Here is a 72089-nt window from a genome sequence, read left to right on the forward strand (position 1 = left end):
CTCAGAATAGTCATGTTCAGCATTGATCCTATCAATTCCCATTTGTGTCTTCATCTTCATCTTGTCTTGGTATAGACACCTTGATAATTAAGTAACAGGTTAATAAATATGCCTGATTGTTTGAGTTTGATATTTTTTCTTTACCATTTTTGGATGGTCTATCTGGAGATGCCTGCCAGAGAAAAATGCCATTGACATCCAGAAGATTTTCTCTATCTTTTTGTAAGAAGTAGGGATTTAAGTTTGTGTTCATGGTGTAAAACATTTGTTCTCTTAAAGCATGTCATTTTTGACATAAAAATGCAAAATATGGCTGAGAATTTTTACGTTTGCTGTCTCATTGCTAAAGTATTCTGGAATGTAATTTGCAGTTTGACACCTTGTTGAATAACAAAGCCTTTAAAATATGCCGTTTTCCCCAATCTATTTAGTTCACCTCTTTTTTATTCTGTGAGGTTCACAGTTATTGGAAAATAAACATTGTTCAACATCTATAAAGTCTGTGGCATATCTGTTAGTGATATCTAGTAATAAAATACTTTTTAAAGTTGACAAACTGTATTCCAAACCACATAACACCTATGTATGTCTTTTAAGAAGGGACAGAATTTATCTTTCTAATGGATCAGTTGAAATTGACAAAGGAATATAAAATTAAAATTCATTTCAGTTGTTATATCCAACATTATACAAAGGCAGCATGATAAACTATACTAATGTTTAGAAGACTTTCTTCATGAAGAAGAACACTATTCTTCTACAAAAATAGATATCTGTTATTTTAAGAAACTACAGGTAAATAGTTCCAAATAAGATTTATTTGGTAGAATGCCTATTCTTGCATGATATGAGCATCTAATGTAATTAAGTTATATAATTTTCTTCTTTCTGTTTATTTATACAATAATGGATTGAGAATTTATTTTATGTCACTTTCCTAAGGAGCAGTAACTAATTGTGACTGAATCTTTAAATGCATCTGGAAGTTGCTCACATTTGACATTTGTTTTGGTCTTGATATATTTATAATCTGAAAGAGAAAAATGTAGAGCAGGCCTTAGTCAAGATCCAGTAAAATGTGATAATAGTAAGATACAAGGAGAACTGCCACTGCAGAAAGCACAGTATTTACAATGGCTTCGTAGTCTTCAGAGAACTCTTATTCACATTACTGTCCTCCAAAAATATTTTCTGATGAAATAAAATATAACAAAAAACAGTAAATGATGAGCAAAAAAGCCTACTGTGTTGTTTTACCACCAGGTGCTGTTATAGTTCTGAAGACTTTCACTACAACCATAGTACACACCAGCATCATGATGAACCTAATCTTACTTGTCTGAATTGCAGTTTTCCACCTATACAAGTAGCATGGCAGCCACTTGAGATACATCATTTTGAATATTAAATGAGATAGAATATATATGTCTGTCTATCTCGAAGAAGTCAGGTAATGCATCTGATCTTTCTTTCATCTTTCCTCTTTACTGAAATTCAACTGCCTTTGACATCGCTGGTAATTAATATTCCAGTGGGATTTTCATTTTATTACTTATTTAAAGCAATTTTTAATAATCATAAAGGCAAAATTTATATACTTACAAAATTTATGGCAGCATGAATTTGATGAGGTTTTCTTCTGAAGATTTGATCTTTTGATCATAGCGCAAGAGTGACTTTTCTGGCACACTTACATGTTGATTACATGTTGCCAGAAAGCCTAATGTTAATATCAAAATAAGACACTGCATTAAGTGTCATTTGTTCTTCCTAATCTATTCTAGGTAATATTATTGAGACACAACAAAATTAGAATTCATATGAATGCCTTTTTAATGCTTAGGAGGGATACTGATGATAGATAATTCAATTTGAAGAAGTAAAAGTGAAAATCCAAGTCATCTTTCTTCTCATAGTAAATTTAATTTTAAAATAATAAGGATGTTTTCCCCTCAGAATAGATGACACCTGCTAGTTGGAAAATCAGCCAAATAACTCCCAAAAAATTACAAGATAAATTTTTATTTTTATTTTAGAGGTAGACACACACAATCACCATACACACACACACACACACACAAGGTGGGGAGTGAGAATTTTTCTCTGAAATAATGCATTTTCCATTGCACTATAAGATAACTTACCCTCAAGACCTGTTCCTGTACGTGTTTTTTCAGTCACACACACGCACACACACACACAGGAAGACCTGCAGATCTTTTGGTGAATGATCTCTTCCGAGAAAAGGAGAAGTATATCCCAATCAGGCCATGCCAAGTCAGTCTTGGTCTTATTCTTCAAATAGAAACTATAAGAGGAAGGAATAGCATTGCAGTGCAGCCTGTTAAGCCATGGCTGAATCCCTTATTGAGTCCCAGCTGCTTTGATTACAATGCATTTCTAGCTATAGCACCAGCTGCTGCAGCCATTTGGAGAATGGAACCGTGTATTGAAGATCTTTTTCTCTCTGTCTTACTCTCTTTGTCAGGTTGCCTTTCAAAATGAGTAAATCTTACAAAAAACAGAAACAATGAGATGAGGTGGAGAAAAATCTCGAGGATGACAAGCATTAAGACTATTTCTTTTTTAAAAAGAATTTATATTTATTTGAAAGGCAGAGTGGCAGAGACAGAGACAAAGAGAGAGAGAGATATCTTCCATCTACTGGTTCCCTCTCCAAATGGCTGCAACGGCCAGGGCTGGGGCATGCAGAGCTCAGGAGCCAGGAACTTAAACCGGGTATCCCACGTGATGGCAGAGGCCCAATTACTTGGGCCACCTTCTGCTGCTTTGCTAGGAATGTTATCAGGGCCCTGAGACCCTGAGACCACTTTCTTTTTTTTTTTTTTTAAGTTTTTTTTTAAATGAATGTATTTTTTCATAGATACAACTTCAGGAATATGGTGGTTCTTTCCCCCATACTCACCCTCTCCCCCCTCCAACTCCAATCCCACCTCCCTCTCCCTTTCCCATCTCCTTCTTCATTATGGCTCATTTTTAGTTTAATTTTATATACGGAGGACCAATTTCATGTTAAGCATAGATTTCAACAGTTTGTACCGACACACGCACACCACATATAGAGTACAGTTTAGGAACAAAATTTGCAGTTGATTCTCATAGTACATCTCATAATGGAGACTATGATCACAATAGGCTTCCATAGCCTTGGCAGCCCATGGTAAGAGCCTCAGGTGATCACTGACGTCAAAAATAAGAGTGTCAATTGTTAAAGGAACAACAGACCACTTTCTTAACCTGAGGCATTTGCTGCTCTCTGGGCAACCCTTTAGGACAGAAGAAGGGACAGGCCCAGAGTATTTAGGGTAATCTGATATCCTGACTTTATCATAGAAACCGTATCAGATCTGCTAATTTGGCATTTGAGCCTCTGTTACTCTCACAATTAGGTAGCCGGTTCATTTTTCAGTATAGTCTCTTACTTTGGAAATGAAACAGCATGCCCCAAATTGATAGTTGACTAATGTGAGCCTGTCTTCTTCCCCATAAAGGGTTCCAGTGGTACTTAACAAGTGGGAACCAATTTTATAATTCTATGTACTCATTTTTACTGATTTATTCATATATTTCATGCACAGGGTCGTGAAAGTCACTTCATCCAATTTTTACAGGATCTCCATTCCAGTTCATCTCAGATGACTGGACAATCACCCTTAATCTCTTTGTGTAATTCCACCTGTCTTGCCATCTGGAAAGTGTGTTTCCTAGGACTGCTTGTGCTTTTTATTTGATTTTCCCCAGAGACAGTGTTTAGGATGAGTATCTCAGTCTAAGTTGAGTAGTTAATTTGGAAGGTGATGCCAAAAAGCAATGATAGGGAATTGACAAGGTGAGAGAGAAAAGGCTGAACACATATTTTTATGTTGTCAATGAAGTTGTCAATGTGATCATCAACCATGGGCCAAACTTTCTCGGAAAATCTGGGAAGCAGTAGAACATGCCATGGAATGATACTATCAAAGAGGCACAAAAGCTTGGAAATTTGCCAGCTCCCTCCAGTCAGTAATTGAGGAGGAATACTCCTGGAGAGTATGAGTTTCTGACATCTTCTGAATTTCACTAAAAATAAAGAAAACACTTGGGCAGAACCAGAGGGGCTGGCATTAAATTTTGGAGCGGCGAGTGAGGAGTAAATGTTAAGTTGATTGAAGCAGGGCAATGACAGCACGTAACAAAAAGAGAACAAAAACTTGAAATAGCCAGCAGTTCTTGCACCATGCACAAGAAAAATACAAATTTTGATTAATATGTGTCTTTGATAAATTAAATATGCATGTGTCAATTTATGGACTAATCTGTTTAAAAAGACAACTTCCAGGCCAGCTCTCTGCTGTGGCCAGGGAGTGCAGTGGAGGATGGCCCAAGTGCTTGGGCCCTGCACCCCATGGGAGACCAGGATAAGTACCTGGCTCCTGCCATCGGATCAGCGCGGTGTGCCAGCCGCAGCACGCCACCCATTGCGGCCATTGGAGGGTGAACCAACGGCAAATGAAGACCTTTCTCTCTGTCTCTCTCACTGTCCACTCTGCCTGTACAAAAAAATAAAAAAAAAAATAAAAAGACAACTTTTTAGAATATATACTATATTGTACTCATGAGTTCCTTTTGTCTCTAGGATTAAAGACGTCCTGGATTTGTCAGATCTATAAATTGGTACCTTCTCCCTTGGGACAATTTTCCTAACACCTTTAGATTCTGCAGAGTCTTTGCATCAGTTTTCAGAAATGCATAGAAATATCAACATCTCACTTAGAATTAAACTGAAACAGTTATGTCATAATAATATATTAGAATAATTGTCAGACACATGGTAATTCAGAGGATTTTCAACTATGTATACTTTTTTGAAAACAGAAATTTGCAAAATGCTTTCCAGCCAATTAAATATTTTATATCTAGGCTGACATCACATAAAAACAAAAGAAAATGAGATTGCCACCAGATTTTTGAGGCATTAGTTAACAGTTCAACAATATCTAATGATGCCTAAGGAAATAAATTTAGAACCAATGATTATATAATTAACTAGCCAGTTCTAAAAATCAAATTAAATACTTTGGAATACACAATAACCCAAGAAATAATGGCTTCCTGATGACTCTAGAGGATGTGTTTTATTTAACCAAACACTGGAGAGATGAAATCAGATAGATTTTTGGTATTGGATACTTTTAATTATAAAATTAGTAACAAAGAAAAAAGGCTTCTGTAAGGCTCCAAAATGTTATAGAAATAAATATACTCAAAGAAACACTATTTTATACATGGAAAGATAGTGAATAGTATGTATGTACACAGTGTCACGTATACATGTGCACATCTACACAAATATTCATATATATAGTCATGAAAGTGTGATATGTATGTATAATAATACACAATGTAACATACAAATGAGAAAGTAGGTATATATACATATTCTATTACATGCATGTAACACATAAATGTTACATGATGAGTGAGTTCAACTAAGAAAAATAGGAAGAGCATATTATAAAATAAGCAACTTTTTCCTTTCTGGTAATAAATTAGAGAAAAAGCATATTATTAAAGCTGACAAATTAAGAAGTAAAAAGTTAAACATGTTTATGAACACATTACTATCTAAAATACGATGGAGGCTAGAAAGATATAGAAGAAAAAATAAGTTTTGCTTGTAAAACAATAGGAGACTAAAGATATTAACATGAAAATTACAGTAAAAATATGTAAATTTTCAAAACAACTGTTTGGTAATAGAAAAACAGAACAAAGAGAAATACACAAATATTGAAAAAGAAGACATTCTGTATATAAATATAGTTAAACATTAATATATATTCACATAAGATGATTGTATGTGAAAGAATAGATGTAGATACATACATTTATAATAAATACATATCTATAGATGCATGCATATACAAAATATACATGTGTACATATAAAATTCATAACAATTCATAATAAATAGATTTAAAGATGTTCATTTTGATGTGAACAATTTTTGAAATTCATATATAGGTTTTTCATAATGCACATTTGTATCTAAAGATCCCTCACATATATTTGCATACATGTATAAAATATTATTTTTTCATATAAAGGCAACAGATTTCATGTATTATTAAGTAGTCTCTTACGTGTTAAAATATTGCATCTCAAATCATTGGTTTGGCAAGTACAAAACTACAGATTGGGAAATTGTTTATATGATATGAAGTATCAAGGTAGTTTTGTCACTTAAAAAATCCATTTCAAATTTTTCTTCAGCATGTTAGGATGGTAAATGTGTTTTCTGGGAAGGTATCCAAGTTTACATGGATTTATTTCTTTGAACAATCCTTTTATGATGCAGAGTCCAATTACGGATTGTGGTGACATTTCAGAAAATTCTATGCAGTTTAGTTTTTGAAAATTGTTAATATTCCCTTTCTAACCCTGTTGGCCCAGAGAAGGACATGAGATAGAAACTTATTTTATCTTTAAACTTTATAACATGAAATTGAAACTTTAAATTTTGTTAAAAAGCATGAAATTGAAATCATCTCTCACTGGTAACTGTTCCCAACCAACTGTGCTTTGTGATGTCTGCTGTCTGTGAGGGCTCTATACATTGCCAGGTCCATCAGATTTAAAGCTGTCGAATTTCCTTTCATTCCATACACTTCTCACCACTTTTCTTCTGGTATTAATCGATTGACACATCTTAGTCATTTTCACAACAGCTCCCTGCTACCTTCCTGAGCTTCTCTTTCCATTTCCTCTTCACTGTCAGCTGCTTTTCACCACAGGGCGCTCTCTCTGACTTGTAATGTCTCTTTACCACACTGTATACACCACTGCCACACCTGTGTTTGAACCTCTACTGTCATCATGTAACTTCTCTGCTTGGAAAATTTCAAGAATTCCCATATTTTATCAAGTTAAATCCCAACTCCTTCACCTTACACCTGGTGACACACAAACTCTCATTCCGACCAGCGTGATACACTTTCTGCAATTAGCCAGCCTGCTTTACATGTTGCTTCCCAAATCCAGTGACACATGTTCAGAGACTGGACAGAGGGAGAGAGCACAGGCTGTGGAACTGGAGTTCATGGCCTCAGATTGGGATGCTGCCTCTACAGAGCTGAAGCCCTTCTATACTTTCACTGCAAGTTCTAAGAATTTCAGGAAGCTCTAAACACAAAGCATATAGAAATGTGGCTGCCACAGATTAAGTACTTGTCAAAAGTGAACTGGTGTGAAACATTGCTGGACATACCCGAGTTTTGTATCCTAAGTGTTTTTATTTTGCAGTTTGTTTATTAATTTTGCTTCACAGACTCACTCTATGAATAAAGACACTCTTAATTGACTAATGTTGAATTGGTGAAAATAGTGACAAAGGAGTGGGTGTTGTGTCACAGCCAGCTAAGCTGACTGGGATACCCACATAACATATCAGAGTGCTTGTTAGAGTCCTGCCAACTCTGCTTCTGATTCAACTCCCTACTAATGTGCCTAGGAAGCAATGGATGATTGCTCAGGTATTTGAGTTCCTACCACCCACATGGGAGACCTACATGGAGTTTTGGGCTACTGGCTTCATCCTGGGCCAGTCCTGGCTACTGCTGTCATTTGGGAAGTGAACAAGCAGGTGGAAGATACATCTCTCTCTCATTCTCTGTCTCTCTTTCTGTCTCATTTTGCCTTTCTCAGAAAAAAAAATGCATGCTTAAGAAAATGATGACAGAAAACCATCAGTGACTAATTGACCGTTTTAACATGCTAGTCGGAAATCTTAAGAGTTTTAATTTAAACTAAATGTTTCTGTTGCAAGGGTGGGGAGCTTGTTTACTTGTTGTCATGTTTAAGAGTATTTTATTGCCAATATTTCTTTAAATAGTTATATATGTTTTCACAAAAATGGGCTAGTTGGGATGGGCATTTTCTGTAGATAGTAAAATGCTGCTGGAGGTCTTAGCATTCTATATTAAAGTGTATGAGTTTGAGTCCAGGCTCTGCTCCAAGTCCAGCTTCCTGTTAACACACATCCTAAGAAACAGAAGGTTTGGGAAAAAAAAAAAAAAAAAAAAAAAAAAAAAAAGAGCCAGCGCCGCGGCTCACTAGGCTAATCCTCCGCCTTGCGGCGCCGGCACACCGGGTTCTAGTCCCGGTCTGGGCACCGGATTCTGTCCCGGTTGCCCCTCTTCCAGGCCAGCTCTCTGCTGTGGCCCGGGAGTGCAGTGGAGGATGGCCCAAGTGCTTGGGCCCTGCACCCCATGGGAGACCAGGAGAAGCACCTGGCTCCTGCCTTCGGATCGGCTGCAGCGCTCCAGCCGTGGCGGCCATTGGAGGGTGAACCAACGGCAAAGGAAGACCTTTCTCTCTGTCTCTCTCTCTCACTATCCACTCTGCCTGGCAAAAAAAAAAAAAAAGGAAGGAAAGAAAGAAAGAAACAGAAGGTTTGGCTCAAGAACTTGAGTTTGAGTTTCTGCCATCCACATGGGAGACCCAGATCAAATTCATGGCTCCTGGCACCAGCCTGGCCTAGGCCTAGCTGTTGTGGTCATTTGGGGAGTGAACCAGCAGATGGGAGATCTCTGTTTCTCTCTCTCTCTGTCTCTTTCTCTTTGGCCTACAAATAGGTAAAAGAAATAAGTGGTTTTTTTTAGGAAAAAAATACTGGTTATAATTTTGTTAGTTAATAAGTTGAATAATCTGAACATTTGAAGGTGCTTTCAAATATTAACAACACACACCAGCATTTACAACATACATTGATAATTTTCTTCTAATAATCTAGTGAGTAAGCATTGTGCTTTAATTTGTGGTGGAAAAAGTTCAAACATTATTCTCAAGTAATAATACCTGGCTTGCCCAGGATCACTGAGTTCATAAATTAAATCTAAGATGAAAACCCAGTTTTCCAGCCCCATGTCTTTTGCTGATCTCTATGTATACGGAAGAGTTGTAGAAATGTACAATGCAAATTCAGAACTTTAGGATTGTTATTTATTATCCCACGACATAAGTATAAGATTGTCTGCATTTTGAATATAATCTCAATACATTCTGTGTTTTTCTTAAGCTGAATTTTTGTATTTGAAAATGTTAAGCCTTTAAATGTTCTACTATCTTAAAAATTTCGGTGAGACTTTGGGGGATGTGATTCACTACATTTCAACCAGTTAACAATGGCACATGGATTATAAAATTATCTGGGTCTGTGTCCAGACTTGTTCAAAAAGTGAATCTCTATGTGATTTATTGCATATTCTAGACCTTTCTATTACAAAGGTGCATTATTTTGGTTTATGCTAATATAATTTTGATCCATTTTGCTTTTCCCAAGTATGTAAGAATTATGTCATTTATATTACACTAAACTTATAATTCTAAAATGTGTTCTTATTGTGTTTCACAAACCATGCATCCTTTATGTGTCATATTTAATCAACGAATTTCTTTTTTTTTTAAGATTTATTTTATTTATTTGAAAGAATTACAGAGAGAGGTAGAGACAGAGAGAGAGGTCTTCCATCCTATGGTTCACTCCCCAGTTGGCTGCAACAGCCGGAGCTGCGAGGATAAGGAGCCAGGAGCCTCCTCCGGGTCTCCCATGTGGGTGCAGGGCCCAAGCACCTGGGCCATCCTCCACTGCCTTCCCAGGCCACAGCAGAGAGCTGGACTGGAAGAAGAGCAACCGGGACTAGAACTGGCGTCCATATGGAATGCTGGCGCTTCAGGCCAGCGCTTTAACCCACTGCATCACAGCGCCCCATAATCAATGAATTTCAACCAAAAGTGTTACTTCATGTGATACGCTACAGTTTTCTATGTTCTGTATTAAGACTTCTAGCAAAACAAGGTGTTGGTTTCTATCTCTTGAGAACAATTATCATCTCCTCAAGTGTGCTTGGTTAGTTTGGATGTCTTAATTTTGCTGCAGAAGAGCATATACTTACCTTTATTCTGCACCCCTGTGGCACCAGCAAGCTGATGAGTACTACCGTGTCCGTGGAGAACTCAGCACCACAAAGTGCAGCAACTCCATGATCATTGCCTTCCTTGACTCAAAGTGGAAAGGAGTATAATTTCCTTTTGTGTCTTTCTTTTTTCCTTTGGAAAAAAAATGAAATCAAAAGAATAATTTCTGAAGATGTTTATAAAGCATTTCAGTAACTAAATAACTCACTTGTTTTAAAATTTATTTCCAAGAGCAGCAATGAGCAGATTAAAGACTCCCAGAATTAATCCCCATGCCATCTCTGTTAAGCAGATACCGGTGGTGTAGCAGAACTCCTTACCCGTGAGCAATCTAGGCAGTGGGAGTTAAATGATAATGCCAGAGTTAAATGATAATGCCTATCACTGGATAGGTCAAGAGCAGAAACACTGTTCTCTTATTCCCACAGGAGCTCTTGAACGTAAATACATAGCATCCTAAGAATGTAAAATCATTCTACATGCTTAAATGTGGTGTAATTTTTACCTATAAAGGATTAAGAAATCCATTTGCTAATCAAAACAGCATTTGAAATCACAGGTATCTTCATAAAAACAATGATATTAGAGTGATAGAGTTGGAACCATGATCAAGATCTACAAGCAGTCACATTCAAACTTATTTTAAATAAGTATGAACAAACTAAAAAATTTAGAGCAGAGGCATATTACTGATGATGTTCAATGAAGTGCAGATGCAGAAAATAGTGTGCTATTGGAAATTTTATGACAAATGGCAATTTTAAATTTCCCCAGAAGAGGATAAAAAGGTGTTGAGAAAAAACTATTCAAAATATCTGAGTAATTTTAAGACATATTTTTAGTATTTTATGTCTATAACCAAGCTAGAATGAATGAGATTAATTATCTGAAACTGGAATTAAATGTCCAACAGAAGAAATTTTAATAATTTATTAGGTTTTGAGTTAGTAACTTTGACCCACTATAAAATGGATGACTTGAATTCTGGAAAAAAGTCAGGAAAAAAAAAAGCTAAAAACAGATGAAGAGATGGTAAAATAATGATTTTAGTTGTAGAAATTTTGTTAGGACATTATGAGAAAAACATATATATATGTATTATAAAAGTAATTAAATCAAAGAACACATAGAATACAAGATCATGTTTGTAATATCAAAAATCAATTCCAAATTTGAAATTATAAGAACTTTTTTAATTTATGTAGTACGAGAGACATTAATTAATATTCTGTATATATTTAGTATAAGAATACTTCCATATTGAAGAAGAAATGGTATCATTTTATGGCTTAAAAAATTTGAAATCATGGCACAGATTTTTAAAAATAATTTTCTATCTACAAACAAACTCAATTTTTATTCAAGGAGAGCATAAGCTTATTGAAACTTAGCTAGACATGTATTGTATAAGTATTTATATTGAGTTCAAACTTTTCATTACACTTCAAAATAATAATTTTCAACTATTTCTAACTAATCAATATACAAATTACAATAAATTTCAATACAACCTATCTGTAAAGGCTCTAAGAAAAATTTGAAGAATCATTTACTGATATTGATGAATATAAAATTGCTTTTCAGTTTATGAATGACCTGCTTACATTTGATTTTAGTATTACAGAGGTGATATAACTCTTAATGACTTCACATAATTTGCACAGATATTTTAGAACCGAATGCTTTTGTCTCAAAGTTAAGTCAATTTTGATAAACAGGATGGATCAGTTCTGCAATATAGATATTAATAAGAAATATGATTTGAACACTCAATTCAGGTACTGGCAAACTTAAATCCAGTAAGAACAGAATGGGGCATATGAAAGTTCTTTTCCTATAAATTGCATTCAGTCAAAATATTTCTAATGGATATTTGGATATTTAATGTCTAAATTGAGATGTCCTGTTAGTGTAATGTACATACCATGTATTAAGGGCAAAATATAAAAATAATGTAAAATTACTAATGACCAGTATATGCTTATATTTTAAATGATAATATTTTAGATTCATTGATCTAAACTAAATATTATAACTTTGCCTTTTGCTTTTTACTTTTTTAAAACAAAATTGACACTGTCTTATTTACTTACTTGTTCACTCTTAAGTCATCTAACATGGGTTATTTTTGCTTTATTTATTTATCACAGTAGAACCTATCAGCAACTAAGATAAAATCATTATTTAAAGCTTTATATTCCCAAGTACATTCTTGACCAACAAATATAAAAGTACAACTGCTTTCTCATGCCTGCCAATATATTCTTTTTTCATATTACAGTTCAGGAATCTCTTATCTGAAATGCTTGAGACTAGAGTGTTTCAGGTTTAACAGTCTTAACAATTTTGTACTTTTTTATATGTATAATGAGATATCTTGGGGAAATTTGAACACAAAATTTATTTATGTATGCTATAAATCGTATCCCCATAGTCTCGAAATGATAGTATATGTTAATATGACATTAATATTAATGTACTATTTATCACAATAATATTTCATTTGAGAAACAGATGAACAGACTTTGGAAGTTATCTATATCTATATCTGTACTTATCTATATCTATAAGAATATCTATATCTATATATGGAGAGAGAGAGATCCTGTGCATTGATTAATTCACAAATGCCCATGGTGGCCCGTGCTGTCAGTGCTGGCCAGGCTAAAGTCAGAAGCCAAGACCTCAGTCTGGGTCTTCCATTTGAGTGGCAGGGACCTAAGAACTTGAGCAACCATTTGCTGCTTCCCCAAGGTGTATGATAGCAGAAAGTTGGAACTGGCTGCAGCAATTTGCAAAATACTAAGTTGCTCAGAAGAATCTATCCTAGTTTCTGTATTGAATGTGGAAGCTTAACTACCAGGAAAGCAATGCTTTCTTATGTTTCCACACTTTTTATATATCTTTCCTCAAAATTTTTGGGGAACATTCTGTAAGGTCAGAGAGAAATAAAACAGAGACAGGAGCACTATAACACGCAGAGTGAGCATGTGTTAAGCTGGTAATGACAGTAACACATTACTACAGCTTTCCTCTCCTGTTACTTGCTTTTTCATAAATCATCCTGACTTGAAGTAGAGAACACCCATAACACAAACTGGGGTGAAATCCATTGCAGGTTCAATTTAAAGTGAGATTCTGAAAAGGAGCATGTTGAGATATGTAGATTTTATGTTGTTTAGAAACATCGACTTAAAAATCTCCAGGGGAATCTTGAGGGCTCTGTACAATTCTGGGCAAAAATCTATGCAGTTAAAACCTTTCAGTGTTAGTGTGGCTGAAAATTCATGCATTTATAGATATCAGAAATTTTCAAACCCCAGTGGTAGCAAATTCTTACCATTAAGAAAGATTTCTTGAGAATCCTTTGGTTGCTAACCTTTCCCCTAGAATTTCTTTCCAGTGTCTTCTGTGAGCATTCTACATGGAGCAAGACTTGGATATACTTTGAAAAACAAATAGCAGGTAATTTATGTATGATTGATTAAGACTGCATTTTTTTTCTATTTGAACAACGCCTCCCCCGCCCCCAGCGAGAAAAAGCAGCGATGACAAAATACTAAGATTTATATAAACACTAGTGCTTTACTCCTTAAGAAGAGGGATATAAATAAGTTATAATGGAATCAGCTTTGCTGCAATGATACACATCCCAAGAAGCTGCTGTTGCTTAAGGCCATAAAAAGTATTTTGTTCCAGCATACTCATAAATCACTTGAAGGTCTGAGCAGGGCTCTGCTCCACACAGATCTTTGTGGACTCAGACTGTCACAGGCTGTGTCACCTTTTAACTACACTATCAGCGGTATGTCACCATTGAGACTCTGGCGTGGAATGAGATGATAGATGTTTTCTCGAAATTAAATGCTTAGGCTGGGAAGTAATATGTGTCACACATGCTTGCCGTTCATTGGGCAGAACTAGTCCTAAGATCTCAGCTAAGTGAAAGTTCAGGGTTTTCTGCTTACCTGGAAGACAAAACACAAAGATCAGCACTGGTGAGAAATTTTAATGACTCAGACATTTACATTGTTTACATTTTTAAAAATTCCAGAATTGACACAGATTGCTCCCATCTGCTGATACACTCGTTAAATGCCCACAATGGTTAGTGCTGGACCAGAGCTGGTGCTAGAGCCAGTAGCCTGGAACACAACCCAGGTCTCCCAAGTGGGTGGCAGGAACCCATTACCCATCACCACTGCCTCTCAGAATCTGCAATGATAGGAAGCTGGAGTCAGAAGCTACAGATGAAAATCTGATGTGGGACTCAGGTCCCACACTTAAAAACTAGCAAAATGCCTCTTCTCGACCAAATAATTTTTAAATAAATAATGCATAATTAGGGACTGAAGGGTCAAGATATCGTTAATGAAGATGTTTGGCATGAATCGGACCAGTGAATCTTTAACAAAGAGGTAAAATGTTATTTTACTTTTGAGGAATGCAAATAAATCTGGATGGTGGACAAAGATAGGGGATACCAGCCTACCAAGGAGAATGGCACTGTTCTATCAAGTTGCATGTGAGAGAGACAACACTGCAAGAGCACACTGTGTGCTGCTAAGACTTGGAGTCTGCAGTCAGTAAGAGTGTAAGATTAAGCTGTTTGTAGGGCTCCATGGCCCTGTCATTCTTCAAATTATACAAAACAAGCAAATGTTTTGAAAGACATTCAGTTATGAGCTGTAATTATGGCACAGTGTGTTAAGCTGGTACTTGTGACATTGGCATCCCAAATGAGAGCACTCATTTGAGTCCCAGCTGCTCCACTTCCAATTCAGCTGCTTGCTAATGTGTAAGGGAAAACAGCGAATGATGAATCAAGTATTTGTGCTCCTACTACCTGTGTGGTACTCGTGGATGGAGCTCCAGGCTCCTGGTGTCAGCTTGGCCAAGCCTCAGCCACTGCAGTCTTTAGGGGGAAGTAAATCAACAGCTAGAAGATCTCTCTCTAAAATGTTTCTCTCGCCTTCTCTCTGATTCTCTGCTTCTCAAACAAAAAATAATTTAAAGTACAAATTACTAAAACTGACAAAAGAAGAATTAAAAACATGAATAGTCCTATATTTATTAAATAAGATTACTTTGTAATTTAAAATTGTCCCACAAAATCTTTGGGCTTAGGTGGCTTCTTTCCTAATGATACCAAATATTTAAGAAAGACATAATTCTGAGGCAAACTCTTTCAGAAAATACAAAAAGAGGAAACATTTAGAAACTCATCACTTCAGTATTATTCTGATATCAAACTATAAAAATAATATTCTAAGAAAAATAAACTACCCAATAATATACCTCCTCAAAATAGAAGGAAATATAATCAGTAAACAGCAGCAAATCGAATCAAATGATACAGAAAAAGATGTCACATGTAGCTATGTATGGTTTACTCAGAAATGCAAGATTGGTTTAACATTTACAAAATAATCAGACAAGGAAATTTAACATTTTAACAAAGTGTAGAAGAACAAGTTTGTGCTAACTCAACAGATGAAAAAAGAGGTATTTGAAAATACTCAGTTACTAATCATGACTTTTTGAAAAGTTGCAGAAAACTAGGAATCAAGGGGAGAGGGACTTCCTCACCCTAACCAAGAGCATCTATGAAAAAGTTTGCATGCAGTGGATACATGTAATTGAGGCTCTTCTTGGGATTCCTGCATTGTATATTACAGTGCATGGGTTCAAGTCCCAGTCACCCTGTTTCTGATCTAACTTTCTGTCAGTGTACACCCTGGAAGGAAGCAAGTGATAGCTCAAGTACTTGCATCCTTGTGGTCCTTGTGGGAGACATGGATTGAGTTACAGGCTCCTGGCTTTGGCTTGGTCCAACCTGGCTATTTTGGGCATTTGGGCAGTGACCCAGTAGATGGACAATCTTTCTATTTCTCCATCTTTCTATCTCTGTCTCTCTGTCCTCCTTTCAATTAAATTAAAAGAAATACAACTCTTAAATAGATAAAATTATAATAAAGGCTCAATCCTAACACTGAAACAGTTGTATTCTCCGTAAGATTGGGAACAGATGCCTGCTGTCGCTGTTTCTATTTAGCATTTTATTAGAAATTCCATTCAGTATACTAAGGCAAGGGGAAAAACATAAAGACTGCAACTAAAGAAGTAGGATTCATATTAGAATTAAGATATTGGCTTTCAGTGTTATTTCTGTATATTATTTAATCACATGGAACGTCTTGTGAAAAATAGTTCCCTCTTTATTTGATAAAGTCACTGGCTTCCATGTGATTATTCATGGAGTAAATGCCAAACACTGTTCCAGGTACATGATGCTGAGCATTTTCTTTTCAATAATATCTCCCCATCCTGGGTAAAGAAAGGTCATGTGATTAGAGTTAAGATAGTAATCAGTGTTTAACTTAAGTTAGAACATAAATTAGCCGGCGCCACGGCTCACTAGGCTAATCTTCCGCCTAGAGGCGCCGGCACACCGGTTTCTAGTCCCGGTCAGGGCGCCGGATTCTGTCCCGGTTGCCCCTCTTCCAGGCCAGCTCTCTGCTGTGGCCAGGGAGTGCAGTGGAGGATGGCCCAGGTGCTTGGGCCCTGCACCCCATGGGAGACCAGGAGAAGCACCGGGTTCCTGCCTTCGGATCAGCGCAGTGCGCCAGCCGTGGCGGCCATTGGAGGGTGAACCAACTGCAAAGGAAGACCTTTCTCTCTGTCTCTCTCTCTCACCGTCCACTCTGCCTGTCAAAAAAAAAAAAAAAAAAAAAAAAAGACATAAATTAAACAGTTTGGCAGATGTGCTTATGAGGAAGGTGGGATGATGGCTAGTAAGGTAGGCAACCTGATCAGACAAGGTGAGTCTACTGCAGTTGTCTTCCTATTCATCCTGATTGAAGACTACCTGAGTTCTGAAACTTTCCTTTTTCATAGTTTCATAAAAATTTCATAGGAGTTTTCAGCACAGCTTTTTCAAAATTCAGAAGTAGGCACTCCTACCAAATCTGCAATGGATCGTGTCTGCCAACAATATCAGTAACTATAGCAAATGCTTACCCTGCATTTATTATGTACCAAAGATGTTCTATAAGATGCACACATGATAATTAAATAAATCCTCTCAAAAGTGAATTGTCAGTTTTATTTTTCCTTCATTTTATAGAGTGACACAGAGAGTTTGAATTAGTGACAAATTTTGATTTATAAACATAAACTACTTTGAAAACCCATAGGTTTTAATATTATATCCTTTTTACCTTAAATATTCATTACATAATATTTTGCATGTTTAAAATAGCAAGCAGTAAAAACAGCTTGCACAGAAATGAAGTAAAAGTCAAGTTGGTGTGGGAGTATGTTGAAGAAAGTACATCCTAAGCAGAGATATCAGGTCATTCATGGAACCAAGGTAACAAATCACAAGAATTTGGGAATAAAAATATGTGTCTAACAGGAGAGCATTTCTATCCCTATGGCTAGAATTATACCTTAAAATTGACTACTTTATGTCTGAATCTTTAGAAAGTCTCTCATTTAGTAGAATACCTTCTTAGTTTTTTATTTTCAACAAAAGACTCAAGTAAAGATTTAATAAATAAAATTTCTTTAGTTTTCTGATAGCTTTAAATTGTTAAAGAGTCTGCTTAAGGATATACACAAGACAAGGATTGTGGGGCAATCATAATTATCTTTTTGTGGGTATCTACAAAAACTAGTCCTTCAATCCCCCTTTTCACTCAGCCCCTCTTCAAATCATCCAAATATATCCTTAAACAATGTTAAAAATCAAGGAGTTATGGACTCTTTTAACTTAAATGGTGAAAGATTTTGAAACTTATCTAAAATTTAGCTTCATGCATTGATTTTGATAAAAGAATGTAAAAATGCAAATTTCAGTAACCATTGGAAATTCTTGTTTTGTATGTTACTAAACATAAGCTGGGAGATGTAAGTATCATAATACATTTAAATTTAAGTAAATTTAAATTCACTGATGATTCTTTGTTGATTTTCTTTGCTGCCTGTAGCTTTATATCATTTTTCAATAAAGAATGAAGAAAAATATTTCAGACTTGAGTAAAGCTATTTAGGTTTTATGTTTGCAATGCTTTGAAAGACTAAGTAAAACATTGCCTGAAAGAAATTCCTTTTCTCCACTATAACTGGATGGCACTACATGGAGCTTATAAGTAGGTCATAAAGGCTTTGAAATATGCATCTTTTAAAAGAATATATAAAAAAACTTTAACTTATGCTTCCTCATTTTCTCCAGGATTGGAGCAGTAAACCATACTTGCATAAGTGTTGGATGACATATGACTTTATTATTGCTGTAGCTCAGGTCCAGATCATCCCTCATGAATCCCAGAGAAGAAATATGTCGCACTCCAAAACTTCAACTGGTACAGAGGTTTCTGGATCACAAGAAAGGATTTGGTTTTGCATCTTGTTTTACTTTAATGTTTCTTTTAAGCTTTCCCCCGATAGTCATGCTTGCCAAGCCTATTAAGTAAAGCACTTAGCATTCGTGGACTTATGGTGAACAAATAGAGCCTCGTTCCCTATAATCATATAAAATAGATGCTTTCATTTGCCGAACAGCATGATGTAGGTTGCTATCAACCACTGAGCTTCTCAGAGACAAGGTAAACATGGTTGCTGCTAAATTAACCTTTCCTTAAGACAAAACTAAATTGTATTTTTTGGTAGCTAATCACAAAATGCGTAAATTCTATGACTCAGGAGAAATATCACCTGCTGATAATAATATTCTCAATTTTAATTAATTATATTGCCAAAAGGTTTTAGCAAGCACTTTGAAAACTGTACCATAAATAATACAAGTTAAATATATAAAAGAGCTTGCATTTCATCCTTAAAATCCAAAAATTATAATTATACCACTATATTTACTGCTTGATAAAACGTATGAGAGCAATAAGTAGGTGGAATTTGCCACCTAAGATATAAATATCAGTTGAAATATATATTTCCTTATATACCAAATTGCCAATATGATTAAAAAGCAACAAAGAGGAGATTTTAATCATATTTTGCAAAATGTGGTTTTTGTAAGTAGAAAGTATTGAATATCTCTTGCTAGAAATAGCAAACAGTATTCTGCTTAATAGCCAATTGCTTATCTATACGAGTGGTTGCTTAAATTAAAGATGCTCATACAGAAATAATCATGTTTGCAGAACTCCATGACCATTTTGTTAAGAGTTACAGAGAAACACATATGTTTTATGACATTAAGCATATTATTAAGATACTATTTACTGAGTCTGCTATCGTGTTGCAGTGGGTTAAAGCCCTGATCTGCAGAGCCAGCATCACAAATGGGTGCTGGTTCAAGTTCCAGCTGGTCCACTTCTGATCCAGCTCCCTGCTGATGCACCTGGGAAAATGTCAGAGGATGGTCCAACTTCCTGGGCCCCTGCACCCTCATGGGAGACCCTGATGAAAGTCCTGGTTCTGGCTTTGGATTGGCTCAACTCGGGCTGTTGTATCCATGTAGAGAATGAACCAGTAGATGGAAGACACTGTGTGTGTGTGTGTGTGTGTGTCTTTGTCTCTACCTCTTTCTGTAACTCTGCCTCTCAAAAATAAATAGAATAAATCTTTAAAAAACATAATATTTACTCTATCTCATTTCTCAAACTTACATGTTTTTGAAGATACTAGTAATTAATTTTGCAATTTAAATATGGGATCCCTCATTAACATTTATAAGACATTTATCATCATCATTATTATGATATTGCATTTCTAAAATTGTCAAGTTATGTTGCCAATGTAATAAGACTCTAAAGAGATATTTCATAAAGAAGAAAAAACAGTGTTTGTGAAATCTCCCTCTAAAGACATGAGTATTTAAAACTACTCTTATGATGTATACAGAAAATGTTTAAGAAGAATTAAAAATTTGAGGAAGAATTTTTGAAAGTTAGTGTTTGAAATGAAACCTAGAAAGCCAATGTTCTGGAAGGAGAAGAACTCAAAGGTGCCCTCTTTATCATGTGGTGGAAGTATCTCCAACTTTAGGCTGCATGGTCCCCTTCTATGCATTGTGAAGGTGCATATTCTCATCTCTCTATGGACTGGGAACTGTTTTACACTTTGTATGGCTAGAGCAAAAAATTCCACAACATAGAATACTGAAATGGAGTGTTTTTTTTTTTTTAATTTTATTCTAAATCAAGTTAGCTCCTGCACTTCATCTTAATCACTATAACCAAGTAGTGGAGCAATCACCAACCCAGTTCTTCCATTAGCAGAAATAAGAAACTGAAGGGTTGTAACATAGGCACCCGGATTCCAAGATGGCTGAATGGGGAGAAGACAAACTGATTTTGACCAGGGAAAGATTATAGAAGAAAAAGAAGGCAACACATTCCCAGGTGAGAGTTGGAGAGAAATCTGCAGTGGAAATTCTACAGAAAGACGAGACACATCTACAAGTACATGAAAAAACTGCTTAGGATCACCAGCCACCTGCCAATCAAAACTGCAATGAAATTTCATCTCACCCTAGTTAAAATGGCTATTATCCCAAAATCAAAAAACAGTAAATACTGGTGAGGATGTGGGGAAAGATGTGCCCCAATCAACTACTTGTGAATGTAAACTAGCACAACAATTATGGAAGATATTATGAAGATTCCTCAGAAATCTACTATATGATCCAGCCATCCCACTCCTAGGAATTTACCTAAATAAAATGAAATCAGTGTATGAAAGAGTTATTTGTAGCCCCGTGTTTATTGAAGCTCAAATCACAATAGGCATCTTATGGAATCAACCCATATACCTACCAACTGATGACTGGATAAAGAAAATATGATATATATGCATTATGGAATACTACTAGGTCATAAAAATAATGAGGGTTGTCTTTTGCAACAAAATGGATACAACTGGAAATCATTATGTATAATGAAATAAGCCAGTCTCGAAAAGACAAACATTATATGTTTTCCCTGATTAATTCTGTTCCTGTTAATTCTGTCATTAACAGAATGACAGTTAACATGGAATACCAAAAATTTTTAGAAATAAGCTGATCATTTTGAGATATGATTGTCATTTTTAGCTCTTGTTTATATTCATGTGAAACTGTGGTCTTCCTACTACTCACTTGTTGAATACTATGATTTGTGGTGAATTAAGACTGTGGATATAGAGTGGATTACATTATGTCCTTACAAAAACTGATGAAGAGAGAGGAGGGAGGGAGTAGAATTGAGAAGAGAGGAGTAAGGAAGTGGGGGAACTGTGGTTGTCTTATTAGAATTATACCTATGAAATGCATAAAATCTATTTATATTAATAAAAAATATACACAAAAAATTGTTGCTCAATGAATATGTCTTGATTTTAAGAAGATATTTATTGTGTGTATCCTTCCATCTCTAAACTATCATCTGTGGTATTCATTGATTACAGGTAAAATTTTAAAAATAGTCCATTTTCTTGTGATTTTCATTATGTTGTTGTTGTTTTGGTTTAATAACTATTCTACCTATAATTTCCAGAAGCAATTACTGTTAAGTTGAGGAGGGTGGAGTACCGAAGTCTTTAAGAAAATAAATAAAAACAAAGAAAAAGATGAAGGGGATTTATGGTTTGCTTGTTGTTATATTTTCCCCCCAGGCATTTTCAGACATTTCTTTCTGCCTCAGAGTTATTAGAGCATAATAGAAAACTTTTTATTATTTTATTATTATTATTCCATATTATTAAAACTTAGCAATATTTATGAGATAATTTCAGTTAACAGTATTTCCCTTAGTGTGAAAGTTTCCACTCAAAAAATGATTTTGAGAGCCTGATGATTTTGTAAGTCACGTTTTTATTGAGTGATATGATATTTGATATATAATGAGATGACAAAGGATGTGGATTTGAATTTGGACAGTCTTAGTTTTGGGCCTTAGAGTTGAAAACTTGGCAATTAACTCAGTCTTTATTAGTATCCAATACTCACTTTTAAGTAAAAATGGTGTGATCATATATTATAGATGAGTTCTAAGAATTTAGCTCAGTATTTGGCTTATAATAGATAGGTGGTATATATTAGCTTTTGTTAGTATTCTATCTACCAAATTTAATTAAGAAGACAAAATGTTCATGACTGAAATGCATGACGGAAGAGTTTATGATGGGGGCAGGCATTTGGCCTAGCAGTTAAGAGGCCAGTTGGGGGCCATTGCTGTGGTGTTGCTGGTAAGCTGCTGTTGGTGACACTGGCATCACATGTGGGCTGTGGTTCATGTCCCAGCTGCTCCAGTTCTGAAGGCCTTGGAAAAGCAATGGAGGATTGCCCGAATGTTTGGGCCTCTGCTACCCACATGAGAGACCCAGATGAAGCTCCTCGCTCCTGAATTGGTCAGGCTCTGTGGTTATCTGGGGAGAGAACCAGTGGATGGAAGATATCTCTAAGATAGATGATAGCTAGATGATAGATAGATAGATAGATAGATGATAGATGATAGATGATTGATAGATAGATGATTGATAGATAGATAGATAGATATGCCAGTACGCATGACTAAATCTCTCATCAGAGTACTTGGCTTTGATAACCATCCCTGAATCCTGACTTCAACTTCCCTCTAATGTAGATCCTGGGATGCAGCAGAGATGAATCAAGTGATTGAGTTCCTGCCATCCATGTCAGAAATCCAGATTGCGTTTCTGACCCCCAGCTTTAGCCCAGCCATTGTGGCCATTGCAGACAAAACCTCACTCTATCCACCTCAATACCTCTTAAATAAATACCTAATAATATACTGTTAAAATAATAGTACATTATAGATAAAGGAACATCTGTAATCCTGTGAAATATCTGGGTGAACTCAGTGCTTTTTTCTTTTTCACCCACTTTTTCAATGGTGTGCCAGAAAGAGAAAAAAAAAAAATTCCCCAAACAGAAGGAATATTCTTGCTTCAGTAGTTTGTTAGTAGCTGCACTGCCCTAATGGGACCTTAAACAAGATCTAAAAATTCATTCACGAAAAAAAATAGATATTAACATAATTGACATGCCCTCTGAGCAGATTGCGTTACATGAATGTGGATGATTCTGGAACAATGTTGAAGAGGAATACATTCCTGAAAGCCTCTTACCAGCATGTAGTATACATTCTGCCTCAGGATCAGTGTCAAGATCAAGTCTAGGAAAGCAGTATTGACAAGAGAAGTTTCTGATAACCAAAGTGGAATAACTAGGGGTGATCAGAGAATGCACCAACTACACATACTTAATCAATTAAAATATTTTCATTCTGCACATAGACTGTCCTGAGAGAGCTAAATAAGTCTTAAAAGGCCAGGATGCAAAGTGATCATTCAAAACACATTGTGATTTTGGGTAAGATGCAAAACAGTCCCCCAGAGCTCAAGCTTCAGATAAGGTCATATTAAATTTGACTCAACTGTCACTGACCCTTATTTTACGTCCTGTTACCCTTTCGTAAGGCAAGTCTCTAGGCCCTGGTGAAGTATGCAAATAGATTTTTGTGCTTTCTCTCTCTCACTTCTCTGCTGGAGTAGCTTCATCATTCACAGCTCATGGCCAGTGGACAGCACCACTGCCCCAGTCATGTTGAGCCAGGGCTGCTCCGCTGGCCATCCTGGAAACAGCCCTGCCTCTGCTCATATCCTGGCTTGAACTCACTCTGTCAAATTCAACTGCAGTTTTATGCATTGAATCGGAAAGATGCAACAGGGACATGGTGCCATGATTTTGGAATTAACTCATTGAAAGCAGTGTTATTTTTCTCACAATGATTCAGAAATAATTTTGTGAAATTTTCCCATCATCTATTTCTTCCGAACTGTGGCAAGGCCAACACCAGGGGAAAACAACAAATCACAAGCTACAGGGACTTTCTACTTCACTTATGATTACAAAGAATTTGATTCTGATTTAATATTATTTTTCTGGGAAACTTTTTTGCTAGTATCTTTTTGAGGATTTTTGCGTCTATGTTCATCAAGGATATTGGTCTATAGGTCTATAGTTCTCTTTCTTTGTTATGTCTTTTTCAGGTTTGGAATTAAGGTGATGCAATCCGCCTAGAAGGAGATTGTGAGGACTCAATCCTTTTAAACTGTTTTGAATAGTTTGAGGATTGGAATTACATCTTTAAAAGTATAGAATTCAGCAGGGCAGCCATCCTGTCCTGGGCTTTTCTTTGTTAGGGGGGTCTTTATAACGTTTTCAATTTTCCTCTTAGCCGGCGCCACGGCTCACTAGGCTAATCCTCTGCCTAGCAGCGCCGGCACACAGGGTTCTAGTCCCGGTCGGGGCGCCGGATTCTGTCCCGGTTGCCCCTCTTCCAGGCCAGCTCTCCGCTGCGGCCCAGGAGTGCAGTGGAGGATGGCCCAGGTGCTTGGGCCCTGAACCCCATGGGAGACCAGGAGAAGCACCTGGCTCCTGGCTTCAGATCAGCACGGTGAGCCAGCCACGGTAGCCATTGGAGGGTGAACCAACTGCAAAGGAAGACCTTTCTCTCTGTCTCTCTCTCTCACTGTCCACTCTGCCTGTAAAAAAATAAATAAATAAAAAGAATTAAAGTGCTTACCTGAAACCAGCTCCTGGCTCCTGGCTTTGGTCTGGCTCATTCCTGGCCATTGCAGCCATTTGGGAAATAAACCAGTAGATAGAAGATCTCTCTCTCTCTCTCTTTCTGTGTGTGTGTGTGTGTGTGTAACTCTGCCTTCAAAAAAAAAAAATCAATTTTCCTCTTGGTTATTGGTCTATGTAGGCTTTTTTTTGTTTTGTTTTGTTTTGTTTTGTTTTTTAACAGGCAGAGTGGACAGTGAGAGAGAGAGACAGAGAGAAAGGTCTTCCTTTGCCGTTGGTTCACCCTCCAATGGCCGCCGCGGCTGGCGCGCTGCGGCCGGCGCACCGCGCTGATCCGATGGCAGGAGCCAGGAGCCAGGTGCTTTTCCTGGTCTCCCATGGGGTGCAGGGCCCAAGCACCTGGGCCATCCTCCACTGCACTCCCTGGCCACAGCAGAGGGCTGGCCTGGAAGAGGGGCAACCGGGACAGAATCCTGCGCCCCAACTGGGACTAGAACCCGGTGTGCCGGCACCGCTAGGCAGAGGATTAGCCTAGTGAGCCGCGGTGCTGGCTCTATGTAGGCTTTATATGTCTTCATGACTCAATTTTGGTAGATTGTATGTGTCCAGAAATCTATCGATTTATTCTAAATTTTCCAATTTGTTGACATACATTTGTTTGTAGTAATTCCTGATGATTGTTTTTATTTCTGTGATATCTGTTGTTACATCCCCCTTTTCAACTCTGACTATATTGAATCTTCTCCCCATTTTTTATTAATTAAGCCAATAGTGTATCAACTTTATTTTTTCAAATACTAATTTTTTTCAAATACTAATACTTTGTATCTAGTTTTGGTTTCAATTGTGTTTACTTTTTTTTAATTTGACAGGTAGAGTTAGACAGTGAGAGAGAGAGACAGAGAGAAAGGTCTTCCCTCCGTTGGTTTACTCCCCAAATGGCCGCCACGACCAGGAGCCAGGTGCTTCTTCCTGGTCTCCCATGTGAGTGCAGGAGCCCAAACACATGGGCCATCCTCCACTGCCCTCCCGGGCCACAGCAGAGAGCTGGACTTGAAGAGAAGCAACCAGGACTAGAACCTGGTGCCCATATGGGATGCTGGCGCCGCAGGCCGAGGATTAACCAAGTGAGCCAGGGCCCCGGCCCCTCAATTGTGTTTATTTCTTCTCTAATTTTAATTATTTCTTTTCCCTTACTAATTTGGGATTGGGTTTGTTCTTATTTTCCTAACTCCTTGAGATGCATTGTTAGGTCATTTATTTATTTTATTTGATGTCTTTCCAATTGCAATGACTTAGTCCAAGCACTCAGAGGACTCTGAGCCCCTAAAACCAGACACAGTGATTGCCCAGAGGCCCAACTGTACCCCACAGCCTATCCTGTAGTCACAGAATTCCCACAGCCATGGCACACAAGATTCCTACGGTCATAGAGAATTAGGATAGCCACCCTTGGCCCCCTGGACCTGCCCCATCTACAGAGGAGCCAAGGTGTTCCCAGAGCCTGCTGCCTGTCAGTGTTCCTTCTTGGCAGTATGAGTAAGATCACAGCTGATAGATGTGGGGGAGGGGAGTACCTCACAGACTTAGGTGGGCACTCCACCCCTTGCCAACCCTGCAGGCCAGACTCAATGTCAGTAGGGACTACAGATTTATCTCTCAGGAAAACAATTCCCTGCTTGGTTGCGAAGGAACCATGACTGTGTTGACTCGCCTCATCAAGGTGACATCTCTTCCCTGCTTGTCACTGGGCACCCTTGTCGGGAGGATGGGAAATAAGTAATGTGCTCTCTATTCATGGGGTGCATGTATCCTGCTAGTGCTCCAGGCCAGATTCAAAGTCAGCAAGGTTCTCCCTGAAGCAATATCAGCAGTGGCCTGGGTTCCTGCGGTCTCTTATTCACTTCTCTCTAAGCTGCTGGTGTCTCCTGACTCCCTGACTTTTAGCTGCCAATTATGATGCTCTGTGGGAGTAGGGGAAGGGAAAGAAGCAAGGTAGCTTTCCTGCTCCGAACTTGGCAGTCGCTCAGCCCCAGTCAGCTCCCCAGGCTGAAGTAAAAGTCAGGGGACCACTGTGGATTCCCTCTCAGCTGAAACTCCCAGTGAGGGGCGCACAGCAGTTTCTTCCTGGCTTGACATGGTGAGATGGTGGCTTGCAGCCTGCAGCTGAGTGTGCCGCGTGGCTGGGCTGCAGTGGTGTCTCAGTCTCCTCTCCCATTGGCCCAGTGTCCTCGTTGTTTTTTAATTTCTCCCCTGGAAATGTCTGTCAGATTCCTGGAAACATAGCCCTTCCTTTGGGTTAGTGTGGCTACACACTATTCAGTAATAAAGAAGTTGGGGAACTTCTTTAATACTTCTCAGATTGAAATCTCTCTCAGGACACTTTCAGTAGCCCAAACAGACAGAGTTCAGTTTTCAGACACGCAGTCTCAGATGGCTGAACCCATTAATAGGTGCTGATCCAAGACGATCATGCATCAATATGAATACAATTCCATTGGTTTATTCCCACTGAAGTAGGCAGGCATACTGGTTAAAATCGATTAGGTTTGTGAGCTGGAAGACCACGTCTTTGCCACGCCCCTGTGTGACCTTATGCCCCTTCCTGGCCACACCTGGGTGCCCACCAGCCAATCAGGTTAATTAACCACTCCCCTTTGGAAGTGGGTTAAAAGCCTGGGACACGGTGTGTCTGCCCTTCTCTTCTTTTCCCTGGCCTCTTGCCAGGAGGGGGCTTGTTGTAGCCGTGCGCCTCCAGGGCACGTGGCCTTCGGACCACCAGCCCTAGACTTCCTGGCCTAGATGCTCCTTCATGTGGCTGGTTCCTGGTGCTCGGTATGAACCTGATATCAAGAATGACCCCCTAAAATCTATACAAAAATATGGCTCCTTAAAGTTCCCCAGAAGCGCCATCTGGGGTGCCACATATGGTACTGGAATTTGGGGTGCCATAGAATATCACCATATGCTTATTAATTAATCCCCAATATTAATAAGCCCAAGAGGGTTCTTGCCTAATATTTAGAGAAGAATTCTAAATACCGGCATCAATAAACAAACCATCATGGTACATTTTAGGCTTTTATTTAGTGAGAAAGATTCATAGGAGAGTGAGAGCTTTATTTAAGAGAGAGAGGTAAATCTGGGTTCACACTGAGTGGTTAATTAACCTGATTGGCTGGTGGGCACTAGGTGTGGCTAGGTAGGGCATGAGGTCACACAGGGGCGTGGTGAAGGTGTGAGCTTCCAGCTCACAAACCTAATTGATTTTAACCTACAAGCCTAATTGATTTTAACCTGTATGCCTGCCTACTGCAAACCCAGATTTACCCCTCTCTCTTAGATAAAGCTCTCACTCTCCTATACATCTTTTGCACTAAATAAAGCTTAAAAATGCACCACATTGCCTTTTTTATTGATGCTGGTATTTAGAATTCTTCTCTAAATATTAGACAAGAACCCTCTTGGGCTTATTAATATTGGGAATTTATTAATAAGCATACGGTGTATGGTACAGCAAATTCCAGTAACATATGTGGCATCCCAATTGGCACTTTTGGGGAAATTCAAGAGGCCACATTTTGATATATATTTTAGGGAGTTATTTTAATATCACCATCAGATCCTCAAATATATCCAGGCTTATTTAATTTCTTATCTACTGATAAATTAAGTCAAAACAATATTTATAATGCATTTAAAATTGGAGGTATGATCTAGATTAAATTATCTCTTCAAAATAATTCCATGAATTTCTCATGTCTTTCTATTTTGCGTCACAATGAAACAACATTCTTAAATTTACTTCATCTCAAAAGTTATTGGAGTCTACAAATGGCATCATATTTTTCATCAGCTGCATTTGAAATACGGTTGTGATGTATTAAATATGACATACAGAGTAATAAATTGCTCATGTCTGCCAAAGTCAGAAAAAATGTATTCAAAATATGAGGCTTTTTTGGTTTTGTCTTTTTCCCTTACAAGTTGAATAATGGATTATTTATCTTAAGTGAATTTTAAATAAACTATTCTTTCAGGGTTTAAATTAACTAGTTAAGGTGGGAAAGAAGGTAAGAATACTTTTGATAGTGATGATAATGGGGAATGACAAAATTCAGTTAGAGTCAGTCTGTATGTGAGTCTGGAATGCAGTCTGTCTGATGTGTGGCCCCATGACTCCCCAGTATCTAGCATATTAGGAATGCAGAGGAGAGTGAGAATTACAGGGCCAGTCTCAGTGACCACTTCAGTTACACTGATCACATCTTGGATAATGCTTAATTAGGAGGATAATTTGATGTGAACCCATCTATACTTAACATTTCTACAAATAATATTTTACAAAGAAACTTGTACAATTGGTTCAAAATGATTTCTGTCTTCAAAGTATTCAACACCTTTTTAAAATCTATTACACAAATTCTCAAAAAATAAAAATTCTTTTTTTTTTTTTTTTTTTTTGACAGGCAAGTTAGACAGTGAGAGAGAGAGAGACAGAGAGAAAGGTCTTCCTTCCGTTGGTTCACCACCCAAATGGCTGCTACGGCCAGCGTGCTGATCCGAAGCCAGGAGCCAGGTGCTTCCTCCTGGTCTCCCATGCAGATGCAGGGCCCAAGTGCTTGGGCCATCCTCCCAGGCCACAGCAGAGAGCTGGACTGAAAGAAGAGCAACTGGGACAGAATCCGGTGCCCCAACCGGGACTAGAACCAGGGGTGCCGGCGCTACAGGTGGAGGATTAGCCAAGTGATGAGGCCCGGGCCTAAAAATTCTTTGTTAGGGTGGATGTGTTAGGTCTGGAATAGCTCAGGGTTCTGGCCTTTGGTACCCCCAGAAAGGAGAGATGGAATAAGGAGAGGGAGTCTGATCTCAGCAGAGACAGGCTGCTTTATTGGAAGCAAATAGGTTGCCAACAATCTGTTCTTGCGAATAGACTGTGCACCAGGGTCATTTGTGACTCAGGTTTTATCAGGCTAGGAGAGAATTTGCCACTATTGGGGGGTGCTGGTGTAGAAGGCAGCTGGGAAAAGAGTGGGGGGCTCTTTGAAGTCTCCGGGAATTCCCCCCTTAACTGTTTCATAGCTGCCCAGTGCAGCTTACCTGTTTTTCCATTTGCATTGCAAGGAGTTGAAAAGGGTCTGGTGAAGCACCAAGGATCTCAACAAAAGAGAGAAAGTGGGGCAGGGAGTGGGGGAGGAGGAAGAGAGGGAGGAGGGAAAAGTTGCAACAAGTCCTTTAGTAAGCTTTTAGCTTTCCACATTCTGAACCCAATTTACTTTTAAGACTTCATTCTTAGCTTTACCCACATCAACATTGTTGTCTTTTATTTTTCTTTAAAAAAATGTTCTACTTGTTAATATAACTATATCTACAAATTTAAAAAATGATATGTTTCTACTTAATTATTTGAGTCAGAAGAGGGAGAGAGAGTGCTTCCATTTGCTGATTCATTCCCTGAATGCTGACAATGGCTAGGACAAGGACAAGCCCAAACCCCAAAATCATGAACTCAACCCAGGTCTTCCACATCAGTGGTAGGAACCCAGTTAGCTACTTGAGTCATTGCCTGCTACCTCCCTGGTTCTGTGTTAGCAGGAAGCTGGAGTGAGAAGGCAGATCTGAAGAGCAGGTACTCCAGTGTGGGACATTGGCATCTTAAGCTGCTAAGTTTAAACACTCACCCTGGCACCCATTTTTTATTCCTGGAATACTCACATATGTCTGCCCAGTTCCAATATTCTATCACGTTTCTTAGCAGCTCCTTGAAGACTATTCATAAAAACATTTCATATAATGACAGTTTTCTCCTTCAATACTTTTGTCACCCACCTACTCAGTATTCCACTTCTTTATTAGTGAATCATATTATTCCTTGTGATGTTTTTGTACATTATTAATATTTTATAACTTTTAAAAATGTTTACACTATAATACACCTGTAATTAAGTTGTAAAATCCAGGAAGATAAAAGCATCAGTATGCTTTCTAGTGTTAACACTTTTGAACACAACAACTCTACATAGTCATTCACTTCCAAATGAATATGATCCCTCCCATTTGATCAAAATATGCTTTCCATACTCCAAAATTAACCATATAAATTGAAACTGTTTGGTACTATTAGAGAGAAATACAGAACTGAGTATGGTAAAAGTATGGTAAAAGTCCCCACCATTTGTCTTGAAAAGAAAAACTTCAAGAAAACCTGGGCTTATATAAAAAAAGTAAACAACTTACACATATTACATTAACAATAGAAAAACTTTTCCAAGTATAATATTAATTCATTTATTCATCACTTGGGCCAATGATGTGCAGTGGAATTGTTACTGGAGAAGCAAGGGTTCTTGTCTTTGCGCAAGAAACATTTCAGGCATGAGACAGAGAGTAAGTGGAAAGCAAAATAGCAAGGTTTATTAGGGTAGGGGCATCCGTAAGAACTGATGGGCACCTCTCTAGACAGAACCTGAGAGAATGCCCAGTCGCTCAGACTGGGGGAGAGCGAGGTTACATGGTTGAGTGGAAAGAGTACACCTGGGCAGGCCAGGCGGGCGGCTCAGCAGAGAGGCAGAGGGCTGAGTGCACAGTTTGGTTGAGCCCGGAGTGGGGGGGGTGGGGGGTTTTTAAGGGGATGGGTCTTGCCTTCCCACCTCTTCTCCTCCTGGAACAAAGGACTTTTTGGATGTAAATACGTAAAAATTCCTTTCTGAGTTTCCCCCCTGAAGTTATCAGACAGCGGGAAGCCTGGCTGGTGTAGCTCCCAGTTAGAGGAAGGATGGTTATCAGGTAGAAGGGGTAAGGCATTAGAAGTGCAGATACTGGGCTGCACCTGGAAGGTTACTGGGATGACTTTGAGATGCGGATGCTGGACAGCGATGTTAACTCCATAGGCCTTTGTCACACACACATAATCTCATTTCTGACTTCCTACCTAACAGAATCATGAGTATCTGAAGCCACACCTTGTATATCTTTCTGTTTCTTTGTGCCTTGAATGCAAGACAAAAGAAACATATTTAAAATGTTTCCATCTGAATGTTTATTTTATCCCTAGCGTTGATTGTAGTATCTTAGAGATCACAAAGGCAAAATTCAATCCAACATTTGCTTCCTGCTGAGAGCCTATTGTCATGAGTGTTACTTTTACTTTGAACTGATTTTCTAATAAATAATTTACTAATAAATAAAATTCTATTTTAAGTAAACAAAATTGGGTAACTTCAACTCAGATTTTGATTAAGCTTGTTAATAGTTTCAATGTAGATATTAGAGAATATGTTCAAATAGTCATTTTCTCCCTATTTCCATATTTTTATATAGAATGCCTGCATTTGAGGTTTTCCTAAAGGCAAACATTATCACTCAATTCTGAGTGCTATGCCATAGCTTGTTGCAGTTGCAGTACAATTGAAAAAAAGACAATTAAAATTTGCTTGTACCATGAAAGACTGTTTTCTCCTTTTCTTTTCTAAAGATTTATTTATTTATTTGAAAGGCAGAGTTGCAGAGAGAGAGGGAGAGACAGAGAGCTCCCATCTGCTGGTTCACTCCACAAGTGGCCACAATAGCTAGAGCTGAGCCAGTCTGAATCCAGGAGCCAAAAGCTTCTTCAGGGTCCTCCATATGGGTGCAGGGGCCCAAGCGTTTGGGGACTATCTTCCACTGCTTCCCATGTACATTAGCAGGGAGCTGGATCAGAAGTAGAGCAGCTGAAATTCCAACTGTGGCCCATATTGAAATCGGAGAATGACCCCCTAAAATCTGTACAGAAATGTGGCCCTTTAGAGTTCCCCAGGAGTGCTATCTGGGGTGCCACATATGCTACCGGAATTTGGGGTGCCATATGATATCACTCACTATATGCTTATTAATAAGTCCCCAATATTAATAAGCATGAGGGGGTTCTTGCCTAATATTTAGAGAAGAATTCTAAATACTGGCACCGATAAACGAGGCAGCATGGTACATTTTTAAGCCTTTATTTACTGAGAAAGATGCATAGGAGAGTGACAGCTTTATTAAGGGAGAGAGGTAAATCTGGGTTCATATTGAGCACCAGGAACCAGCCATGTGGAGGAGCATCTAGGCCAGGAAGCCTAGGGCGCATGGCTACAGCAAGCCCCCTACTGGCAAGAGGCCAGGGAAGAAGAGAAGGCCGGGACACACTGTGTTCCAGGCTTTTAACCCACTTCCAAGGGGGAGTAGTTAATTAACCTGATTGGCTGGTGGGCACGAAGGTATGGCCAGGTAGGGAGATGAGGGGCGTGGTAAAGGTATCAGGTGGGGCATGGTAAAGGTATCAGGTAGGGTGTGAGGTCACACAGGGGCGTAGTGAAGGCGTGGTCTTCCAGCTCACAAACCTAATCGATTTTAACCTGTATGCCTGCCTACTTCACTATGGGATGCCAGCACTGCAGGTATTTGAAACTGCTAGAAGAAAACATGGGAAAAACACTGCAGGTTGTTGTAAAGACAAATTCTTATCTATCATTCAAATCCCAGGTTAAATGTAACTCTCTACAAGGTCCCCTAACCTGTTTTCTTTGTCCTAGCTGTGTATTAACACATTATTCTTTTATTCACACATGCTCAATATTTTTAATCTTTTAAAAATATTTCTTTATTCACTTGTGAAAGGCAGCTTGACAGGTGCAAAGACGGAGGAGGAGAAGACCTGTCATATGCTGGTTCGCTCCTCAAACACCTGCAACATGCAGTGCTGGGCCAGGCTGAAGTCAGGAACTCTATCAGAATCCTCACCCAAGTGGCAGGAATAGAAGTATCTGGACAATCACCTGCTGCCTCCCAGACACATTAGCAGGAAGCTGGATCAGGATCAGAGGCAGGACTCAATGTCAGACACTCCAAGGTGGGATGAGGGCACCTTAAACAGCAGTTTAATCCGCTGCGCCACAATGCGCACCTCTGTCTCTGTACAGCTCTGTCTCCTTTATTGGAATATTAGCTTCTGTGTACAATTTCCAGTATGACTTTATTTTTCAATATCTTCTATGGCAAGGAAAGTTACAGTGTAAATATTTTCTAATTTAATTTATTATAGTGAAATAATTGCTAGAATTCTATAACTTAGTCATAAGCACATTTTTCACTTAAGTGGCATGAAATAATGTATTTGTTAATGCTTCTGACAACTCCAGATGTTAAAGTTTATGTGACTATTCCATTACCTTCCAAAATACAAAATGAAACAAAGGCAGAGAGCAAAGGATTTTTTAATAAAATGTCAATCTCTGAAAACCAAAATTTTAGTATTTAATTATTGATAAGCTTAAATCTTAACGTATTCGGTACCTCAATATTGCCAGCTGTGTATTTCATCGGTTCTTTCAGTATTTCAGCCTTGGCATTTGTTATGCATTTCCCTGTGAACTCAATGACTTTCTTTTCCAGTCAGATTTACTATTCTCATCCACTCCATTCATATTTGCATTCTTCTGTTCTTCACACTCAGAAAAATTCTGTTACTTGCCTACATTCTGCCTTTTTTACATCTAAAATGGAGCTGTTGGGTACAAGTGAGAAAACAATATACTAAATGATTATGCCACCTCAAATCAATCATTTGTATTCTATTATCTCATACAGTTTCTTATTGACATTTGTAGATATTTTATCACTTTTACCTTAAGACATGAAACCATTACTGCAATTTTCTTCTCCCTGAAGAAATATAGTCCCTCAAGAAGACATCTCATTATTCATTTTCTCATAACTTCTTGCAGACTTAGTACCTTACATAATTTATAAAACTTTATTTAAATACAGTTATAATACAAAATTAAATACAATTAAACTGTACAATTTTATGTGCTTTGAAATATGTATCTACAAGCTAAACCATCATCAAACTCAAGTTAATGAACGTATCTACCTCCCTAAATCTTCCACTTGCCAGTTTGTAGTATCTGCCTCCTGCCTTTCCTATCTCTTCTCCCTCTTCCCAAAATACAACTCCTCTGCTTCCTGTCACCACAGTTTAATTTATATCTTCTAAATTTTTGTATAAATCTATTCTTTCAAAGAAGATGACTTCATTGAATATAATTATTTTGACATTCACTAATGCTACATTTAGCAAAAGTTCATCTCATTTTATTCCTGAATTATATTCTGTGATATTGGTATAACAATTTTTCTCCATCTATCTAGTGATGGCCACGTGGTTGTTTTCAGTTTGGAGCTATTAAAAAGAAACGAACATCTTTGTAACAGTCTTTGTATGGATACATGCTTTTAGTTTTCTTTGGTAGGAGTTAAATGAGTCACATGTAGGCATGTGTATAACTTTTGAAGGAACTGCTAAATTAATTTTCATGTAACTGTTTCATTTTCTATTTCTATTAGTAGTTTCTAGACTTCAGCTGGTTAACACTATTGAGGCAGACGTTGTTTTACAATGGTTTAAATCTTTGCTTGAGATTGCCATGTCCCGTACTGGTGTCCTGCTTCAAGTCCTGGCTACTCTGCTTCAGATCCAGATTCCCACTAAAGTGTCCTGGGAAGGCAGCAGATAATGGCTCATGTACTTGAGTCTTTGTCACTCATGTGGAGGCAAGATGGAGTTCCAGGTTTCTGGCTTCAATCTGGCTCAACCTTTGCTGTTGTGGGCATTTGGGAAGATCTCTCTGTCTGTCTCTATCATCTGTCTGTCACTCTGTCTTTCCAATAAATAAATCTTAAAGGAAAGAAAAAAAAAGCACCATTGTTAACACATGATAGAATCAGGATGAAACTGTCCTTCCAAACAAGTGTAAAATTAGTCTCCATTGAGTTTTAATTTGCATTTGCCAATGGTTAATGATGGAATATCTTTTCATGTACAACCCTTTCGTTTGCATTTGTAAATGTGCTTTATTCAAATCGTCATCCCTTTTTCTTTATTGGATTTTAAATTTTCATATTCAATTTAGTGGTTTCTTTATTTATTTGGCAAGTGATATTTACCCAGTTTGGTTCTTTCTAAAGTTGGTTTGGCTATTCCAAATGCTCCTCATTTCTATAGAAATTTTAGAGTCATCTTTTTAATTTCTGCAAAGAAACCTGCTGTGATTCTGATTGGATTGTGTTGAGTCAATAGACCAATTTAGGGAGAATTGACGTCTTAATAATACTACATCTGAAAATCCATCAGTATGGCCTATGTGGTGCATTGACTTGCTGGGATTCCTGTAGTAAAGTATTACAGACTGGGTGGCTTAAACAACAGAAATTGATGGTTTTGCAGTTGTGTAAGATAGAAGTTCTAAATCCAGGTGTCATATGAACTGATTCCTTTTGAGAACTATTAAAGAAAGAATCATTGCAAGTTTTTTCACCTTGACTTGCAGATACTATTTTTCCCCATTTCTCTACATTACCTTTCTCCAAGCATGTCTCTCTATTGAATTTCTTTTCCTATTTTTTTGTAAAGAAATCAGTCATATTGGCTTAGGCTCCCCCGCCAAAGAGTTTGACTTGATACCTCTGTAATGACCCTATCTCCAAATAAGAGCATATTCTGAGATACAGAGGACCTCAGCTTAAGAATTTTGGGGAGACACAATTCAAAACATAACATGTAGGTAGTGACAAACGCTACGCACAATATAGTGGAAACTGTTTCTCACCAGCAAATTAAAATATTTGGCTACTAAATTATTGGTCAATACTTATCACATGCCTCAATTTTACTTCTATGAATCTAGAAAAGTGCGCTGGCGTCAGGATGGCCAGGAACTGAAACTATTTGGTGTATAATACTAATAAACATTTTTCTTATTATGTTATTCTTTCAATAAGTTTATCAGTATTTGTATAGTACTTAAAGGAAGAATAGAGTACCAAGGAAAGATACTTATGATTGGAGCCGGTGTCGTGGTGTCACAGGCGAAGCTGCTATCTGCAATGCTGGCATCCCATATGGGTGCCAGGAGTCCCAGCTGCTCCACTTCTGATCCAGCTCCCTGGTAATGCAGGTGAAAAAGCAAAAGAAGATGGGACAAGTGCACCCATGCACTTGATGGCCCCTGCACCCATGTGGGAGACCCTGGATGAAGGTCCTGGCTCCTGGCTTCTATCTGGCCCAGCCCCAGCTATTGTGGCTTTTTGGGGAGTGAACCAACAGATGGAAGATCTTTCTCTTTCTATTGCCCCCTCTGTCTTTCTGTTACTCTGTTTTTCAAATAAGTAAGTTAAAAAGATAATAGCTATCACATTCTTTTTCTACACAATAGTAATTTTTTCATATACACTAAGTCGTTTATTATTTATGTTTAGTTACCTGTTGTAAAGAACACACTTACATAAAAAACAATGATATTGTGATATTCTTAATAATAAATTTACATTAATGGAAAATTACAAAAGTTTGTAGATATAGGCAAATGTCTTATTTAAACATAATGCCACAGAGATTCCTATTGATTATTTGGTTTGAAGAAATCACAATGAAACTAAACTAAGTCTTATTAGGGCTTAAAAGAACATTAAATAAAAGCACAACTTCCTCGAGAATATTATAATATTTGATTTAATTTCTTTTATACATACACGCACACACACACACACCCTCTATCTTTCAAGTAAAATGAAAATAAAGCTTTTTTTTTTTTTTCTCCATCAGGCAAGTAACAACATACATGCAGGAAAAATCCTTTAAACCTTAGAAGATGCTATTTGGTCAAGGCTTTGTGGAAGTTCTCTCTCTGAATAATACTGAATTCATTACCTTGTGCATTAATACTAAATTTCAGGACAAGATTTTATTTGCTTTTTCTTGTTTTTCCACTTCCATAATAACAACATAAAATTCAGTGACCTATATGTCTCCATTTGTGTATTGATATCATCTATCACAATGCTTATATTCTGCAACTATGTATATTCCTTTGTTTGATGACCTTAATTATTGTCACAAAAACGTATTAAATGTGATTCCTGGTCTACATAGGCATTCAGGCACAGACACTTTGAGTGTTGTGAAGGGATATTTGTTTTAAACAAATGCAAATGAATGCTCCTGGAAATGAATAAATAGTGGAAATGGAATAAAGGAAATCAGAGATATTCCTCAAAGCATACACTGTTTGAAAGCTAATTAGACTCATGCTAGTATACTCCTTATTTATCTGTGGTTTACAGAAACTGTCTGCTTGAAAGCACATTTGACTTTGAAGAACATGGACTTTATAATACTTTAAAACTGAAAACATTCAGTAATAAAATTAGAGGGAAAGATGTACAATATTTAATACTATATTTGGGAAGGGGAGCTAGCTATGTTGTTTCCTAACAAGCCAAAAACCATATGGAAAAATATAGAGAATTTCAAAAGAACATAGAAATATGCAAAACATATCTACAGAAGATATTAGCTTCATCATAACCCAAACAGTATCTGAAACATGCTTAAATTAGTAGAAAATGGGGCAGGCGATGTGGTGTAGCGGGTAAAGCCGCCACCTGCAGTGGCGGCATCCCATATGGGCTCCAGTTCGAGTCCCAGATGCTCCACTTCCAATCCAGCTCTCTGCTATGGCCTGGGAAAGCAGTATAAGATGGCCTAAGTCCTTTTGTCCCTGCACCCACGTGGGAGACGTGGAAGAAGCTCCTGGCTCTTGGCTTTGGATTGGCGCAGCTCCGGCCATTGTGGCCATCTGGAGAGTGAACTAGCGGAAGACCTCTCTCTCTCTCTTTCTCTCTCTCTCTCTGCCTCTGCTTCTCTCTGCGTAACTCTGACTTTCAAATAAATAAATGAAACTTTAAAAATAGTAGTATCAAATAATGATAATGATATTAGAGGTTGAGATGAAAAAACTATGAAAAGAGCAATTTTTACAATTAAAACCCATCACAAATTTTGGGATATAATTTGGTTGGTTCTCTAGTTCATTTTATTATTAATCAATCTACAAAACAACGCCCATCTTGTTGTTTATTCAACTCTAAGGTAATTATCCAGGGACACTCCATCTTGAGAAGGGGAGGAGGAAGGCAGGGCCAAGGAGGACAAGTCAATCCGTGCTGATCCCAGCGCCTTGCTCACATTGCTGCCAAACCATGGGGGAAGATAAGTCAGTGATGCTTTGAGCAGGACTTGGAAATTGCTAGGGGAGTTCCAAGAAATAAATGAAGTGAACCCTCTGCACACACAGAATTTTATGTTACCTATTATGAAGGTAAATCTGCCATCAATTCCATTGCCTTGGGCTCAGTTGCCGCTTTCTAAATATGGCTGTCTCCCACTTCCTGCTTGCTGCTGGTTCATGGCAGGTTGCCAAACAATACGTGTTGGTGAATTGCAGATGAAACAAGCAAAGCAGGATGTCAGACCTAATTATTAGCCATTTTATAAATATTGTCTTATGGTAATCAGAAGAAATTTTCCTTTGGCTATGGTTGGGTTTATTTCACATTCTGAACTTTTAGTTGCTTGACCTATTCCTTCTTTTATTAGTAGCTAGGACTAAATGATGGAAAACTGAATGAAAAGAAAATCAAATATGCAATCAATGATATCCAGGAACAAATTGAAAGGGTTTTAAACAATACTTAGAATAAGTAGGAGAAATCACTTTGCATGTTTGCAGTGTATTATATTTTTATATAATCATAGTAATGTTGGCATAAATCATTTTGATCAGTATAGGACCTTAAAGACTTAATTAAGCAGACAAAGAAACAAAAGACTACTATGACCAGGTAAATACCTGATAAAAATTCTAAAGAAAATCTGGTGTGTAAAGGTGTAGGTTCTAATGGAATGTGTTTATAGTAAGGTTGGGTACCATAATCAAACCTTTCTCTTATTTCCTGATCAGGTTACTTAAAATAACATAAATCAATAAACCCTGATGCAAATGCATAGTGTGCTTTAATCTGTTTTTCAAATTAACCAGCAAAATATGAATGTATCACCATGGTTAATGAACCAAAAAAACACAAATTTTGTTGTTTTATTCAAAGATAGCTCTGCCAAAAATCTTGTTATCTATACCAGCAGCTACAACTAAAGGGACAAATATAAAATTAACATTACTTTCTGAATCATGTGGACTAAAAATAATCCTACAACTAAGGAGAATCAGACTTATTTGGCACTTGCACTTTTGTTTTCCATGAGCTTCTCACCACCTCAAATGTTAGAGACTTGTTTGCTGTTGCAGTGTTCCTAAAATATCCAGTTATTCAAAACTTGATGTACTATGGCATGATTCTATAGATTACTGCAGTTCCTTAGAATTTCATCTTCCTTTAAACAGCTAAATACTGTGTTATGATTTATTCCTGAATTTGATCAGGTTTTCTGGAAATATTCTTACATAGCCACCATCATGTAATCCGTTTCCTCTGCTGCAATTCCTCGTACATTTGTGTTCCCCTGAATCTTCCTTCTTCCCTATAGACTTGCTAATAACTTATTAACAGACTGTTTTAAGAGAGCCATATGCTGGGCCTAGCGCAGTGACTAGCACTCATGGGGTAATCAGTGTTCCTAGTTTGCTTCATCCTAACAGTTTCCTGGTACAAAAGACTGATAGTAAACAAGGAGGGGCAGGAAAATAAGGAAGATTTCATCAGTCCAAATATGCCATGTCTTATGGAAAAGTTCCTTCTCTCCCATTTTTCCAATATTTAATTCAAACGAACAAGATATCCCCTGTCCCCACAGTGTTGAGAAGATTTGTATTCAAGAAATCCCCTTTATGAAAATGCCACTGTGTCTCCTCATGTAAATCACTGGCTTGGCCCTGAGCATTTTTACATAACCATAAGTGGTTGTTCTGTCTGAGTATGGTTGCTGATGGGCTTGTCAACACCACCAGAACACAGATGTAAAATCAGCAACATGTTTACATTTGAACATTTTAATCTGTAAGTACTTACAATATGATGTCTACCATTAACTTGATTATAAAAATTGAGATAAAATACCTTAAATTCAAAAAGCATTGTATCCAGTTACTGTGATTGCATGATTTATTCTACTTAAGTTTTTTGCTTTCATTTTTGCTGTTTTCTTCCAGTCCATGACCCAAGAATATTGTCTAGATGTTTTGTTTTCCATTTCGTAAAGTTATTACCTGAAGCCATACTAAAGGGATAGGGTCAGCAAGAGCAGCAAGAGGAAAAGTCATGTAAGGGATGACAGCAGAGTGTACTGCACAATTGTGGGGGTCCAATGCAAAACACAAATGTGGTTCCGATTGTTCAAAAAAGACAAAAAAAATGCATCTTACTTTTTTGTTTGTGATCTCTCATTTGAGAGATATAATGTTTTAAATGTTGCTTTTAATGTCATGTTTCCTCAGCACAATATACTCACAAGTGCCGGGAGCTCCACTGTCTGACAAGTTCATGGAACATGTACCCAACCTTAAATCTCAGCATGCCCTTTTGGGGGCAAAGGGTATAGAGGTTGGTGGCTGAAGACTTGGGAGCTAACTGCCTAGAACCTGGCCAGGGAACTCAAGGAGATTCCAAGGTAAGATCATGTGTTTGTCCATGTTCCAAGGCCATGATGTATGTTTTATTCTATTAAATACCATTTACAAGCTCATCCATAAAATTATGAAGAGTGTTAAAAACAGCCAAACAGCCTTATATCTGAAGATGCTGAAATGTGGAGCTCTGTCCCATTCCATTGGTTGCTAGCTATGAGGTTCCGCAGGAAGGTTCCTATTCACTAAGACTAGAAAATTTGGATGTTGGGGGGATGAACAAGTTGGGGATCTGTGAGACCTGTAGCTAATAGGACTAAAGGTCTTCCAAGCCATACTCCTGGTAATACTCTGGGGGGAAAGATTCGTCAGGGACATGGATATTTGTGGGTGCAAGCAGAGAGACATCTACCTCGTCATTATGATTTTCAAAAGTCAAAAGTTTCCTTTGCTTAAGTTTGGCTTTAATGGGTTATGAGATCCTGGACAATGTAATGTCAATGCCAATGCCAACTAAATATGAAAGGCTCTTTCCCAAGTATTGACCAATACCTGATGCTCTCGGATTCTTGCCCAATACTAGGTTGTGAGAAAACAGTCCTACAAAAAGACAGCTACCTTATCTGCAGATGTTTAGACAGAATGGAGAGTGCAGTACTAAATTACATGTGATTTAGGGAAAATAATATGTGATTTTTCTTATACACAGACTCTAGAAACAATATTCAAGAAGTTGCATCTTTGTTACACATTTTAACTCCTAGTTTATATAAATAATCACCAATCATAACTAACATTTATTGTGTTACCAGTATGCTTTGAATGCTGCTCTATTAGTTTTATATGCATTAACCTAAGGGGTCTTTATAGCATCTGTGTAAAAGATAAAATGCTGTGATCCCCCACTTATACATGAGAAAGTAAATACAGACAAAGGCTAAATGGTCTACTAAGGTCACACAACTAGCAATTGCAGGGTCAGGATTTGACCCTAAGTGGGCTCTCTCCAGAACCTTTCTAATGAGCTATTATTTTGCCTTGATTTAAAAGAGATTGAAGGTTTTTAGCAGAAGCATTTCAATATTTTTTTATATTTTACTTTAATCATGAAATAATGATAGGACTGGGGATTCAGGCACAGATTAACTGCCTCCTCAGTTCAAGTCTCATAGAGCAGCAGTCAAGGTTCTGGGTAAGGCTGTGGTCCCATCGAAGGTTTCAAGTCCTCAGGCAGTTCATTCAGGTTGTTGGCAGAATTTAATTCTTTGCAGATGTAGATCTTAGGATGCCTCCCATCTTTAATGACACCAACAGGAATTCTGTCTGATGCTTCACTGTTTTAAAAAAATATTTCATCTCATTCAGTTGCTGTGTTGGGTAATTTTATGAATAAAATGACTGGGTCATTTGATGACTTATATTTCTGTGAGAATGTTTTTAGATGAACTTAGGTTTCAAATTCATGAACTCTAAATCAAACTGTGCACCACAATCTCATTGGACCCATCTAATCAGACTGCAAGTTAGGACCATAGCACATAGTTAGGATCATATCACATTCTTGTACAACTCTTGTTTTTTTTTTCTTTTAATTACTGATAATTGCACATATTTATGGGCAAAAGTGTGAAATTTCAATACATGTATTCAGCGTGTATTGATTGAAACAGGATAATCACTGTTTCTCCTACTTTGACAATACTTTATTATTGGAGCCTTAGAGCTTGCTTCTGTTCATTCATAATACATACTAGTTTACTGTGAGTGAATGGTAGACTCCCTGGTAAATTGTGTAACACTAGGAATTTACTCCTTTAATCTAACTGTGATTTGGTAACTTCCTTTTCAAAAAAATGCTTTACTTATTTGAAAGGCAGAGCAATAGAGAGAGAGAGAGAGAGAGAGAGAGGGAGCGGGAGCTTCCATTTGCTGGTTCACTCTCCAAATGGCTTCACTTTGTTCAGAAGGCTGTCCAGTCAATTCAGATGAAATCAAATGTATTAATTTCATAAGGAGACATTTTAGACATTGTAGGTTATGCAGTTATCTCTGTATGCAGGCAAACATATCACTGAGAGTAAGACAACAGAAAACATCAATTTATGTTTCCAATAAAGAAGTGTCTGTGCTTTCAGCTCTCGATGCCAGAGTAACAGTTAAAACCAGCTTCTCCACAGCTTAGTGGCTCTAAAACCTAGGACAAATCAAGCCATCTATAGAGGTGGACATTTGCCATTGTGGTTAAGATGCCAGCTGGGATTACTGCATCCCATATCAGAGTGTCAGGATCTGAGTCCCAACTCTGCTCCCAATTCCAGCTTCCTGCTAATATGCACTCTGGGAGAGAGCAAGTGATGGCCCATATAGCTTAATCCTGGTCACCCACATAGGAGATCTGGATTCAATTTCTGGCTATTGGCTTTGCCCCAGTCCAGCTCTAGCTGCTGCAGGCATTTGGGAAGTGAAGAAGCCAATGGGTACTTACTTTCAAGTAAGTAAATGTTTTAAAAAGTTGCATAAATTCGGCCGGTGCCGCAGCTCAATAGGCTAATCCTCCACCTGTGGCACCGGCACCCCTGGCTCTAGTCCCAGTCGGGGCGCTGGGTTCTGTCCTGGTTGCTCCTCCTCCAGTCCAGCTCTCTGCTGTGGCCTGGGAGTGCAGTGGAGGATGGCCCAAGTCCTTGGGCCCTGCACCCCATGGGAGACCTGGAGGAAGCATCTGGCTCCTGGCTTCGGATCAGCGCAGTGTGCTGGCCACAGTGGCCATTGGAGGGTGAACCAACGGCAAAGGAAGACCTTTCTCTCCGTCTCTCTCTCTCTCACTGTCCACTCTGCCTGTCCAAAAAAAAAAAGTTGTATAAATTCTATACTCCATGGTCCTCATCTATAATCTTGGGGTAAATGCAATTCCTATTTAGAAGTTGGAGTGAGGATGGTATTACGACAACCTATGTTACCAGACTTAACATGATAGAAGCCCCATGAATAATAATTAATAATTATTTTTTGTGACATTATAAACTACAACAAAACATAGTTGGTTGAAACTAACAGCACTTATTTAGTTGCTGATTCTATGAGTTGACAGTTGGGCTAGATTCACCTGAATATTTTGCTTGCTTCTCAGCTGGGATCAGACACTCATCTGTAGACTTTTTCCAAGGTCAGATGTCTCTTAAAATCCAGATTAACCTAAGCTTGTTGACAGAGTAGTTCATAGTTTAAGAGAGTATAAGAGAAAGCTGTAGGACGTCTAGAGGCTTAGTCTAAGAACTGGCCTGTCACTGCTATAATAATAGGTCAGAAATTGTGTTATAATGCCAACACAGATTACAGCAATGGGGAAGAAACTCTATTACTTGATGTGGAGTTGGTTGTAAAGTATGAGCCAATTTTGCAATTTTTTACCCCTGAATTATTATTTGATGTATTTTAAATTACACTAATTTGGTAAATGATATTAAATTGGTACTTTTTTAAATTTATGTATGTTTATGTATAAAAATCAAAAGTAAATGATAGAAAAATCATTTGCCCATTAAATGTAATAATCTGATAGCATTGTGTAATACTTGAAATGGAAATGATTTTTGAAATCGATGATTTAATTATTATTATTATTTTTTTTGGAAAACCTATAAAGAGAGGTCCATTAAAGTTGGCTATCTTCATGGTAATAGAGTGACTTAATTGACCCAGGAATAGAACATAGGGTCTCTTGCCTAGCCGTGCAGGATTTTTTAAACTGTAAGGAAGTAATTGAGACCTTGAATACATAGCGATTTTAAATTCTGCAAAAACAGCATATTAATGCAACAAACTAGCCATATTTTCATCATAGTTTGTATATTGCATGGAACTATAATAATTTAAACATAAATTCATTCCTTATTCTTCCATTTTACCTATGCTTCTTTCACCTAATTTACATGGAAAGCAAATTTTTCAAAGGAATATTATGGATCTTTTGATGAAATTTGTAATAAAAATGTAGAGTGTAATTTAATAGGAAAATAACTGTCTCTTTAGAAAAAACAAAAATGAAATCAAAATTATAAACAAGCAACATCAAAATACCTCAAGATGATGGATAAAGATGACATTTACAAGGTTTGGTAATGCAGAATAGTAAAGTTTACAAGAGATTAATCTATTATTGGAGACATCTCATTTTTCACAGGAGCTGAATCATAATTCAGCTGTCTCCCTCTGACAAGGTCAAAATTTACCACGACGCACACTCCAATGCTGTAGCTGGAGCAGTTTCATTACATCCTAAATCAGTCTCTGTATAATTTCATATATAAAATCAAATTCTGTGGAAAGTATCTGTCCTTAATATATTAAAAAAGAAAATGAAAAATAAAGCTTGCAAACATTACATTCAACTATCACAGGAAAATATCTGTAGTTTGATACATAATTAATCAGAATTATCAGCAGCTGGGTTTCATCCATATTGCTGGGAATCATAACACAAAACAAAGCCAGCTGTTGCTTCCCGCATATCAACTCCATTACTGTCTCAAGAGCTATTCTGATTAAGGCTAACATGATGTGATCACTTTCATCACTTCACAGCTGTTCTTACAGTATTTAGATTTCAAAATCAGCATATGCTGTATATTCAGAGACCTAAGTAAACTAAATTCACATCTGTGTGATTTAAATTGTTCCAAGACTAATTGGCAGGCATTCACAAGATGGTTGATATTTTCCTCTGCCCTCCACCCCACCTTACCCCATGGAGTTGATAGATGATTTTTAATGAAGTAGCTCTACTTTGAGAAGGTGCATTCCTTAAAGATTTGAGAAAGAATGTGAAACATATTGTAAGGTATGTGGCACTTACAAAATACAAAAATGAGTCTAAGAACTGTTATGTACTGGGATGGAGAAGACAGTAAGTACAATGCAAGGATGCTTTATTTGAAAATGGCATCCTATTATATTGGAGAATTCAGAATTTCTTCATTCTGTTTCTAAAACATTTCATTTTTAAAATCTCATTTCATCAATCTCATGATTAATTTAGATGAGTAGCTATTGAACCATTTACATTAAAAATATATTCTTTGTTTTGGTCAAGAAAACTTTGGGAAGATTAAAAAACAGTACAACAGTCTTCCCAACCATCACCCTGGGTACACTTTAAACAACTCACCATTCAACAAGCTACTTATTTGTCTTCTTTTAATGACCCATTGCAATCAGATCATTTCATTAAGAAGTGTGTTACATGACATGGAAATACAGAGACTGTGTAAGTGTTTTACCCTTGAAGAATAAATAACTCTGTCTCCTGCATTTATGGCACTTTCTATTTGTGCCTGTGCAGGAAACTCCTTCTCTTAAATATTCAGTTATCTATCTCCATTGGAAGCTCAGTCTGTTAAACTCAGTTTCATAAAAACTACTTTTAAACCCGTGATTGAAAGTAGCATTTCCTTCCTTTGACTTAACATTGCTCAAATATAAGCACACTCAAAATGCATATTACCAGATTATTTCAGGAATTCAATTTCTGGCTGGGGTGTGAGAGGCAAATGCTTTTAAACAAATACTCTGGATGACACAAGAACTATATTTGGAAAACATTGTTCTAAATTTCTCATTTTTATTTGTACTTCTTTTGAAATATCTATCATATTCCACTCTACTTCTCATCCATATACATTTTATTCCTAACAAGTTGTTGGTGGGAATGTAAAATTAGGCAGCTGCAATGGAAAACAGTATGGCATTTCCACATAAAATTAAAAATGGAATTACCATGAGATATATGATATTGTAATTTCACTTCTGGGTGTATGTCCCAAAGAGGTGTAAATAGAGATAGTTATATACCCATGTTCCTAGTGGCATTATTCACAACAGCCAAAAAGTGAAAGTAGCCCAAGTATCGATCCAATTATTAATGTATAGTGTGGTATATGTATATACTGGAACACTACTCAGTACTATAAGTGGAAGAAATTATGGCACATTTTAAAACACAAATGCACTTTGTATACACTATGCCAAGTGAGATAAGGTAGTTACATAAGTGCAAATAATTTTCAAGTAGTACCTACAGTTATCAAATAACAGAAACAGAAAATAGAGTGGTAATTTCTGGGACAAGTGAGAAGGGGAAGTGGGAGTTACTATAACTGGGTATAAGATTTCAAATTTGGAAGACAAATTATGGAGACAAATGGGGTTACAGTTTTGCATTAATGTGAATGTACACTTAAAATAGATTTAAAAGGAGTTCAGGGCAGCATCCAAGATGATGGAGTAGGGAGGGCACTTACTCCTGAAGAGAAGATAGTTTGAAAATGTGGAGAGAGTGTGGTCTCAGGGAAGACTTAGGGAGAAAATGGCAGAGGCAACTCTATGCAAACTAGACCTACATGGAGAGCATGGACATCCACAACTCAGAACCCCAGCAGCTGGGAACTTTCACAACAGCATTTGAGAGTGAGGTGAGACCAGACTGTAGTAGCCCAAGCTACTGGTGATAAAGCTGTAGGAAGAGCCTAGAGGAAACCTAGCTTGGAGCCCCGTGGAGAATAGTGTACCAACCAAACTAGGGGAGAGAAAAAAAAAGGGGGGGCACATTTCCCTTTCCCCGATCACCCTGCAATGATGTCCTGTAACAAGCTGATAGAGCAGGTGTCATTTTGGACATACATAACAGCTGTGCCAGGTTGTATCCATGCCCAGCAACCAGCCAAGTGGAGATTCATGACTCTGGTGGGCAGAACTAACCGGGGGCTGAGTGCTCATGATTTTGGGATGCTTGTATGCCAGGATGGTGAAAAAACTGAGGCTATGTGGGAGAACACCCAGTGTGGTTGGGACTTTTGACATTCACTGTGGGAGACTCCACATAATCAGGGCTCCCTCGTTACTTAGGAACATTGCTGAGGGATCTGAGCTTACACTGAGGACTGAACAGATCCTTTGTGTGCTCCTTGTGGCAAAGCATATGAATATTATACCCACTGTGGCTACCGTTCAGGCACTATTCTCCTTTGAGGAGAGGAGCTCAGCTAAGTAGAATAAACCTACCCTCTGACTAAAAAAAAAAAAATGGGGAGTTTTACCACGCCAAATCTGGTGTGTCACCTTTGGCACACCCTTGACCGTGAAGAACTGAACAGACTCCTTGACCACTCTCACTACATGCCTCTAGATATTCACTGAAAGCAGACACTCCACTATTAAGAGGAATAGTATAAAGATAAAAGGTGCCACAGTGAAAAAACAAAGAAGAAACCAATGCACACCTCCACAAATGCTGAATAACAAATGCAGCAATTCAAGAAGCAAGAATAAGGTAGATAACATGACATCCCTAAAAGAACACAATACTTCAATACTAGATTGTGGAGATGGTGAGATTGAAGAAATGTCAGAAATGGAATTTTAAAAGTTGATAATAACATTACATAGAAGTAATCAGAAGCCAATCCACAAATGACTGAAACCCGCACATGATTTGAAAGGAAATTACTCTCATGCAATTGAGATCTTAAAGAGAAATCAAAAATGAAAGGACTAAGAGTCAAAGGGAGCACATAAACAAGTCTAGTACCTGCTAACACTAACTGATAGAATAAATAAAGGGGAGAGTGATCCAACATGGGAAGTGAGATACTCAGCAGACTCATAGAATGGCAGATGTCCTAAACAGCACTCTGGCCTCAGAATCAGCCCTAAAGGCATTCGGATCTGGCTGAAAAGCCCATGAGAGTATTTCAGGCATGGAAAGCCAAGACACTCTGGCAAAAGATCTCTGTGAGTGAGATCCCAGTGGAAAGAACAGGTCATCAAAGAAGGAGGTACCTTTCTCTGAAGGGAGGAGAGAACCTCCACTTTACTATGACCTTGTCTAAACAAGATAAGAGTCGGAGAACTCAAGGGGCTTCCATAGCCTTGGAAACTCATGACTGGAGCATAGGGAGATTACTGATGCCATAGACAGGAGTGTCAATTGGTAAAGTCAACAACAGGAGTCACTGTGCACTTACTGCTCATGTAGGATCTCTGTCCTTAATATGCTGTGCATTGAGATTTAATGCTATAATGAGTACTCAAACAATATATTTCACGTTGTGTTTCTATGGGGGTGCAAACTGTTGAAATCTTTACTTAATGCATACTAAACTGATCTTCTGTAAAAAAAAAAAAAAAAAAAAGAAATCATCAATTCCCAATTTGACTCTCACTGGGATTAAACATGACAATAGGTCTGATCTGATTTCATCATCATTTAAAAAAAATCATCTATTATTTTTCACTTTATGTTTCTGTGTGGGAGCAAACTGTTGAAATCCTTACTTAATGTATGCTAAGCTGATCTTCTGTATATTAAGATAATCGAAAATGAATCTTGATGTGAATGGAAGGGGAGAGGGAGTGGGAAAGGGGATGGTTGTGGGTGGGAGGGACGGTATGGGGGGGAAGCCATTGTAATCCATAAGTCGTACTTTGGAAATTTATATTCATTAAATAAAAGTTAAAAAAAATGAAATGAAGAATTCAATATAACAAGTTAAAAAATGCAGTGAAAAGCCTTAACAACAGTATCGGTGAAGCAGAAGAAAGAATATCTGACTTGGAAGACAAAGCACAGGAAATTATACAGTCAGACCAAAAACAAGAAGAAAAAATTAGAAAACTCAAAACACTGTTAGACATCTACAGAATACTATCAAATGACCCAACATATGGGTTCCAGGGCTTTCTGAAGACGTGGAAAGGGAGAAAGGATTAGAAGGCCTTTTTAGTGAAATAATAACAGAAAATTTCTGTAATTTGAAGAAAGAAAAGGACATCCAAGTTCAGGAAGCACATAGAACACCTAATAGACATGACCAAAAAAGATCTTTACCATGACATGTTGAAATCAGACTCACCACAGTAAAATATAAAGAAAAGACTCTAAAAAAAGTGTGCACAAGGGAAATACCAGATAACTTTCAGAGCACAGCCGACTTTTTATAAGAAACCATAGAGGCTAGAATTGAATGGCAAGATGGATTCTAAGTATTAAGAGAAAAAAACTGTCAACCCAGAATCCTATACCCTGCAAAGCTCTCATTTATGAATGAAGGTGAAATAAAGACCTTCCATAACAAACAGAAATTGAAAGAATTTGTGCCACCTGCCCAGTCTTGCAAAAGACGCTTAAGGATGTGCTGTGAACTGAAACACAGAAACATGGTCATCGTCATCACTATGGAAGAAAATCTCCCAGTAAAAGTACAAAGGAAATTCAAGGTAAAAAAATAGGAATATTTTTTGGAAAAATGGCAGGGCAAAGTCCTTACTTATCAGTAGTCACCTTGAATGTAAATTGCCTCAACTCTCTAGTTAAAAGACATAGACAGACAGACTGAATGGATTTAAAAACAAAACCCATTTATGTGCTGCCTACAAGAAACACATCTCACCAACAAAGATGCATGCAGGCTGAAAGTGAAAGGGTAGAAAAAGATATTCCATGCTAACAGAAACCAAAAAAGAGCCGGAGTAGCCATTCTAATAAGACAAAATAGAATTTAACACAAAAACTATTAAAGAGACAAAGAAGGACACCAAGTAATGATTAAGTGATCAACTCAACAGGAAGATGTGACTATTATAAATGTATATGCACCTAATTACAGGGCAACTGGCTATTAAAAAGAAATGTTAAGGAATCTAAATGGAGACATAGTCTCAACAATAGTAACGGGGGACTTCAAAACCCTACTTTCAGCATTGCACAGATCACCCAGACAGAAAATCAGCAAGAAAATAATGGAGACCAAATGGACCTCACAGATAGCTACAGAACTTTTATTCCTCCAGGTATAGAATATACATTCATATCTCCAGTGTGTGGAATTTTCTCTAGGATTGACCACACACTAGCCCATAGCAAGTCTCAGCAAATTCAAAAAAATTGAAATCATACCATGCATCTTCTCAGACCACAGTGGAATAAAGCTGGAAATCAGCAACTCAGGAATCTCTAGAACATATGCAAACACATGGAATTTGAACAACATGCTACTGAAAGAACAGCGGGTCATTGACGAAATCAAAAGAGAAATCAAAATATTTCTGGAAACAAATGAAGATAATACAACATATCAAAACGTATGAGATACAGCACAGCAATGTTAAGAAGAAAGTTTATAGCAATTGGTGCCTACATCAGTAAATTGGAAAGGTACAAAATACATGAGCTATCAGTGCACCACAAGGATCTAGAAAAACAACAGCAAACCAAACCCAAGCTAGTAGGAGAAAAGAAATTATTAAAATTTGAAAAAATCAACAAAATTAAAACAAAATAATATAAAAGATCAACAAAATGAATAGCTTTTTTTTGAAAAAATAAACAAAACTGACACATCATTGGCCCAACTAACCTGAAACAGGAGAGAAATGATCCAAATCAATAAAATGAGTGATGAAAAAGGAGATGTAACAACAGACACCACAGAAATAAAATGAATCATCAGAAATTACCACAAAGATCTGTATGCCAACAAACTGGGAAACCTAGAAGAAATGGATAGATTCCTGTACACATACAGCATATCTAAATTGAGCCATGAAGACAAAGAAAACCTGAACAGACCCAAACATTCCTACATATTTACCCCTAAGGGTACAGTTTAAACACTTGCCCTGGGACCCCAAATCCCATTAAGCTGGGTGGTAAAAGGCCACCTTAAGTGCTAAAGTGATCATATTAAGTGATAAAGTGAACATATAGATAGGATTAAGTGTTAAGGTGATCATATAAATATGATCAAGTGTCCAGTGATAATAATAGATGGAATTGAAAAGGAGAGAATGTTCCAACATGGGAATCAATCCACACAGCAGACTGATAGAATGACAGTTGCTTTAAGTAGCACTCTGACCTCAGATTCAGCCCTTAAGGCATCCTAATCTGGCTGAAAAGCCCATGAGAGCATTTCAGGCATGCAAAGCCAAGATACTGAGGCAAAAACTGCCCTATATGTAGGATCTCTGTGAGAGAAACACCAGTGGAAAGAAGTGGCCATCAAAGAAGGATGTACTTTTCTATGAAGGGAGGAGAGAACTTCCACTTTACTTATGGCCTTGTCTAAATACTGACGGAGTTTGTGGATTCAAAAGGCTTTCATAGCCTTGGCAGCTCATGTCAAGAGCCTCGGGTACTCACTGGTGTCATACATAAGAGTGTTAATTGTTAAATTAACAACATGAGTAATTATACTAATTTCTCAAGGAGAACCTCTATGCTTAATGAGTTTTATTATGTGAGTTAACTATTTCTCAGACAATTTTTTGTGTGTGCATGAAGGTGCAAATATTGAAATCTTTATATAGAGTTGGTCTTCTACATACAAAAGTTAATTGAAAATGAATCTTAATGGATATTGGTACTGGGAAGGGGAGAGGGAGCAAGATGTGTGTTGGGAGTGGGAGGGTGGGTATGATGGGAAGAATAACTATATTCCTAAAATTGTACTTATGATATTTGTATTTATTAAATAAAGAGTCTCTGTGGAAAAAGAGGGGTTTAAAATAACTTTTACACACACATATTTTTTTTTCAGGAAAAAAACTGACAGAAGGATTTGTTTTCACTTCTTTAATTGATAGGATGTTGTTGTTATAACTGTTTTAAGGTCATTAACTAGGAATTATATTGCATGTGTCATTTCTTTTTTTTTTTTCTGACAGGCAGAGTGGACAGTGAGAGAGGGAGAGACAGAGAGAGAAAGGTCTTCCTTTGCCGTTGGTTCACCCTCCAATGGCCGCTGCGGCCGGTGCGCTGCGGCCGGCAGCATGTGTCATTTCTGAATCAGTTTATATTGAATGATTTTTTCCATATCATGGCTTATATTTTCTATTTCTTCCCAAAAATTTATCTTCTTTTTTATTACCTTTTGGGTGGTATTGGGTACTTTTCTTTGACTGCACTGGGATGCAGTCAAGCTACTTGAATATAATTTGATCCTTTCATTTATTGTTTTTAAGTTTTATTAAGGTGAACCAGTATAGTGTTTATTCTAGGCTGTTTTTTAACTTACTTACATAAGATTTTTCTTAATACTCTGATTCTATCTGCATTATAAGATTTTTCACTCTCCCTTTAGAGTGAGCATTAATCCTGATCCTGTATAATCTGTGAGCATCCTTCCCTATAATCTTTTGGATAGCTTTCTATCAACCTCAATTTGAATATATCAGTGGATATATCAGTATTTAACCATTTGAGAGGAGAGGGACTTTGTCCATTAAAGGTGTTATTTTCTTATGTAGTACCTCTCTAGTATTCCCACCTGTATATAGTACTGATCTTGACTTCTCCAGATTCTTGGTTCTTCCTTGTTTACTCATCCCTAAGCCATGATCTGAACACTATCAACAGCAAGTAAGATGGACATGTGCAGAGTTCACATAATTAAATCATGTCCATCAGGGATCTGTATTGCTTGCTGTCCCATGACCAATATCTTTAATAACAATATATCCTCTATTTTGTTTTTATTTTTTTCTCTTATAAGTATAAATCCAATTCTTGTTATTCAAACTTGGTAAATATTCCAACCTGTGCATTATTTATGACAGAAGTTTAATTGGTTATAACTAATAAAAAATTGTTAGGTGGAATGAAATGTTATTTAACTCAAAATATTTGGAGTGTCGGGGTAGTCAGGCAGCTTATACTAAGTACACAGGTTTTGCAGTTTAGGTAACTACATACTTTTCTTGTGTCAGAGAAAATATTTGCTGAAACTGTCACCTTGGATAACTCAGAAAGCAAACTATATACTTTCTAAGCCTGCAATTCTAGGGGAAGCATTTGTATAAAGCCAGAGTGTCAACATGTATCAGTGGCTCCTTGAGGCTTTTAGCAAGATGTTGTAAAAATAGAAATTAGCTTAGGCAAAATTAGATGTTTTACAAGCAATAGAAAGAGTTCATAAACTCAAGACCTTTATATGGTTGGAAAGTTAACTGCAACTGCATTTTTCCCAGAGTGAGTAATTCCATTATCCTAAGAAATATACCATTTAGTGTTTTTTGCATGTATCATGTGTTTATGTAAGAGAGGTGGGAGGGGAGAGAAAGTAGGGAACAAAAGTAGATCAATAGAATAGGAATAAGTACAATGTCCAGAAAAGATTTTAACATTGTTGGTAGCAAAGAGATCAGAATATAAAGCAAATTTTCCAGAAATCTATTCTGTTATTGGCAGAACTATATCACTGGTTAAACCTCAAGCTTGGTCTGAAAAGTATTTGGCACATTGAATACAGTATGACCTTTTGAATCCTAAAATAGACTATTTGGAAATAGGTTGCATAGGTCCTCATTCTTCAAGAGGGGCACTCCACTGTGAAACTAGAGGATAGCCCAGGAATGGAGGGAAACTCAAGGCCAATATAAGAAAGAGATAATGTATTTCCATTGTACAACATACTTTGTCCAATAATAGGAAGAAAGATTTTCATTCTTCTCCAGCAGAATTCAATCACAATTATCAATTTCTATGCTGCTTTCCATTTTCCCTTTTCTAATTGCAGCATTATAATGCTGTCATTTCCATCTTGTTCTTTTTTTTTTTTTTTTTGATAGGCAGAGTGGACAGTGAGAGAGAGACAGAGAGAAAGGTCTTCCTTTGCCGTTGGTTCACCCTCCAATGGCTGTTCTTTATCATCCTCATGTATAGGTAGCATCTTGTCTTTAATTCAATTCTGACTGTAAGATCCACTTGCAGTCCTGATGGAGAGATCTGAACATTTTTTTAACTTTTATTTAATGAATATAAATTTCCAAAGTACAGCTGATGGATTACAATGGCTTCCCCCCGATAACATCCCTCCCACCCACAACCCTCCCCTTTCCCACTCCCTCTCCCCTTCCATTCACATCTAGATTCATTTTCGATTCTCTTTATATACAGAAGAGCAGTTTAGCATACATTAAGTAAAGATTTCAACAGTTTGCTCCCACATAGAAACATAAAGTGAAAAATACTGTTTGAGTACTAGTTATAGCATTAAACCTCAATGTACAACACACTAAGGAGAGAGATCCTACATGAGGAGTAAGTGCACAGTGACTCCTGTTGTTGACTTAACAAATTGACCCTCTTGTTTATGGCCTCAGTAATCACCCTAGGCTCTTGTCATGAGATGCCAAGGCTATGGAAGCCCCCTGAGTTCACCAACTCTGATCATATTTAGAAAGGCCATGGTCAAAGTAGAAGTTCTCTCCTCCCTTCAGAGAAAGGTACCTTCTTCTTTGATGACCCGTTCTTTCCACTGGGATCTCACTCGTGGAGATCTTTCATTTAGGTTTTTTTTTTTTTTTCCCCCCGGAGTGTCTTGGCTTTCCATGCCTGAAATAGTCTCATGGGCTTTTCAGGAGATGTGCACAACTTAAGGGCTGACTCTGAGGCCAGAGTGCTGTTTATGACATCTGCCATTCTATGGGTCTGCTGTGTATCTCACTTCCCATGATGGATCATTCTCTCCCTTTTTTATTCTATCAGCTAGTATTTACAGACACTATTCTTGTTTGTGTGATCCCTTTGGTTCTTTGTCCTATCATTATGATCAATTGTGAACAGAAATTTGTCGCTCCCCGTCTTCGTGGAGGAACGACACAGGACCCTGCGCTGTTCTTTCGTCTGCTCGGCCCTCCCCGGGTTTGCTGCTGGTTCTTCCCGGGTAGGCTACTGTCCCTTCCACCTCCGTGGAAGGGCAGTTCCCCCTGCCACATTCCCCACTTCCACGGGGGAGCGGCACACCGCCGGCCGGCTCTCTCGGGGGCTGCACAGGTGTTCGTCTTAGATGTTCCCCTTAGATGTTCCTGGTGCATGCCGTCTCTCTCCTCCTTTATAGTCCTCCTCCGCCAATCCCAACTCGGCTGCCCACACGCCAAGTATGCTGCTCTCCTCCAATCAGGAGCAAGTCCTACAGTTTATTGGCTGAACTGGAGGCAGCTGTGTAGAAGCCGCTTTCTTCTCTCCCAACGCCATATTGTGGGAGAGCAGATGCATAGAATAAGTCTTAATTCCAGTAACAGTATAGTCCGAGTTGCTCCCCACAGATCCCCCTTTCTTTTTATTTTTTTGGCGTTGATACGCGCCTGTCTTCGGTGTCCCGTGGCACACACTCTGCTCTACTTGCTAGAGTTGCCACAGGTTCTTACAAGTCCTATCAATCAGGCAAACCGAATCCGGGTCCCCTCTTCACCATGTTGTGAGGAGGTTTTTAGGCGCTGATGCGTGCCTGTGTTCGGTGCCCTGCAGCGCATGCTCTGCTCTGCCTGCAGGTGCTTACAAGCCCAACCAGGCAAACCGAATCCAAGCCTTCTCATTGCCATATTGTGGGGAGGCCTATTAGTGTTGATTCGTGCCTATCTTCGGTGACCTGCAGCTCATACTCTGGTCGAGCTGCCTGCTGGTGCTTACCGCCTTACTAATCAGGCAGACCGAATCCAAGCTCTCTCATTGCTGTGTTGTGGGGAGGCCTTATTGATGTTAATTCGTGCCTGTCTTCGGTGACCTGCGGGCATAAGGTGCTAGCCGCCCGCAAGTGCTCACCGCCTCACTAATCAGGCAGACCGAATCCAAGCTCTCTCATTGCCATGTTGTGGGGAGGCTTTATTTTTCTGTTTCTCTATCTCCGGGCATTCCTATTTCTCCCATTTTACTTCTATCTTCCAGCATTCCTATTTCTCTCATTTTACTTCTAAACTTCTGTTTCTCTTATCCCTGCGGCTTCCCGGCGCCCGCCCCGAGGCTGCTTCTTGGCACCTCGCCCCGCGGCAGCTTCACGGCTCTGCGCGGCTTCCCGGCGCCTCGCCCCGCCGGCGGGTTCCCGGCTCTGCGCGCACGCTCCGCGGTCTCCACGCACTTCGTGTCCGCACCACGGCCTCGCGCCAGCCCCGCGTTCCTTATCTATTCACGCCCCGTGCTCTCTCTGCACGCGGCGGCTTCCACGAATGTTTCCACCACCACCGGCATTCAGTCCAAGTTCCCCGGACTAACCTGGCGAATTCCAACCTGGCGGCCCACGTCTCTGCTTCTGGTTCCAGATCTTCGCCTCTTGCTCCCCGGGGTGACTTGAAGAATTCCAAGGTGGCTTACGTCTCCGCCTTGGCCTGCACTCGCGGCTTCATCTACCCGGTATGTTTCCCTAAGTTTTCTTCCAACAATATTCCTCCCTCATTTCTCCTGGCCTCTCCCCACAGTCCGTATCCAAGTCTAAGTTTCTTATAGGTTTCACTTTCACTTTCAACCTGCAGTCCGTATCTGAGTCTAAGTTTCTTCTTGCTTTCACTTTAAATCCTAACTTCTTTCCCACAGTCCGTATCCGAGTCTATGCCTAGGCTTTCAATAGCTTCTTCTGGCACCTTTTTCGTCCGGCTTTTCCCTAGGCTGTTTGCTAGTCTCTCTCTCTGGCATTTTCCACTTCTTCCCGTTTCTTCCCTCTTAGGTTTCCTATCCGAGTCACGGCACCATTATGTCGCTCCCCGTCTTCGTGGAGGAACGACACAGGACCCTGCACTGTTCTTTCGTCTGCTCGGCCCTCCCCGGGTTTGCTGCTGGTTCTTCCTGGGTTGGCTACTGTCCCTTCCACCTCCGTGGAAGGGCAGTTCCCCCTGCCACATTCCCCACTTCCACGGGGGAGCGGCACACCGCCGGCCGGCTCTCTCGGGGGCTGCACAGGTGTTCGCCTTAGATGTTCCCCTTAGATGTTCCTGGTGCATGCCGTCTCTCTCCTCCTTTATAGTCCTCCTCCGCCAATCCCAACTCGGCTGCCCACACGCCAAGTATGCTGCTCTCCTCCAATCAGGAGCAAGTCCTACAGTTTATTGGCTGAACTGGAGGCAGCTGTGTAGAAGCCGCTTTCTTCTCTCCCAGCGCCATATTGTGGGAGAGCAGATGCATAGAATAAGTCTTAATTCCAGTAACAGTATAGTCCGAGTTGCTCCCCACAGAAATTGATCACTGGGACTAGTGAGATGGCATTGGTACATGCCACCTTGATGGGATTGAATTGGAATCCCCTGGTATGTTTCTAACTCTACCATTTGAGGGAAGTCAGCTTGAGCATGTCCCGAATTGCACATCTCTTCCATCTCTTATTCCCGCTCTTATATTTAACAGCAATCACTTTTCAGTTAAGTTTCAGCACTTAAGAAGAATTGTGTATTGATTACAGTATTCAACCAAAAGTATTAAGTAGAACAAACAAAAAAAATACTAAGAGGGATAACATATCAAGTTGCTCATCAACAGTCAGGGTGAGGGCTGATCAAGTCACCATTTCTCCTGGAGTTCATTTCACTTTAACAGGTTTCCTTTTTGGTGCTCAGTTAGTTGTCACCTATCAAGGAGAACAATGCCCATCAACAGTAGACTGGATAAAGAAATTATGGGACATGTACACTATAGAATACTATACAGCAGTCAAAAACAACGAAATCCGGTCATTTGCAACAAGATGGAGGTATTTGGAAAACATCATGCTGAGTGAATTAAGCCAGTCCCAAAGGGACAAATATCATATGTTCTCCCTGATTGGCAACAACGAACTGAGCACCAAAGGGGAAACTTGTTGAAGTGAAATGGACACTATGAGAAACAGCGACTTGATCAGCTCTTGTTCTGACAGTTGATGTACAATGTAATACTTTATCCATTTTAGTTTTTTTTTGTTGTTGTTCTAGTATCATTGGTTGAACTCTATAATTAACACACAATTATTCTTAGGTGTTTAAATTTTAACTGAAAAGTGATCCCTGTTAGGAATTTGGAAAACATTATGCTGAGTGAATTAAGCCAATCCCAAAGGGACAAATACCACTTGTTCTCCTTGAGAGATCGGAACATTACCCAGAGATCTTGGACTTTGGGCTGAATACATATCTCCATTGGACTTTAGTTTGGCTAATTTAGGGAGGGAAGGGGTATGCTCCAAGGTTGGGAAGAACGCAGACAGGCATTTGATAGCCAAGGAACAGATTGTAGCAAGAACTTATGGCTGACAACAAAATGGGACCTCTTTCCTTGAGCACACAGATGGGCCACTTTACCCAATTTCCCTTGCACTTAATTTTGACAATATATTTAAACTCTTGGCAATGTAATGTGAATACGGGTGATATGTGTTAATTTGGGTGTGGCTTTTAAAGCAGAAAGAAACCTCTTTATGTACTTTCCCCATCTGAAAATGAATATAGATAACAATTGAAAATTAGAAGTTGGACGAGCGATTCAAGTGAAGCAAGATGGATTCTTGTATAACCACATGGTTATACATTCTATTTTCTGTTTTCTTTTTGTTATAGTGATTTAGCCTATTACAGTTAATGTTCCCTAACAGTCTTTAAGAATCTGTTACATATGTTCTACTGAGCATTATAAAAATGGTTAAATAGTTCAATTTGGGGTCGGTGTTGTGGTACAGTAGGTTAATCCTCCGCCTGCAGTGCCGGCATCCCATATGGGCACCGTTTCTGGTCCCGGTTGCTCCTCTTCTGGTCCAGTTCTCTGCTGTGGCCTCGGAAAGCAGTAGAAGATGGCCCAGGTCCTTGGGCCCTTGTACCCATGTGGGAGACTTGGAGGAAGCATCTGGCTCCTGGCTTCGGATCGGTGCAACTCCGACCGTTGTGGCCATTGGGGAGTGAACCAATGGATGGAAGACCTTTCTCTCTGTTTCTCCCTCTCATTGTCTGTAACTCTACCTCTCAAATAAATAAATAAAATCTTTAACAAAAAGTTAAATTTATTAGAGAAAATCCAGCAACAACAGAATGTCCTTTAACCAGAGAATAAATGAATAAACAGTTGTTTGTTAAGTAGAACATAGTACATCTATTCAAAAGATATGGTACATAAATTTGAATTACATGCAATGTTTTGGATAAAATTTGGATACATGGTACTATGTGACCATAGTCAGATCCAGAAAACATTTTACAGAGTGGTATCTTTTTTTTTTAAAGTTCAAAAATAAATACAACTTAAATTTTTTAAAAAAGATTTTTATTTGAAAGGCAGAGCTACAGGGAGAAGGAGGGAGACAGAGAGAGAGGCAGAACGTTATCTTCCATCCACTGGTTCACTCCCTTAGCACCTTAAAATTTTGATTTTTAGAATTAGGCATTTAAGTAATTCAATTTAAAATTAAAGAAATGATGAATACAAAATTAGATAGTAGAAAAAGCATATAAACCGAGGTTAAAGGTAAAGTTTTGGTTTTGAGGCTATGCATTGGTTTTATAGATGCTCATTCTATTCTCTTATAATTCATGCACATATTACCTACACATGGGTTTTTCAAACTTTCACGGATGATACTTGGCTGAATTACTAAAGGGAGATTTCTTGAACTTGAGTATTTAATTTAAAAATTTATCTAAACACAGAACAAGAAAATAAAGTGTGGACATAAACCTGAGAGTATGACACGAAGCCTCCAGATGGTAAGGGCTTATTTGGAACTGAGAAGGCTGAATAGAAAAGGGCCCACAGCAGACATCAGACGAATGACAGTGAAACTCAAGAATTCCAAGGTAAAAAAAGATGATCCTAAAGCCTTCTCAGACTAAAACAATGGAAAGGAGTATGTTCTCTACCAAAACATGACTAAATTCCTCAGTGACAAAAGTGAAAATCACCAGGCATGAAGCAATGACTTCATGCTTCAGAAGGAAGCCATTCAAAGGTCAGAGTCTTATCTCCTGCAAACCAGTGTGAGGGAAAACAAAGATACAATCAAATCATTAGAAGGAGGAAATGGAAAAAGAAAAATCAATCAATTAAAAATGCTTGGAGCACAACCAAAGCTAAGATTAGGTCCAATCAAATCAGCAGTTTCATAAACTGTTACATCCAATCCCATCAAATCTCATATGATTGCCTAGAATTATACACTGGAATTAGATTATTCCATTATAAACTGTCAGATTTTGCTTAAAACATTAGGTTTTGGGGGGTATATTTAATAGAAATCACATAAAATAAAAATAACACATGCATCAACAAATTATTAAAAGATTTTGCTTCCTTCTAAATTTAAGAAAAAATACCTCCTTACTGTTAAAGTCAAATATATTTCTGCTACACTATTGCCCATTCTACTTTTTATTCTTTCTATTGCTATCTGAGATACTCTTAATGTATGCCCTGAAATTCTTAGTTAAAACATAATCTGAGAGTAGTAAGAGGATGGGCTTCTGGGAAGTGATTCACAGAACCCTTGTGAATGGATTAGCATCCTTACAAAAGAGGTGCAATGAAGTATTCATGCTTCTGTCCTTTCTCCATGTGAGGATACAGCTTTTGTTTCCTTCAGAATTGAGCTCAAGGTATCATTTTGGAAACAGAGAAGAACCTCACCCAACACTGAAAACACTGCTGCTTTGAGCTTGGATTTCATTGTTGCCTTAACAGAAAGCTTGTTTGCTATCTTTCTTTGTAAAAATATAGAAGGTGTTCCTTAGAAACCCTTTCTCTGATCTGTTCATTTTAAGAGAAAAATCAGATATTTAAGATACTTAAAGAGATATAATTACTCAGGAGACCAGATCGTCAATTCTCATCAAATTCTAATGTGGTCACATCACAAATTCTAGTTATTACATAAAATTGTCTTTAAAATCATAATGCACTCAACTATTCCAAGAGGTTTTATTCTAATACAGATGCAATCCAAATTCAATATACAGTAAACCAGACAGAGAGGCTTCTGATTTTTTTTCTCTCATTCCAGAAACGCAGCCAACTTGGAAAAACACCTCCAACTATTTCAGGCAGCCCTTTTTTGGGAGTGCAGAGGAATGAGGTAATAACAAGTAGACCTTAATTACATATTGATCAGGGCATTTGAAATGTGGTGATTCCATATGATGTGGTTTTCCACTCAGCATAGCAAGCAGAGCACCTATACTTTCTATATTAAATACGAGATTGAAGCCTATGTTAGGAACTTTCTTATATTACACACAAGCATTATCATTTGGTATGATTGTTGGAGTATTTGAAATCCTCTAATGGGCAAAGTTGAGACCACTGGGTGAATACAGTGTCTTCAACTTAATAAGCTCAGAATGCCCCAAGGGGCTCCTCATGTGGCAAATGAGGTCCCAACATTCTACAAGGTCAGTAATGGCAATTGCTATGCTCATTCCACCACTTAAGCATTATTTCAGACTCCATGAAGTAATCCAAAGTACGGTAGCTGCAGAACTATGAAAATCAAATCGGTATCCTCCAATACAATACGGCTTCCCAAAGCATGCAATGAAAAATAAGTATTTAGTTATAAGAAACAAGATAAATGGTAGTTAATTAAACTTTTGATTTATGATTTTAAAAATGTTTTATATAAAACAGCAAGGAGGAAATTGTTTCTGTGTAGTGCTTTAAAAATCTGTCTAGCTGTCTGTATTTGAAATGATTTTTAAAAATCAATGTAAATCAATATTAAAATATAAAAAAAAATCAATGCAAAAATTCTTTTGGTGAATTGTGTTTTGATAACCTCTCTGCAATACTGTTCATTGCATCTTTTACCACTTGCCTGTGTGCATTATCTGTAATTGTCTTTTAATAGACTGAGACTAAATTATTAGGAAAAAAACTGTATCACCAGGGAGTAAGGGTTGTCAGATACTACTGAGCTGTAATACATCAAGTGCTCAGGTGTTCAGCTTTATCTCATAGGCTGTTTATTTTCAGGACACATTTTTTAAAAGTTTTCAACCTTTCTAAGTTGTTCTGATTTCAAATGAGTAAAGTAATAAACACTAACAACAAGAACAGTAGAATTAATAAGGCCTGGACAATAGCAACATATTAGATAAAAGGCTTGTGACTAAAAGAAGATAATACAAACTTTCTTTACCAAGAAACAAATATTTTACTTTAAACCTAATTAAAAGCTCCCAAGGAAAATTTTTGTTTGTTTGTTTAGATTTAAAAGCAAGATTTATTAGAGTCAAAGACCTCCAGCTAGAGTGGCGTATAATGGTTTCAAATTTTTCAAGAAAAATACATGTTGCAAGTGGAAAATTTTGTGATAACCAAAGGTCTATTTTGGTCCTGCTCTTAATCTATAAAGTAACATTATAGAAATATATTTCATGCTTAAACCAAAACAAAAATGATAATAATTAAAATTTGATATAGTAACAATGATTATGTCAATAATTTTTAAAATAATTTATTTTTAATTCTAGACTAATTTCCTTTCCATTGTACTCCATATACCTGTATCAGTGTTGATCTCTCTGGACATTTTAAATCATCCTTGTCAAGTACAAGCACCTTCCCATGACTCTTTTTTTCCTCCATTGTATATGAGAGCATCTTTCATATTTTTCCATTAAAATTTCTGTTTTTTAATCTAGTTTCTTCATCTGTATTCATGAAATTATAACCTTTTGTCCTTTAAATCAGTGCTTATTATTCAGCTTTCAATCTCGTAATTTTCTGAGTAGAAACGACATGAGGTGATCTTGTTCCTGATCTAAATGTAAGCAGTTGATTCCAATCCATGCGGAAATTTTCACTCACCTTTGATTAAAAGATGCTAAAATTTGCTAATACGATTAGCCTCAATGTTCATGTTCTTTTTGAGCCTGTTATCACATTGGAATTTTGCCTATGAAAATGTATTCAAAATTTTAATTATAATGATGGTGGTGATAAATAAGAATCATCAGGAACCGAATGTCTGTTAAACGCGAGCAGATTCAATTAATTATGATAGGTGGATCTCTTAACTTCTGAATGAAGTAATGACAAAATTTATTGAGCTGAAAACATATTTTGTGAACAAAAATTAATATTCTGTTCAGCATCATCCTATCTTTTAAACATGTCTTCAAATATGTATACTTTTTTTTAAAAAAAGATTTATTTATTTTTATTTGAAAGTCACAGTTACTCAAAGAGAGAGAGAGAGAGAGAGAGCGGTCTTCCATTTGCTGGTTCAGTCCCCAGTTGGCCTCAACGGCTGGAGCTGCACCAATCCAAAGCCAGGAGCCAGGAGCTTCTTCCAGGTCTCCCACATGGTTGCAGGGGCCCAAGGATTTGGGCCATCCTCCGCTGCTTTCCCAGGCCATAGCAAAGAGCTGGATCAGAAGTAGAGCAGCTGGGACTTGAACCAGCATCCATATGGGATGCCAGCACTGCAGGTGGTGGCTTTACCCACTATACCACAGTGCTGGCCCCCCAATTATGTATATATTCTTAGACAAATACTGTATTGAGTGGGAGAAAAAGATTTTTTGTGGTTTTCTAAATTATGAATAAGCAATATATTCATATGAAAAGAAAATGCTATTTAAAGTATCTATTTTCAAAGTAGAGTGATGGACACTTTTTTTCTAAGATTCTTCCAAAAAATCCCATAATACACCTTCTTTATGCATTGCTTTATGGGACCATGCTCCAGTTTTTTGGGATCTCTGGCTTACAGGTCATATATATCAGTAATGTCATGAAATAATTCAAGAATGCTCTCTAAAGTTTTTTAGTATAGATGAGCATAACATTGCCTGAACAGGTACCAATGCCAGCGCATTTGGTAGAGTGATAAGTATAAATACACATCCGATCAAAAAGATAGGGTATGTGTCGATGAGATTTCACAAATAAGACCAGTGTAAGCAAATAATGAAGGATAGAATTAAAAGGGAGAGAATGAGCCTGCGGGGGAAACAGGACACACAGCAGACTCATAGAATGGCAGCACTCCTGCCTCAGAATCAACCCTTGGGACATTCAGATCTGGCTAAAAGGTCCATGAGAGTCTCACAGGCATGGAAAGCCATGACACGGTGGCAAAAAACAATCTAAATGAAAGATCCTGGTGAACAAGACCCCAGCAGAAGGAACAGGCCATCAAGGAGAGAGGCACCTTTCTCTGAAGGGAGGAAGGAACCTCCACTGTGATACAGCCTTGACTAAACACGTTCAGAGTCGGTGAACTCAAGGGGCTTCCATAGCCTAGACAGCTCATAGCAAGAGTCTCGGGTGATTGCTGACGTCATAAATAAGAGTGCCAATTGTTAAATCAACAACGGGAGTCACTGGGTACATGCTCCCCATGTAGGATCTCTGTCCTTAATGTGTTTTACTATGAAACTTAAAAACAACACTACTAGTCGAATAGTACCCTATACCTTGTGCGGTTGTGTGAGTACAGCCTGTTGAAATCCTTGCTTAGTATATACTAAGTTGATCTTCAGTATATGAAGGTAATGGAAAATGAAACTCAATGAAGGGCTGGATGGGAGAGGGAGTGGGAGAGGGGAGGGCCACGGGAGGGAGGGAGGTTGGCGGGGAGGAAGTCACAACAATACAAAAGTTGCACTTTGTAAACCAGGGGATTCCAATTCAATCCCATCAAGGTGGCATGTACCAATGCCATCTCACTATTCCAAGTGATCAATTTCAGTTCACAATTGATCATAATGAAAGGACTAAGAGTCAAAGGGAGCACATAAACAAGTCTAGTACCTGCTAACACTAACTGATAGAATAAATAAAGGAGAGAGTGATCCAACATGGGAAGTGAGATTCTATGAGCAGACTCATAGAATGGCAGATGTCCTAAACAGCACTCTGGCCTCAGAATCAGCCCTAAAGGCATTCGGATCTGGCTGAAAAGCCCATGAGACTATTTCAGGCATGGAAAGCCAAGACACTCTGGCAAAAAGATCTCTGTGAGTGAGATCCCAGTGGAAAGAACAGGTCATCAAAGAAGGAGGTACCTTCCTCTGAAGGGAGGAGAGAACCTCCACTTTGACTATGACCTTGTCTAAACAAGATATGAGTCGGAGAACTCAGAGGGCTTCCATAGCCTTGGAAACTCATGACTGGAGCATAGGGAGATTACTGATGCCATAGACAGGAGTGTCAATTGGTAAAGTCAACAACAGGAGTCACTGTGCATTTACTCCTCATGTAGGATCTCTGTCCTTAATGTGCTATGCATTGAGATTTAATGCTATAACGAGTACCCAAACAATATATTTCACTTTGTGTTTCTATGGGGGTGCAAACTGTTGAAATCTTTACTTAATGCATGCTAAACTGATCCTCTGTAAAAAAAAAAAAAAAAAAAAAAAATTATCAACTCCCAACTTGACTCTCACTGGGATTAAACATTACAATAGGTCTGATCGGATTTCATCATCATTTAAAAAAATCATCTATTATTTTTCACTTTATGTTTCTGTGTGGGAGCAAACTGTTGAAATCCTTACTTAATGTATACTAAGCTGATCTTCTGTATATTAAGATAATCGAAAATGAATCTTGATGTGAATGGAAGGGGAGAGGGAGTGGGAAAGGGGATGGTTGTGGGTGGGAGGGACGGTATGGGGGGGAAGCCATTGTAATCCATAAGTCGTACTTTGGAAATTTATATTCATTAAATAAAAGTTAAAAAAAATAAAAAAATTCACATTTATTAACATTTATTAAATAAAAAAATAACTATATAACAAACAAACAAAAAAGAACTTAATACTTTACCCTTTTAGTATTTTTTATGTTCTACTTAAAACTATTGGTTGAACTCTGTAATTAATACACAATTACTCTTAGGTGTTTAATTAATGCTATAACTAATACTCAAATAGTATTTTACACTTTGTGTTTCTGTGTGGGTGCAAACTGTTGAAATCTTTACTTAATATATGCTAAATTGATCTTCTGTATAGAAAGATAATCGAAAATCAATCTTGATGTGAATGGAAGGGTAGAGGGAGTGGGAGAGGGGAGTGTTGTGGGTGGGAGGGAAGTTAGGGGAGGGGGAGCTATTGTAATCCATTATCTGTACTTTGGAAATTTATGTTCATTAACTAAAATAAAAATAAAAATAAAAATAAAAATAAAAATAAAAAAAACATTGCCTGAAAGTTCCTAGATCCCCACTGGCTCTTAACTGTTTCTAAATTGCCAATATAATGATATAAAGTGGCATGATATGATTACTTTAATAAATACTTCTATAAATTAAAAACTAGATAAAAGAGCATTCTTTTCTTTTACACTTTAAGTAGAACTCCTCAACAATATTCATTGAGCTATGAATCTGACATATTGTCTTCTCAGGCTTCACCATCAACACTCTTAATTAAAAAAATAAAAAAACAAAAACCAAAAAACCCTCATCTTCTCCTTCATCCAGAACAGTGATGCTATCAAACAATATGCTTCTAAACTCCCTCTCTAACTGTACGCAGTGGGAGTGGACATAGGCTAAATATCTTCATCCACTTATAACTTTCCTCCTCTGCTTTCAGAGAATAGATTATTGAAGTTTTGGAATCCATTCTTTATGAATTCTTCAGCAGCAAGATCATTTTTACCTCCCCCTTTTCTCCTAATCCATAGGACATTTTTAAACATTTACTAATAAATTAACTTAATGTCCTTGGTTTTATTGTAAAGAAAAAAAAATGGATAGACATTTTTTGGAAATTGATACTGTTATTTATTTTCTAGAAAATAAAGAATGACTCATGAGATATTCAGATATTTCTTGGGTGAAGTCACCTCCCCCTGAGAAATGAAAGACTAAAACAATATCTGATCAGAAGTTACATCTGAGAAATGTGCAGTCCAGTTGGCTTGTCGGATGGCCAAGAGTCAATCTAATTTGGCAGCATAAAATTTTAGAACTTAGGGAAATTACAGCAATTTCTTCTCTACTTCATCAAAAGATTTTTCTATCAGTGTAATGCAATGTTATTTACTAAACATTCAGAGCAAATTTCTCATGAAAGAACTGTGAAATAAATGAAACTTTGTTAAGCATTTTTTTATCTACTGAAGAACCTATGTATTTCCTCCTCTAACAGTTCTTTTGTTTCTTTCCAAGCAAAGATAGCTTATGAGATAAATAATAAGGGAGGCTTTGTATTTTATAGATGTGAAGTAAAGACTTCTCTTGCAATTTTTATAAAAAATATTCTTTTATAAATTATTCAAGCAGATCAATCAGGTAAACAAATACAGAGAGATAGAAAACTGATCTATTCCTCCAGAAAATACGTATTCTTATAAAGTTTTTTCTTACTGAATTGCTCTAGTATTTTAGTTTTTCTCAATACATGTTTAATATAGAAACATTAATACATTGATAGATTCATTTTAATTTCTGTTTTATATTTGTGTTTGTCCTTCCACCAAAGTAATTCTTATATTTAGACATTTTGAAGTTAAATCATATCACTTTACTGAGTACTAAAATATATTGTTGAAATGTATAGCAGATGAAATCATCTTGAAATTAGAAGATTTAGATTTTGGAGAGTACATTAACTTACAACAGTCCAAGCCTTGAAGAAAGTAGGGAGTAATGTTTGTTCCATAATCAATAGACAGATAAGGAAATATATGTGGAGAAAAACAGAAATAATTAAATTCTAATAAGCATTGGGTTGTCCTTGTATTTGAAAAGGACTCGCATGGTAAACAGCAGGATGGAAAATTATCTTTAAAAGCTGTGAAAGGTAGAGAAAGAGAAATAAAAGAGAAAGAATTTGAAGAGTTCCGTATTTTCTAGCTACATCAAATACAAAGATTTCTTATTTTTCTTTGCAGGTCAGTTTCATATGTTTACAATGTGAATATCAAATGATTGTATTTATAATGCCCTATTTACATGCTGTACAACTTTACTGTGATAAACCCAATTTAACAAATTATAGCAATTCCAACCAATGCAATTATTATATGTAATTGGAATCTCTTTCAATCACCATAGAAAGCACAAGTGTTTGATTTTATTTGAAAATTATTTAACTATTGATGATTTAATAAGTACATTATAAACAGAAAATGAGAGAATTGAACTATCAAATTTTACAAATCATCTTCAATGATACCAAGAATTTTTTGTGAAATTAGATCCCTGAATTGCACTTCATCAGAAGACCATTAAATTAAATTAAATTAAATTAAATTAAATTAAATTCCTTGCTTTCTCTTGAGTAGTTGTGAAGCATAGACAAATCTATTGTAGACCAGATATTTAAGTTCTTTCACAGAACAAGATCTCTAGTTATCATGAACTATTTAGAGTGTTCTCAATATTATGAAATTATAAATGCCCTACAGTATTAGGTTGAACATTCAATTAATCAAGTGCTATTCTCATTTTCCTTAGATCTATTTCACCAGAAAATGCATTTAACTCTGTCAATAGTCCCTGAAGCATATAAAAATAATGAAACTTATAAAGTACACTTAGGATGTTCTAGTCTATACAACCACAGAATTAACACAATCCATTTTTATATTATATGTGGCTTAATAACTTACTTTAACTATAAATATGTTAGTATCTAATAAAAATATGATATTTGAAATCTGCTAAAATACTTTTTACTAAATGATAGGTACATACTTGGAAAATTGGCTTAATTTGCTTCAGTATATTTTCCACATTAATAATTGGGCTTGATTTTTCAAGCATGTAATTATCAGTTAATGAACTCTGCACAGTGTACTCATAGTGCCTGGCCTTGAAAAACAGTTAAAAGAGCTTCCAAAACTGATTAATTTTTTGCCAAGTTATAGTTTATGTTTTGGGAAAAATATAGATCATGTCTCCCAATGACTAAATTATGTGCTACTAAGGCATTGATGGGAAGTTAAGTTTTCTGCCTTTTCCTAACAAGGCTATGTTTAAAAGAAACTGTAACTATGAATAAATTGACAATTGTTTTTTATAAATAAGCAAAAATATTTGTTAACTGGTTTTCCATTTCTAATATAAAATAAAGTTGTTTTTAAAAAGATTTATTTATTTGAAAGACTTACACAAGGATAAGAAGAGACAGAACGAGAGATAGAGAGAGAGAGGAGGAGAGAGAAAGAAAGAGATCTGCCATTTGCTAGTTCACTCCCTAAATGGTCACGATAGCCAAGGTTGGACAGACCAAACCAAAACCAGGAGTCAGGAGCTTCGTCCAGTTCTCTGGTATGGGTGCAAGGGCCCAAGCACTTAGACCATCTTCCACTGCTTTCCAAGGCAGGGAGCTAGATTGGAAGAGGCACAGCTGAGTTTTGAACTTGTGCCGATATGGGATGCCAGCTTTGCAGGCGGTGGCTTTACCCACTGTGCCACAATGCTGGCCCCTAAAATAAAGTTACATTATTTTCATAGTACTTTGCTGCTCCTTAAAATTTAAGTGTACACAATCATTTATTTTGTTGAGATTTCGTATAATGTTTTATCCAATAATGAAAATTGTGGAAAATAATTCCATACTGTTTCATATTTTACTGTAAAGGAGTACCATTGTAAAATCATGGCTAAAAATTATAGTTCCAAAAACTACTATTCCATTATGATGGTAGTAATTATAATGAGAGGAGAGACATTTTACCAACTACTGCTGTAACTTATGGATTTAAGTTAATAAATTCTCTCATAATTTAAAAATCTAGTTCAGGATAGTTACTAAAATTAATAAAAGTATTAATATTAACAGATACATACTAATTATAAATAGTATTAGTACTCTTCTTTATGCCTTCATATCACTAACGTGAAATTTTTATGCAATTTTTAGAAAAGTTCAGTTGTTTTAGATAAAATTTGAAACAAATCATGATTCATATAAGAGATTCCAAGATGGTGGAATAAGGAAGGGTATATTCTCTAGGGTAGAGGCAAATATGTCAGGAGATAATTAGAGAGAAAGTAACTGTGGAAATTTGATGGAAGGAGAGGAACACCATGGGTTGGGTGGAAGGTGCAGATATGCAGCAAGAGCACAGACAACAACACACAACCCCCACAGTTGAGAGTCAGCAAAAGCACCAGGTTTGGAAAGTGAGATGTGATAAGACTACAGCAGCCTGTGCCATTTTTGATACAGCCAGAGGGAGAGCTTGCATGAGTGCAGCCTGGAGCCCTTAGGGGGTTAGGGTACCTGTTGACCCAGTGAAAAAAGGGGGGGGCACATTTCTCCCCACCACCCCCACAGTGGCTCTGAGAGAGTGTGGGCACCATTTTAGGCAAAAGCAGCAGCTGCAGCTTTTGTGCACACGTGTGATCCAGAGATTCTACCAGAGGGGAAAAAAATCTGCATTCCCCACTGACTTTGAGTCTGGATGGCAGGATTGACAAGGGACTGAGCACTCATGTAGGACTGTGAGGTGCCCCCAGCCTCTCAACATATCAGAGGCTCAGAGGCTCAAACCAACTAGGCAGAGCACCCATAGGCAGCCGGCCTATGTTTCTGCTTCTCTGTTGTTGGCAGGCTTGTGGGGTGGAGCAGACCCTCTGCACCCCATGACACTGGAAACCTTTTGTGCTGAGACTGTGGGAACTCTGCGACTGCACAAAAACACACAGGTGTAGCTGGGTCTCTAGACAATCAGTGTGAGTGGCTCCACATGCTCAGAGCACCCTGCATGTCTAGGGTGGGTCATTGCAATGGGATCCTTGCTCACACTGAGGACTGCACAGATCCTTTGTGCGGTTCATTCAACAGCATGGATAAGTATTGCATCCACTGTGGGCTAACACCTGGGCATTGCTCACCTTGGAAAAAAGGAGGTGAGGAGGTGATTATGCCAACAGAGGTAATCATACCCTCCTTTCTGCTTAAAAGAGACGATCTGCCCTGTGCAACTTGGGTCTCACAAACTGTAGCACTAACCAGAGCTTCTTGGCCACACCAAACACACACCTGTGGGTTTCACTGAAAGAGAAGACAGTCCACTAACCCAAAGAGGCATAGTTCAAAAATAAAAGCTATCACAGGAAAAAAATGAGTATTTTCACAAATTCCAAAATATAAATGCAGAAATTCAACAAACAAGAATTAGGAAGACAAGATGACACCAACCCAAGGAAAAGAACAACACTTCAATATTAGATTGTGAAGATGAAGTGACTGATGAGATCCCTGAAATGGAATTCAAAAGTTTAATCCTAGGATTACTCAGAAGCAGTGAGAATCAAATTTATGAATTAAATACATACATGACATGAATGAAAAATTCTCCAATGAAATTGAGATTTTCAAGAGAAGTCAAAATGAAATATTAGAAATGAATAATTCAATCTATCAAATAAAAA

Source organism: Oryctolagus cuniculus, chromosome 2, assembly GCF_051225735.1.
Source record: "Oryctolagus cuniculus isolate XC-2025 breed Fujian yellow rabbit chromosome 2, ASM5122573v1, whole genome shotgun sequence".
Taxonomy (NCBI): Eukaryota; Metazoa; Chordata; class Mammalia; order Lagomorpha; family Leporidae; genus Oryctolagus; species Oryctolagus cuniculus.